We start from the raw sequence: 72,089 nt of genomic DNA on the forward strand, positions 1-72,089 counted from the left end.
TTTAGTACCTATCTCTCTATCCTGTAGGTGATAACTCCTTATCTTAAGTTAACCCAGCTTGTGAGTTCTTAAAGCAGTACTTCTTTAAAACATTAACAGGCAATCTTTAGACCATCTAAAAGCAAACTACAAAACAAAACTAACTAGGATAAAAACATATTTAGTTTATGTAATAGCTACCTTGAATTCTGGCTGAGTTATACATTATAATCCCCTGTTTGAGGTCCTGGCAATCGTGTCAAAACCAACTTTTGGACACAACCTTAAATGCACTGAAATCTGGCCTACTTCTTTCATAGTCACTTTCACATGAGATGGAACATAGAGCCTTATCTCAAGTAAGGCGGGGCTCATCATAAGTCTTAAATACTATAGTTCTGAAGCTGATCTTTGCTTTTTAGACATCATTTTACAAAGTCTACATAAATTGTTGCTCAATCTTACATGAATATTAGCTAACACAATATAATATCACATCTAAAACATGAATTAAAGAAAGGCTGAAAACTTTTAACCTCTTGTAGGAAAGTAGCAAAGTACTTTTGTGTTTTACAATAAAACCTTTACCCAGATTAGGCTCTCATTAACAATACATTTAAATTGTGTCTCAGTGTAGAAAGCAACATAGAACTTTACATATCTCACTGATAACAAGTCCAGTTACAGAACACACATGATAAATAAATTTCCAGCATGTTTTTCTCTTTGAACCTAAAATTACCATACAACTTTAGAACACCAGCTTGTAAAGCTTCTACCTTACAGACTTGTATACCTGGAGGATATGAACACATTAGTAACATCAGAATTGCATTGATGATTTTATGCTAACCGAGTTTGGGTTTTTAAAGAAATAACATAGCACAATTCTCTAAAACAACAGCACTCGTTTAACCAGCTGTTTAATTCCTAAGATTACTTGCTCAAAAACTTACTTATAACCAACTTGCACAGACCTTTTTTATCACTTACTTAAACCCTCTTAATTACTTAATCACATAGACTCTCTTATCCAGAAACACATTTTCCCTCTATTAAATCCATACCTAGAACCTTCTAGTTTCTCTTTTTTATCTGTTAACCTCCTTCTGTTCACATTTTGAAACAATACTTGTAAACTTTTGAATCTAAGCAGATTATTTCATAGACATCAACATTTTATTAGGGCCTTTTTGAACACCTAGAAAAACTTATAAGCTTAATTTTAAAGACATCTTTATTTTTATCTGTTTACCCAATTTAAATTGAACCATTTGAATCACGTGAATTAAAGATATTTGGATCCATTTTTAATTTTTCATGAGCGCTCCTCATCTGTCATTTGTCATATCACTGCAGGATATATGGACATACACACATACAGACATACCGACATACAACACATAAGAAGAGTGTGCACACATAATAGTGAAGGCCTTGTAGCTTTTCGCAGATGAAATCTCCATTGCAATGTTTCAAAAAACTCCAGTTGATCAAAAATAGAACTTATCAGAAAAACATTAACTTGTCTGTAGGAACAAAATCATGAGCTCAAAAATAAAGATACAGAATCTAAGAAAAAAAGCAAAAGTCCTAAAAAATTAACCGGCCAGTAATTAGTAAATGCCATTCAATTTACTTTTTGGTTTAATCTAGTTTGAGTTCAGGTAAGACATCTTTACTCCTTTTTTTTTTTTTCCCTTGGGCCTCAGATCTGTCTCCTATTGAGCCTCAGGCTTCTTCTATTTTCATATCAACTCAAGTCCTGGCTGAATTCTGGAAGGACCTGGGAAGACCAGAATTCTGAACAGAAACTTTATGCCTAAGGCATTTTAACCATAAGTCACATTTTTATCTTCCTATGCTAGAAAAACTTGCTCACACAAAACTGAAAATAGGATCTTTCTAGATAATACAAAGCCATCATCAGAAGAAGTTCCTTCAAGGTCATTAAGCCACTTTCTTTGTTCTGAAGTTCCTAAAGTAGTACTAAATTGCCTGAAAAATTTTAAAAGAGAACCACACACTACCATGTATATCCAAAATTAAGCTTTGAAAATTCCCAAGACTGTTGCTAATTAATGTCATTTCAATAAGCCAGACCAACGTTTTAATTTAACACTTTTTGTTAAATCTTACACACTGAGAGAAACAGATACCAAATCGTAATTTACTATCCTTGCCCAAATCAATGCACTGTATACCTAGTGAAATCTCCTTAGGCTTCCCAGTTCAAAAATTGATGAGAAAATAAAACTGAATGATTGGGAGTTACTTGCCAACTTGGAAGTAGAGTTCTTTTAATTTTCTATCCTAAGTATCTATAAGTTCTCTGGCATGAATTGTCTGAAACCACAAACTAAACAATTACCTAACCCTAACTATTAACTGCAAGATTATACAATGCTTCAAACTCATCTAGATACCAGATGTTAAGAAACAATCTATAAAAACCTTTAAAACAGGCCAGATAAGAAAAAAAAAAAATCTCTCCAGGTTTTGAACTTCCATTTAATTATGACTCTTATCAGTGGCACCTTAGATTTCCCATGAGTGGACAAGATGTCCTCACTTAGGGGCTGCCAATGTCTCGGCTTTGCACAGAATCACGAGCCACCACACACCTACTCCATGAGGCTTTTTCCCCCGATCCCATTTTAATCTCACGAGAACTCAACGGGAACAAGCAGGCAGGAGCACTCTAATCCCGCAGCAATAATCTTCAACTTCCAACTTTCCTAAAACCCCTATTGTAAACCAGGAACGCCCTAAACTCAAATTATCTTAAACCCGAATACTTCCTAAAACCTGCAGGATACACCCTAATCCTGGATCCACCCTGGTCATTGAGCAGGGTCACCTTTCTCAAACACACATGCAAGGTCACAGCAAATTCTCAGTGTGACTGACTTACTGCATTCAGTGTCCCTTCTTTTTAAGTAAACAGAGGTGGCTTAATCCTTAAGATGTAGATAAGGACTGAGGACACTCCCCAGAGCTAAATGGCTCTGGCAGCTGCTGGGAGTCCCTTAATCTTATCTCTCACCCGCAGGATCAGCTCCTCCAGTTTGGTTTGACACTAGGCATTTTTTTTTCCTAACTTTTTAGTAGCCAGCTCCCAAAATGCTCATCCTCTGCTTGCAGTTATTTTGAGTGCTAGGCTTCCCCAAGAAAGCAAAGTGGGGATTTCTTAAAAGCCCCCTTGGGAGTGTCAAAATTTGTGACTGAAAATTTGGTTCCCATCCCCCAAAGCCAATTAACACCAATTTAATCGGCAGGCATCTCTATTTGCACTCAAGCCGACTAAGGGAGGGAAAGAAAACATTGTTTTCCTAATTTTTGCTTAACAAAGGGGAGCAAAGTTTACCACCCGCTTTGGGGCTGCATTCCTAAGCAACAACTCAGACTCTGGGGACCTGGTCCCTTCTGCCTCCACCAGGGAGGGAAAGGGCCGGGTGCCCCTAGCCACCTTCCTCCGTTCGCCAGGTGGTCGGAGGGAGGGGGCAGTCCCTCGCCGACTCCCATCTCTGACCTGCCCGCCCCACTGTGGTGGAAATGCGTCTGATGGCAACCGGTCGCAGGCAGAGGAGGGGGCGGGGCGGTCCCCCAGCTGACCTTACCTTCGACCCCGCCCACTGGAGCACCCCCCCACTTCCGGGGAGGGGGAGGGGAAACAGCGAAGGGGCGGAAAGGACAGGTGGGTGGAGGGGCCAGGAGGAACAAGGACAGGACAGATCCGCCCTACCATCGGGTGGAATCCTCCCAGCAAACTGCGCGGACCCCACCCATGCAGGAAGAGATTCGCAGAGGTCCTGAAAGGTTAGAAGCCATGATCTGGATGGCCATGCGGCCCCAGCTGAAAGACAATATCTCTGACTTTGCAGATTAGAGAGAGAGATGGAGGGACTCTCCTGGGGGCCATTCAACTCCAAGGGTGGGCCACTCTGCTCTGAAGCGCAGAGAGACAATACAAACGTGACACAAACACGGAATGAAGCGGAGAAAAAGACAGAAGTACCGGCAGCTGACCCAGACCGGGCAAAGCGAAGCCCTTGCCACCGAAGGAACCGCTCAGACCGCCACCCGCGGAGCCCGCGGAGCCCGCGGCCTGGACCGAGCAGAGAGAGGAGACAACTGACACACACACAATAAACGTTTAACATGAGTTCAGAGGCAAAGATTAAAGACAGACAATAAACTCAACCCAGACAGTAAACAGAATTGCCGGCAAAACCAGACGGGTTGGCAGCACCGATGGGGGCGTTTTCGCCCCCCCCTGATGAGGGACCTTCGCCCCTCCCCCGAGTTCCCCAAGGCGTCCCTCTGGGGAACGTGGCTGGCTAAAGACACGTCTGTCCGCCACAGCCAGCCACAGCCAGGGAAAACTCACGTTTTCCACTGGGAACCATACGCTACCAACCCAAAACCAGAAAGGCTCTGAGGGCTCACGCCCTCTGGGGGTTCACACCCGCCATTGAGCACCAGAAGGCTCTGAGAGCTTACGTTCTCCAGCCCAAAACCAGAAGGCTCTGAGAGCTCATGCTCTCCAGCCCAAAACCAGACCAGACTCTGAGCGATCGCAAAGGAAAAACAAGAAGGAGAAGAAGGAGGAGGAGAAGAAGAAGATAAGGCGCCTTACTTACCCCCCGAAGTAGTCCGTTGTTAGGGTCTCCCTGTCCGGCGATGCGCTGTTCCCGGCCAACGCACCAAATGTAAGGGGGGGTCTGGCGGAACGTCGGAGGAAGAGACCACACACAAGAGACTTACTCCATGCAATTGGCAAAAGGGGATTTATTGGGGATCCATTCCAGCGCGCTGGGACTCTGTGCCAACTCAAGAAGGGAGCGCAGCTCAGAGCCCTGAGCAGAGGTTCAAACAGAGCTTAAGTACACTTTTTGGGGAGGGCGGGAGGCTTTGCATACATCAGAACAAATCATCATGAGGCGCGGGGAAATTGAACAACAACTCTGAGATATGATTGGCACATTCATTGGCGGGAACCGGCTGGGCGGCGGTGATTGGTCATTCGTAAGCGGGTTACACTTTCAAACTGATTGGTTCGGGCCCTGTGAGGAACTGCCCTAGGCTAAACGGCCAGTAGGGCATTGTTTTAACTATCTCAGGAATCTGGGTGTAACAGAGGAACTTAATAATACCTAATCTTTTACATTCAAGCTTTCCAGCTTAGAAACTTTACCCTTTCACAAGGAACCTCCACACGGCTCTCCATGGTGTCTCCCCTTGCATATTCCAATGAGCCTATTCCCAGTCCCACAATAATTTTAGAGAAAAGCATAGATAAAGTGACATAGTTGAGATTCAAGATCTTAATTAGTAAACAGGGTAAGGAAAGAAAAAGTAAAAAGAGCAGAAAAAATTAGTGAGGGGGTAGGAAAATAGATCTCAGAAGTAAGAAGAAACTGTTGAGAATATATAAGATGCAGAGATGGGAAAAAGTTGGATCCTATGTGGGAGAAAAAAAGAAATATTACGACAGCATCATACTTATGCAAGGGGCCTCATTTTTGATAATTCCTAAAAACAAGGAATTCATGATATAATCAAACAAGTATGCCACACACAAGACTCTCTGCTCCTCAAGCTCTAGCAGAGATGCCACACTTTTCTCCCCTCAAAACTTCTAAATTCTTCCTCTCCAGACACAGTTTATACAGCTTAAATGTGCTGTTGCTCTACTTCCTGACCTGGTCTATCTGAGCTCCCTCAGATTTTCTCCAGTAACTTGTAACCACATTTTTTTTCTTCAAACTATCCAACCAATTTATATCCTTAGATATTTTCTCATAACTAAACTTTAATGCCCCATCCCTGGCATTTTGAGATGCACCTCTGTCTTCTGATTTCTGGATCACCCTCAGATTTGCTCCACCAAAAGTGCATGAAGCATGATTGTTTTTAGGTCTGGTTTCCTACACAGTGGGCTACCTAATGCTACCATTTTAAATATAATTAAATAAATAAGTGATCTCTGTTCTGTTTTTTTTTATTATTTTATTTTTTTAATAATACTTTTAAAAAGCAAGTTGAAAAAAATAGTTGAAGTTTCCACTAGGGAGAAATCAAGATGACTTGATGGGTTTTTTGTAACATCATTAATGTTCTATTTCTTGATAGAAATAGTAGTTATGTGTTATGTTCCCATTGTAATACTTCATTGATCTGTATAATTTCAATTCTGATTTAGTGTTAGCCTTGTTAAATAATATTAAATTTATTTCATGAAATGTGATGGGGAAGAGCATAACTCAGAGATTATAAAAGGGTACTAGAGGGCTGAGGCTGTAGCTCAGTAAACTGGGTCTGTACCTCAGTGGTAAAGCACTTGCCTTGCAAATGTGAGGCACTGGGTTTGAACCTCAGCACCACATAAAAATAAATAAAGATACTGTGTTTTATCTACAACTAAAAAAAATGGTACTAGATAATACTTTGGGTGTAATGCCCAAATTAACTGATTATTGATCTGGTTATTTGGATGTGTTCATATGTTGAAAAATAAAAATATACACCTTAAATAGAGCTTGGGATATAGCTTACTCAGTCAAGTGCTTGACTCACATAACACAAGGCCTTGGGTTCAATCCCCAGGACCAGAGACAAAAATGTATATAATTATATCAATAAACCTGAAAAAAACTGTGTCTAAATTGAGATTAAAAATAAAATACACTATTAAATGATAAATAAAAGTAAGGATTCGCTAGCTAAATATCAATCTCAATATTTTGGGAAAGGCAATTTTTATAAATAGAGAATAAATACTAACCAAAGGAGCAAAATTGAAAACATTTACAGTAAACAGAGCATAGAAATTATCAGTAATACCAGATGTAGGATTTAGAACAGAAATTAAATTAAAAGAGCTCTGATAAAATTCAAAAGTAAAAATTTTAAATTATTTTAGGCATTACATAATTGTAACTTGTAAGGTATATATATAATGATGCCTCAGTTAATGATGCAGATACATTCTGGAAAATGCATCATAAGGTGATTCTGTTATTTTAAAAGTGATACAGCATGCTGATACATTCTTAGGTGTCATACCTAGGTTATAATTTAGACATTAGTGTACATAAAGTCCATTATTAATAAAAAACATTGTTGCATATATGACTATAGGATTCAACATTATAGCAATGAATATAGACCTCATAATGTGATGAATAATTAGCACTGTGGAACTAAAGACAAAATGATCTAAAAGAATCTGGTCATTTAGGCAATGAAAAAAGAAAAAAAAAGGAAAGAAAACTGCACTGTATTAAAAATGAATAAAAGAGTGCTTTAAAAAACTGCTGAAACAGTGGGGTATCTGCCTAATAAAAAATGTCATTGTATCCTTTACTGATATGATGTATAAACCATTCACTGTAAACAAATATGTTAATATGAATGAAAAACAGAAGATATGCCAAAGTGTTTTTAATAAGGTATTTAAACACTGTATTTAGTAGTATATGATGCTAAAAGACCATATACTTAAAAAGAAAAGGTAAAATAATTTCAACATCAACATAGGCTAAGCAACTTTGTGATGTAGATGTAGGACCTTGCATCTGCTAGGTGAGTGCTCTATCACTGAGCCACAACCCCAGATTGTCTGACCATAAATAAATAAACAAACAAACAAATTAATAAATAAATAAACCCTCAATTGATGACCCATTACACTTTTAAAAAATCCTTAATTGAGACACATAAACTTCATTTAGGAGAGATTTATTCTTTTTCATGTCACCTAATTTTATTCTGCTTTCTTCTCATGTGAAAATTTCAGAATGATAAATTAAAATCTTTTAAAAATTCCCTCCAGTTCTTGAAGAAAAACATTATAAATGATGCATACATTTGAAATAAAACATGGGAAAATAATGATCAATAATGCTGAAAGTGGAGTTTTGAGATGAACCAAAATTTCTCAGTTGGTAAAACTGCCAGCTGCAGGATTTCTGATGATCCTGATGGATGTTTCAGGAAGATAGGTAGCTGTGGGATGTCTCCCATGCAGGATGTCTCCCAGGGGGCTGTTTCTTGTAAATGTCAGGCTATTCTTTGAAGGAGAATTTCCTTTTAGCCCCTGACACAAATCTAGGGTTCTCTGTACACAGAGAATAAGTAGAATAGGTAGTATAATGACCATGTAATGTGAATAATGGGCCTCACTCAAACACACCTGGTGGCTAACTGAAAGATGTTAATGAGCACCATTAAGGCCTATTTTAAATGTAAAAGGCCTTGAAGCTGACTTGTGGGAACACATTCAACAACGTCCTTTGTCCCAGGGGTTATTCCTGATTGGATTTGAAGAAAAAAGGATGGGTCACAGAAAGAATGAAAGTGAATCCATATGGTAGTCAGGATGCCTTTTCCAAAGCCTGTTCTAAATGCATTATGTTCCATGTTCTGCCCAAAACCATCTGTAAACTTCTAAGATGGTACACAAAAATGAGTTTGTTTGTTTGTTTTCTGGTATTATTCCTCATACCACATGGTGGTCATTCTATTTCTTCTTAAATAGATTTTTTTTCTTCAAAATTTTTGAGACAAGCACCCAGATCCACTGTAGAAATTAGGAGCTTTTTATCAGTAACTTTTCTTGGATATGATTTCTTGGTTATAAAACCAAACCACAGACAACAAAAACTAAAATGGAGACGTGGAACTAAAAAGCTTCTACACAGCAGAGGAAACAATCAAAACAATGAAAATGAAATTACAGAATTAAAGAAAATAACTTCAAAACACATACCCAATAAAGGATTAATATCTAAAATATATTTTAAAAATTCTACAGTAAGAATAACAACCACTCAATTAAAACATGTGCCAAGCTCTTTTATTTTCCAACCTATGCTTTTGGCCCCTTTGTCAAGAATCAAATGAATATATACATGTTGGTTTTTCTCTGTGTCTTGAATTCTAGTCCATTGATTTCTGTGTACACTTTAGCAATTACCATGCTTCTTATTGTTGTTGTTTTATGTCTCTTCAGTGTAATTTGAAATGAATATTTGAATTCCTCCAGCATATTTTTTTTGCTTAAGACTTTTAGACTATTCTTGAGGATAACTTCAATTTAGACTGCTTGAGCTTCACATGTTCTCATCCTTCCATAGGCTACCTTGTCCAGGGTTGCAATATTCTAAGGGTCAGGGTGAGAATTAAAGCATGGGAAGAATTGAAACGAACTTGAAACTAATACCACATTAAGTTTCTTGAATTTTGTGTTTTAAACCTCATCACAAGAGCAAATAGAATGATTATTTTCACCACAAGAAACATTATTTGACAGTCAAAAATATGACCGTACTCAAAGTTTGTTGAAAGAATATTATAAAAAAAGGACTTAATTGCTAAGTGGTGACATGGCTTCTTTTATTTAGCACAATATCTTCGGAGTTCATTCCTATAATTGTAAATGGCAGGGGACCTCATCAGTCATGGAGGCAAATGATCACATTGCCACTACCAGATTATGGAAAATTATGCAATAAAACAGATGACCTAGAAGAAAATGTCAATTTTTTAAAAACATGCAACTTACCAATATTGAAGTATGAAGAAATATAATATGCCAGTAATAGGTAAGGGAACTAAATAAGAAATGACAACCAGTTAAAAAGACAAAGCCTGCAGCTTTGCCCCTGCCATTTTTGGCATGAGTTATTTAGTACCCAGCAATGCATTGGCCAGAACTGCAGTCCTCCCACGAGTTGAAGCCAGGAGGACTGTGAGCACTCTCTAGGCTCCAAACAAAGGTGTGCATCAACCCCAACCGCTTCCTCCAGGGGACTGCAGGGCTGCCTCCTGTGCTCTGGCCTAGACAGGGAATGCTTCCAACAGGACCGCCACCTGGGCAAGTTCTGCTGCACCTCCCTGCAGTGAAAGCAGCTCCTGCAACACGAGCCATCCTTCTATCTCCAGGGTGCTCTCTTTTCTGTTCTGCCCCACTACCCACCACGTGGCCCAGCCCCAATATCGCTGAGCACAGCCCCACCCTCGAGTCACAGTTGCACGCAGCACACACGCACAGACACAAGCACAGATGCACGCATGCAGAGATGCACCGCAAACTGCTTCTGCAGAGTGGGTTTTCCGCAGCCTAGAAGTGTCTGGCAGATGGTGGAGAAGCACATGTCTTCAATTTGTTGAGGTCCTTCCTGCTATAGGATGCTTGGGCTTCTCTGCTCCTGGCCATGCAACTTTGTCGCCATCTGAGAAAATGTCCCTGCCATCCTTTCCACATCCCAGTTCCTAGTGAGGATGTGGGGCCTCCCATAAGGGCAGCCTGGTGCTCACCACTGCACTCCTGTTGGCCATTGTGGATCTGGGAGGAGAGCCTCAAGTAGGGAGAGTGCCAGTGTGTTCAGCAGCTTGTGGGGTGCAACCCCTGCTGCAGTGGCATCCTGGGACCAGAGCTGGCTGGGGTAGTACATGGGGAGGAGGCGAACTGTGTCTCTCCCTGCAAGGTCGTTCATGGAGGGGTGACCTGCTTAGGCCTGTGGGGGATGGGACCCTGGCTGAAGAGTTCTTAGGGAACCAGGAGTAGAGTTGGGTAGGGACTCAGTGGGGAAGGAAGTGGTTGAAGTAGGAACCCCATGGGGTAGGAGCTTGGTAGGGTAGAGCAGGGGAGGGGACATACTGTGCCTGTCCTGGGAGGCAGTGACTGAAGGGGTGACCATGCTGAGGCTTGTGGGGCAAGGGCCCTTGCTGGAGATTTTAGGGGACCTGAGCTGGGTGGGGTAGTGCCTTGGGAGGAGGTGCACTGTGCCTGTTGCTGCTAAGCATTGCCTCCTAATGTCTCTGCGCAAAGCCCTGCCCTCATGCACAGGTGCATGCATGACTCACACAAGCCTGGGTGGGCATATCACAAACTGCTTCTGTGCCATGTGTGTGTTTCCAGGTATGCAGAAGTCGCCAGCAGACCATGAAGAAGCATGTTCCTTCAAGTCCTGGAGATCCTTCCTGCTGGACCCTGGAGGAGAGCCTCAGGTAGGGAGGGCTTCAGTATCCTCAGTGGTATGTGATGTATGACCCTGGTTGGAGATGTGTTGGGGAACCGAAATTGATGGGGTAGGTGCTAGGTGAGGGAGTGTGTGAGGAGGGGGCACAATTTGCAGTTGCTGTGAGGTGGTGCCTGGAGAGGGTGCTCATGCTGAGGCTGTGGGGGCACTGACCTGGCTGAATAGGCTTCAGGGGACTGGAGATTCAAGGTGGGGTAGGAGCTGGGTAGGGTAGTTTGTGGGGAGGGGCCGCACTGTGCTTGTACCTCTGAGGCTATGCTTGGAGAGAATGCTCTTGCTGAGGCCTGGGGGTGCAAAGCCCTCACTGGAGAGGTGTCAGGGCACCAGGTGCTGGAGGGGGTACTTTATGAGGAAGGCGCACACTGTGCCTTTCCCTGTGAGGTAATGCCTAGAGTGTATGCTTGTGCTTAGGCCTCTAGGGGTGAAGCCCTGGCTGGAGAGGCATTGGGGGACCAGAGCTAAGTCAGATAGGAGCTTGGTGAAATGCTTTGAGGTGTATGTTGTCCAGTGTGTCTTACTCATGCCTCATGGAAACTTGATTATCAGTTGGTTTTGTCTTAAAATGGAAAATAAACTGTACCTGAAATAGTCAGTTTTTTAAGGCATTTTTCTGATGTCTTCTGATGACATTTTGCTCTGTTGAGACATGCATTTATAATAATATGTCTTTGTAATAACATATTTCATGTCAATTTTTGTTCATACAACCAGTTATAGTCAGAAAAAATGTTTTTTTTTCACTTCATCATTTGTAATGTTTTCCAGCTAAAGTGGAATTTTCTGAATATTTCTCTATGTGTCTGTTTGTATACATATACATGCATGACTATGTGTGTGCATATATATGTATATATTATGTATAATATATATATATATATATATATATATATATATATATATATATATATATAGAGAGAGAGAGAGAGAGAGAGAGAGAGAGAGAGAAGTACAGAAAGACTATTTTTATCTTAGGTAAATTAATTTGTATTTGTATGGGTACTCTGGTGTGTTTTTGCTATAAAATTTGAACTTAAAAATGAAGTATCTGATATTAAATAGTTAATAAACAGAAAAATGAAATAAACCAAAAAATGAAAGTTGGGAATGTATGGTCTTCTGCTACACTAATTATTCTGTAACTGAACTTTGAATATCAGATATTTATCAGATAATATCAGTAACACAGTGAGACTGATGATGTGGCAAGACCATCACTATGAAATGTATTTAAGAAATTCAGATTATCAGCTGTGTTTTCCTTTTATTCTTTTAATCTTAGTTTTTTTCACTCTTTGCAAAGTAAAAACTATCACAACCTCCTTTTCTCATCTAGTATAGCTGCCAAAATAATTTGTTTAGACAATTCATATTCTTCAATAGGTTACATGATCTTAAACGTTTGAGAAAAATGTTTTCAACTGTTTTTATGTTATTTACATATCTGTGATTTTTTCATTTTTAATTAGAACACATGTAATGGGAGGTAATATCTCTATATTTCAATGTTGAAAAATTTAAAGGTCTTAATCATAGTACTTGTTGTAATACAGAGCTATATACATACCAAATAATAATAGTAATTTGAAAAGATAGAACATAATGACAATTAAACAGGAGGATTGCAAGTTCAAGAGCAGCATCAGCAACTCTGTGAGACCCTTTATCAAAAATTGTTCCATCTGTATCACTGAAATAAAATGTTGTGGATCTAACCAGTGGTATAGCTACCCTGGGTTCAGTGTCCAGTGTTAGAGAAGAAATGAATAAAAATAAATGAAAAAAGAACGAATGAGTTGATAACAGTTTCATGAAATAAACATGTATTCTCTGAGGTAACCTATTAAAGGTTTTTTTTTTTTTTTTTAATTTAGGTGGAACAAATAAAAGAATGAGGTTATTTTGTCCTAATGATAATATTATAAAACTCATAAAACTTATTTTGATAATTTTATATTATTGAAAAATTGGAATATTACTTTAATTATTTATATTTCTCTGTGTTAATAACTAGTTGCCAGCTAGTTATATCTAGTGTATAGTGGGCATGGTTCTGCCACCATTCTTTGACAATATCAATTATTTAATCATAATAACAACTAGTTTCCAGCTAATTATATCTAGTGTATAGTGGGCTTGGTTCTGCACCATTCTTTGATAATATCAATTATTTAATCATAAATATGGCTTAAGAATCCTAATCTTAGGAGGCTTACTGAGGCTTGAGTGTGAGTGGAAAATATTGAATATGAAAATAATAACAAGGACTTTGGAAAATGTTTATTTTTTCTCTCTCTTTCTCTGATTAATGTGGGAATCTATCTATATGTCTATTCATTTATTTAGAAACAGATTTGATTGGCTATTGAAAAGGCAACTTGATATTATTGGTTTTTATATGACAAGAGAGGAAACAGTCCCCTTGTCCTCTATGAAGCACCAGAAGATGTGTTTTCTTTCTTTTTTTAAAAAAAAATCTATATTTTTAAGTTTTATTTATTTATTTATTTATTTTCTCATTTTTTTATTATTAGTTGTTCAAAACATTACAAAGCTCATGGCATCTTTGATATAAGGAGAGCAACTAAGAACAGAATAGGGGGGAAGAGCATGAGAAGAAGATCACCATTAAACAGGGATGAGAAGGGGGAGGGAAAGAGAGAGAAGGGAGATTGCATGGTAAAGGAAGGAGACACTCAGTGTTATACAAAATTACATATAAGAGGAAGTGTGGGGTAAGGGGAAAAAAACAAGAGAGAGAAATGAATTACAGTAGATGGGGTATAGAGAGAAGATGGGAGGGGAGGGAAGAGGAGGGGGGATAGTAGAGGATAGGAAAGGCAGCAGAATACAACAGACACTAGTATGGCAGTATGTAAAATAATGGATGTGTTACCGATGTGATGTGTTTTCTTTCATGTCATGTCATCAAGATCTGAACCATTTGCTATTTTGGAGCTGAGGAAATTTACTTATTTTCTTTCTGTTCCTGTTTCTCTATCTCAAAGGTAGCAATAAATATAGCAGCTTGTTTATGATATTTTCCAATAGTTTTAAATAAATGATGTGGAGACAGCTGTAGACATATGCAGACAGTGCCCCAGAAAAATAACAGTGACTCTTGCCACTGTCATTCATCTCATGGTCCTTTGTTGTCATATTACAACAGTGCTGGAGGATCATAGAGATTTAATCCCTGACAGTATCATTGATTCTCTGTGATCTAAATTGTGACAGATAATCTTTCTGAGTCTGGTTTGTCATAAATCAGTTGGTGATGAATGGTTCATTTCCTGCACAGATGTTTGACAAATTTTTTTCATTGTTCGTACACTGTTGGGTGACATTCTTAGAATGCATTCAGCTGCAGTTATTTTAAATGTTATTACTAACAGCCTCCCGAATTGTCTCCATGACACCTATCTTGTGAAGCTTTTACTATTATTTTCAGTTACATCAGAAATTTCCTTCTAAAAATAAATTTACTCTTGTCACATTACTTCAGATGTACCTTTAAGATAAAAATAAAAACAAATAAGAAACTAACATAAACATAATGAATTTCTTTTGTTAGTCAATAGCTAAACATACTATAGAAGTTTCCTAATTTAGTTCTTCCAGTGATTCTGCAATAGAAGTGATTGTTTTCTCAATTTTAAGTGCTGAGGAGACTGTTAGAAGTAAAATGAATCATGTTCTAACAGCATGATCTTCTCTTTCTTATTGAGACTTAATGAAGAATCTATCAGTGATTTTCTGCTCCTTGAAACTTAGAACTTAACATGCTTTTATGCACTGAAAACAAATACTAAAAACAATCAAAATGTCATGTTTTACATCTTTATTAAGGTAATAGTATAATTAAAAACCCTATGTATCAGCAGTCTGATATAAGAAAAAAATCTTTTTAATATTTGCATCAATATTTCTGGAAATAATTTGAAAAAATGATCTAAGGTATTTGAAAAAAAGCTATAACACTTCACTGAAATAAATAGCACTGTTATTGTTTTTGAGGAAATCATAATATCAGGATATGGTGAATTAAAAATAATTTTTATGGTTAAGCTATAATGGATAATACTTAAATAGATTAAATTTAATGAAAAAATTTGCATAGGATGCATAAGTATGATCAAGCATAACTAATCATAATAGAGATACCTGTAAAATAAGAGTAGTTCTACCGAATATTTAACTGTATCATGATAGTAAAACTGTATCATGATAGTATAAAAAAAATTATAGTGTGGACACAAGCTAGCAGATCTATTATATGAGAATAACACTGGATAACTAGAAAATTTCTAATTCTTTTGAAAATGAATTTGATAAATTAATTGTAGAACTTGAAATTTTTTAGTATTAAGTTCATTTCTAGAAATCTTGCCTGAAGTTACATTAAAAAAGTGTGATATTTTATAATGAGCACATATATTATAATTTAAGCAGTAGAACATATTGTGTGTTCAAGTTCCTACAGGCATGACATTAAGCAATTTAAAGCAGAAGAACAAGTTGTAGGTAAATTCTTCTCAGTGACATTATCACCTGTATCTTTAGTAGAACTGCATAAGCATCTCAATAAAGTTTAGAATCAATGCACAATTAATGAAGGCTGCCAGTAATTTTTATGTAATTTTTCATCTACCATCTTTAGAAATGTAATTAATATATAATTTGCCTATAATAAACATAATATTAGTATTTCAACTATTTTGCAGAAATATGATTCCTGTCTCATCACAGTGAAAACTTTAATAAATTTAGTATAGTCCTTAAAATATTTATTATAAATATTATGTTAATTCATTATAGAGATCAGTCTAGTTTATACTCTTTACTAAAAATGGCATTTTAAACAAAAATTGCATATTTATAGATACTTCCATTTTATTTTCAGATGTGCATCTATAAGAAAAGCAGATTTTTGTGAAAAGTATTTAAAATTACTTTTTGATTAGCTACAATGTATATTATGCAATTTTCTAAGAACACTGTGAAGTATGTACACATTAAAAAAAATTAAGCATATATGTAAATATTTTAGTATATACATATGCACATGTATGCAACATAATGCAGTGTTTTGATGTTCTAGCACAGAAGTATTGGAATAATAAAAATTGGAATATTTTTATTATTCTTTCAGATTCCATTACACTAAATTCTAAACTGGCAAGCTGGAATGGATATATTTCTCTCAATACAACATAAACTAATAGAAATAAAGAAAATTAAGATTTTTAAATTAATTTAACAACTACCTATTGTGTTAAAAGATAGTGAGGTCCTGAAATTAGAATACAAATTAAAATCTGTATATATTTTTAAATATTTTAGCTCTATTAATTTTTGTACATGAGTCCAAAATAACAATGAAAATACCTAAATCCACAACCTAAGAGACCAAATTTCCACAATAACTAATTACATAACTATTCTATCCCTATTCCATGGTAACTCCTGGAAATGACTAGAAGTTTTTCTAGTAGTAATAGTAATAGTAATAGTAATAGTAGGTAAATGTTAATGTTTTTAATTACCCAAATTAGGTTTTCAATTTGTAATCTCTTATGGTTTATTTATTATTTCTGCCCACATGAGGTTAAGAGATATGTGGGAGGGAAGCCCTGAATGGGACTATGTAAATTTCCTGGGAGTTACATAACAAAATACCACAAACTGTGTAGCTAACAACAGAAATTTATTTCTCAAAATTCTAGCAGTCAGAATGTGAAATCAAGGTGTAAGCAAGGCTGTGCTCCTTCTGAGACTCTGGATAAATTCCATCCTTTCCTCTTCCTAGCTTTGGTGATAACCCTTAATCCTCCTTATTTTTGTCAGCTTGCAGCTGCATCATTCCAATCTGCTTCTGTTCTCACAGGTCCCTCCCTTCCCATTATCTTATTATATATAGTCCTTCAAGCATATTAGTTAAGGGGCAACATTAATTCCCTCATTTTTACTGTGTGATATAAACCTATTGGATTTTACCATCTTGGCCATTTTTTTTTAAAACTCACAGATTAATTTTGTTCAAATTATAATTTAAAATAAACAACTTACAAGAATGACAGGTTTATTGTATGTTTTATTTCACAAGCCCAAGCACTATTAAGTACCCCATTTTGTAATGCCATTTGAACATTCTTAAGTTAGATATATACACAGTTATTTTGTATAAAATATGCTGGCATTTTAAATCTATAATTTTCATGTAAGATTGAATTAATTTAAATGACATTTAAGAAAAATCAAATAATAATTCCTTTAAAATAATATCTCAGACATTTTAAGTGTGTAATAGAATAATATTAACAATCCACATTGTTTGGACAACCAAGGTACCCTTTAACAGATGAATCGATGAAGAAATTATGGTGTATATATACACAATGGAATATTACTCAGCCTTAAGAAGAATGAACATATGACATTTGCTTGTTTATTGATGGGACTGAAGTTACCATGCTAAGTGATATAAACAAGTCTCAAAAAAACCAAAGGCCAAATGTTCTCTCGGAGATGTGGATGCTAACCCATAACAAGGGTATGGGAAGTATAGGAGTTCACTGAATTGGACAAAAGGGACAAAAGGGGATGGGGGATGGGAATAGGAAAAACAGTAGAATGAATTGCACATATTTTTTTCTATGTTCATATGAACACATGACCAGTGTACCCACACAAGAATGGAATAAAAATTGGAATGGCTTGCACACCATGTATGCATAATATGTTAAAATACACCCTAAGGTCATGTGTATGTGAAAAACAAATTTAAAATAGGAAAAAAAATACTTTTATATAGGTTTTGTATTCAAAATGCCATTCCATGCTGTCAGTGATGAGAAATAAAGTAATGTTTTCTGTTAAATAAAAATAATCTGTATTTGCATAGTTTCCTTTCCCAGAATGTTTATATGGTCATTTGCTTTGTTGTTATTGCCTAGCATTCTTTTTGTTTCCATTTGAAAGACTCCCTATAGCAATTCCCATAAATTAGGTCTAGTGATAATTAACTCACTCAATTTTTTTTCCTAGAAAGTTGTTAATTTTTCTTAATTTTTAAAGGAAAGTATTGCTAGTGCTCTCTTCTTGATTGTTAAATTGTTTTTAATTTGTGTGTGTGCATTGTTTTTCTTTGAAAAATTAAATATCATATATGACCTAAATTTTTTCCATAATATCCACTGATGATTTTCTGGAAGCTACATCATAGGAGATAAATCACTGTTCAGTTCTTGTGTTCAGAATTTTGTATTTTTATTTTAATTTATTTTAGTCACTGATAGGAACTTATTTATTTATTTATTTATTTATTTATTTATGTATTTATTTGTTTATTTATATTCAGTACTATAAATCGAACAGCCTTTATTTATTTATTTATATGAAGTGCTGAGAATCAAACCCACTGCCTCATACATACCAGGCAAGTGTGCTACTGCGGAGCCCCAGCCCCAGCCCCAGCCCATCAACAATCTTGATTTTTAAATTTTGATACTTACAATTTGCCTTACTGTGGGTCCTTTGTGGATTCATCTTAATTATTGTTCTTTGAGCTTCTTGAATTTGGGTATCCATTTTCTTTCTCAGAATTGAAAAAAAGTCTATTATTTTTTTCAAATGAGTTCTGCTTCCCCTTCTCTTTCTCTTCTTTAGAGATACATGCAAAACACATATTGGTCTTTGTGATGTTGTCTCATAAGTCCCTTAGAGTTTCTTCACATTTAATTTTTTTTTGCTTTTCTTTGTTTCTATCAATAATTTCAAAAAGCCTTTATTTGAGTTCAATGACTCACTCTTGTGCTGGATTAAGTCTGTTACTGAACACTTCTAGTGAATTTTTTATTTCATTTATTGTTTTATTTAGCTTTTTATACTGTCATGTTGGCATTTTTACATCTTCCATGTATTTTCCTGATTTTATGTAGTTTTCTTTTTAATATTTATTTTTTACTTGTAGTTGGACACAGTATCTTTATTTTATTTATGTATTTTTATGTAGTGCTGAGGATTGCACCCAGGGCTTCGTGTGTGCTAGGCGAGTGCTCTACCACTGAGCCAGAATCCCAGCCCCTTTGTGTAGTTTTATGTGTGTATTCTCTCATAACACATGTAGGTACTTTTAAGAGGACTATTTTTCATTTCATGAAATTATCCATAGACCTTCAATGTCTTAGGATTGGTCTTTGGAGAGTTGTTTTGTTTATTTTATTTATTTGAGTTTTTTCATGTGTCTTGTTATTTCTGTTATAAATTTTTTGTTGTTTTTGCATTTGAAAAGACAGCTATCTCTTCCAGCCCTTGTGAATCAGTTTTATTTGGGGAACACGTTTCATAAATTAATCAGAAATTTTGGAAGCCCCTTGAATATTTTATTGGAGTGTGTCTTTTCTGGACTTGAAATATGATTTCTGAATTAGACAGGTTTGCTGGTTTCTTTAGGAAGGTCTTGTACACTCTTCCTCCCCTTGGTGTATCACTGTAGTACTGTAGAGTCTGATGCTTAGACAATCCTTTTGAGCGCTCTCTGGTTCTCAGCCCAACTCAGGTATTGAAAGTAAGAGATTTTCTCATATGAGCTTTGAGACAAGTGAGACAAATCATTTCCTCAGACACCTGTCTCTCCCTAAACAACACCCAGAATATTGGAAGCATATCCACCCTTCCTCCTAAGAAAGTAGTCATGAATTATGTTTGTCCTGCTGGGTTGGGCATGGAGTTGAAAACAGGTGAAAGGAAGTGGCTTTTCCCCCATCTTTAAATGAAACTGTGTATTCTGTGGAATACCTCAGTTTCATAACTGGCTCTGAAATGTTCTTACAGTATCAATGGACCATAATCTTGCTATGTCAATGTTTGTGAGGAAGTGAGGTCTGGGGCTTTCTACTCTGCAAAATTCCAGACACCACTCATGAAAACATTTTATTTTAATAAAAAGTCAGTATTAGGTTACTCATATTATAATGTAACTGTAATTTAAGTATAATTTCTTAAATGTGAGCTACATTGTAGCATAAAATTCATTTTATGGGAAAGTTTAAATACATTCAGCCACTTTTATCTTGTAACCCATTGAGTTACAATAAATAATAACATCATGATATTTGTGGTATTGTTTAAGTATCCTAAACCTGTTGGGTTTTTCAAGTTGAAATATTCTTGTAAAATATGTAACATTTAAATTATTTTTCAATGATGGATAGCTGATTATATCCAATTAAAGTCATATGCAATCTCCAAATTTATAATCCAATTTTCTCAAAAAAGTTTAGTTAAATAGCATTTTTTTCTGAGCCCTGAAATAAGGGAATCTGATGAGTACATTTAAGGTTTTTATATTCTAAGGAGTTAAATTCTAAACCAAATCTGAAATCAATAGAATTATGAAAATTTGGGAAAGATAAAGGTTGAGAATCTTGGCAGGACAAGAAGAGCTTTCTGGTACTGTGATAGTAGGAGCAAATGTGACTCCATTTTGTTTTATGACTTCATCCTGTATAACAACCATGCCAAGTAGAAGAGTCATGACTGGAGCAAGATGTTCTTTTTCTTTTGTTATAGAAACCTTTAAGAACACGGAACTACCTATTGGGGCATTGTTTCTGTAACTAGGGTAATGGGGCTCTCTTTCTGTAACTGGGGTGACTGGGCTAACTGTGATTGGTTAGGCTTCCCTCTGCTTGACTGCACTGTCCCGCTTCTGTAACCTGGCTTGCTTGCATTGGCTAGACCCCCTGAACATCCCTTTTTGGGTTTTCAGGCTTATAAGGAGTGCCCTTGCAATTGTTTGGGGCTGATCAGGAACAGCTTTATGTTCTGGTCAGCCGCCACTGGTGTGCTTCAGTAAAGGCTTGATTCGATTATATGTGAGTGGTCTGGAAGTCAGTTTATGAAACCCTGGGACGAAGCTTTAACTATAACAGTACATTCCCAAAACATCAGATCAAAGGTGAAGTTTTTGTTGATGCTTTTGTTGACATTTTGTTCCTTTTATTTTTCCCCTTACCAGCTTTGCCATTTTATACCTATTCTTTCCATTTAATAGAAACTCCATTATTTATAGTTCCTCACTTATTTTTTTCTTCTTCATAGCTAAAACTGTCATATAATTTAGATATTGATCTTTATTTTTCTAGCATACTGACATATTATGAAGTGGTCTTTTAGTGAATTCATGAAATAAATCACTTCCTTTTACATTTAATGTTTTCACATTCATTGTACAATGTACATAACACACACATTTTATGGTTGAATTCTAGCTTCTCTCACATCAACAGGCAGGTGTGGGAGTGGGAGGGAGTTGAGAAACTTGAGAAGATTGCAAACCAGTGACAGGTGCCCACTGAACTAGGATTTTATAAGATTACTCCATGTTTTTTCTCTACTCATGAATTGCGATAACTATGGATAATATGCTACACATTGTGAGAATTAAATTATGTGTGTCAACTTGCATAAGTGTGGTACTTAGTGTTTTAGATGTTGAAGTGAAGGGATTTTATGATATGCTTAATATCTACAATCAGTTTATTTTAATAAAGGACATTAGTGTATTAATGTGTGTGGGTCTCATCAAATCAGTTAAAAGCCTCAACAATAATAACAAGTTTTCCTGGGAAAATAATTCTATCCCAGTACTGTAACACAGAAATCCTGCATGAATTTCTAGTTTGGCAGACATAGGATTACATTCTGACTTGTGAGGTGTGACCAGTGGTTTGACTACATGTTTAGAAACTCAGAAATCTGGCAATAAAGAATTATTGGGAAGAGGTAAGTGGTTTTGTATCTCTGAATGGGTTAAAAAAATGAGAATTTTTGTGAGAAAAAATAACTGTGTACTGTTGTTTCATGTCACAAATATTTGGGATTTTTAGAAGTATTATTTTGCAGATGTATGTTCTTACCCCTACTCATTCTCTGAATCTTCTGAAGTATTAACATTTTTGGCCAGCAATCTCTTCTCTCTGATAAGAATAATGATGATGATGATGATGATACTGATATCCCTTTTTTAGTGGGTTTTGAGTTAGCTTTATTTTCTTCATGTAGCAATCTTACATTGAAAGCACAAAGTAAAACAAAAAAATGAAAAATTCAAAAAATATCTTAAAAGACATTTTTTCCTTAGTTAAGAAATTTTAAATTTTATTCATGTTTCATTAATTGTTTTAGATGGAAAAAAGAAAATAATTTGCATAAAGAATATAATAATAGTATCCAAAGATTGAAGATACACAAACAATATTGCTGAAAATGTGGACCAAGAAAGTTCCAAAATATTTTACAATAAACAGAGAGGAAAAATTCTAATATTGTAGAAAAAGTTCTAACCAGGGAGTAGTATAATCATTTTTAATGTCAACAAGAATTTTATTTGAAGATTAATTCCATACTAAAACAAGTAATTTTTGTTTATTAAACCCCATGAAGTTAGTAGTTGGTTTTCTAATTCCTAAAAAAATCAAAATTATTCAGGGAGTAAAATTGCAAAATAAATATTGATAATATGAAATATAATGTCTTTTTTCATTAAAATGTATAGGAGTGTGTTGATAAGCAAATTGTGTTCTTTTAAATTTCTTGATGATACGTGATTTTAAGTGTAAAAATACATATTTCCCACATAGGAAAACAAACTCTTTATAGTTGTGTAAAAAAACACTAAAATCAGAAACATATTTCAAAATTTAGGAATATAAATATTTTTCCAATCAGAAATTTCAAAAGCATGTTTACATTATATATTTTTATTTCAATATAATACATACCTAAATTGCATATATTACTTTGAGTTTTGTGTACTTCATATTTTGTTTAATAGATGCATTCCTGCTATCATATATATATATTTTATGTCTTTTTAAAAATTATCTAGTATTTACAATATCTATATAAAATATTTAGCTTTAAATTTTATTATTTGTTTGCTACATGTGGTGGTGGGAATTGAACATGGACTTTTTGTTTGGTAAATGCTCTATCACCTAAGCCCACATGCCCCACCCTGAAGTTTATTCTGGAGAGATATGATTTTGTTATATGATTGAAGCTATGACCAACAATTAGCTGAGGGATGTTCTTACATACTGATGCTAGTGTTAACTATTTTTGCAAGTATAAAAAATCATGCAGCTAAATAAAAGTTGATTAATTCAGAAGCCTATATTCATAAATTTAAATTTGTTTATGCATATATCTTTAACATGTTAAAAATATGTTCTACACAAACTTACTACAAAATTTCTCTAGGAGACATGTTATTGCTCAGCAAAAAAAAAAAAAAAAAAAAAAAAAATTGGAGTAGAATTCAGTGTCAGGATTAGGGTAATACAGAAGTTAGGATCAGGGTAAATGATAAGTACTTTCTTTTGAGTATGTGAAACTATACGTAGCAATTACCAGTTCCCAACTGGCAACTGATCTTGTGCAGCTCTTGGAAAATTCAGATTAAAACAAATTTTACCATTCAATCACACATTATTTACAGATTTGGCAAAAAAGTACTTGCTCCCCACATCTGCATATTCCTGAAAGTTTGGACATTGTCTTGGTTTACATTGAATTCCTAAAACTTCTTTAGTTGTGAAGCAAATAGAAAGTAAGTAACAGATTTGTTTGAGAAAATTTATTCACTTAGTTGAATAGTGAGACAACATTTCTAAAACAAAAATTCTTAGTTATTTAAAAAACTTTGATAGCATTTATTATCTTTCAGAGTTTTGTATATATTATTTCATGCCCTCCCAGTTTTTAAGGGTCTGGCTTGAAAAATCAACTGAAATCATTTTTGTTTACTTCTAAATATAACCAGTCATTTTTTAGCTCTTTTAAAATTCTGTCATTTTTCAGATTAGGCATTAATATCTATCTATCTATTTATCTATCTATCTATCTATCTATCTATCTATCTATCTAGACATAGTATCTTTATTTATTTATTTTTATGTGGTACTGAAGATTGAACCCTTGTCCTCCAATGTGTGAGGCAGGCACTCTACCACTGAGTTAGAGCCCCAGCACCAAGGTTAGGCATTTTTATAATCATGTGCCTTGGAATGGGTTTGTTGTAATTTTTTTTTTTTTTTTACATTTGGAGTCCTGTATGCCTCCTGTATTTTATTTTCTGTTTTATTTTTTTAGATTTGGGAACTTTTCTTGTTTCACGGAAAATGTTTTGCATTCCTTTAATTTATATCTCAGAGCCCCTATAAATCCTAGATTTGACCTTATATATATAACTCCACATTTCTTGAAAATTCTGTTCATATTCTCTTAACATCTTTTCTCCATGATCAAATTTCTTTGCCAAGATTATGTATATTGTTTTTGTTACCTCAATATCTATTTTTCAGATGATCTAGTCTGTTGGTAATGCTTTCCATTGAATTTATAATCTGGTTTATCATTTTCAATTTCAAGAATTTCCAATTGATTCTTCTTCAAAATATGTATCTCATTCTTGACATGACCTTTCACTTCTTATATTTTCTCTCTTATTCCAATCCTTACAACATTTTTTACCTCTTAGATTATCTTATCTACAAACTTTCTAAATTCATTCCTTGACATTTCCTTACTGCAGTGTCAGTGGAGTCTATTTTGAATCATTCTGTTTTGTTTGGGATGTTTTCTTCTCTTGTGTTTTTTTTTTTTCATATTGTTTAGTGTCTACCCATCTATTAAAATGGACCTGAATCCATGGGGTTTCTACTCTACCAGCTTTTAGTTTTCTTGTAGGTTTCCAGTACCTCAGAGATTAAGGGGAGTCAAATAACTGCAAAAAAACCTATGCATATAACATATAGTAATAAATTAAGTATTTAGTTTCTATTATGAAATCTACAATGTTGATTGACAAAATAAACATAAATTGTAGCGTCAGCAATTTCTATCAGTAAAGATAGTAGTTAATCATGAATTATGTCCATCATAAACTCAATTGATATTACCTATGACTTCCAGTGTTTTAACTTCTTCTATAGCATTAGTGGTGGGGTTTGACATTTTACAAACTAAGCAGTGGTAAGAGAAGTTAAAAATAGAACTAATTAAGAAGAAAAGATCAGGCAGACATGGATTTGCAATTTTCAAATAGGGCTGATCCATAGACAACGTAGGGTGCATTGTTTACGAGGAGGGAAGAGAATAAATAGAGGTAAAGGAAAAATTAGAGGAAGAGTGAAAGAGAGAACAATGAGTCTGGCTTCTGTTTGTTTATTTTCTATTTATTTATAGATTTTTAAATTAGTGCATTATAGACATACACAACATTAAAATTCACCATGCTTTATTCATATTTGTACAGAAAGAATTTGGTTTTTTTCATTCTATTGTTCATCCCCCTGTTCATCCTTCCTGCCTTCCCTGTAACCCCTTCCTGTACTCCACAGATATTGCTGCTATTTTTTTTTAATTTCCCTTTTTCCAATATATGGTCAAGTATTCACATATGAGGGGAAACATTCAACCCTTTGCTTTCTGAGTGTGGCTTGTTTCACTAAGAATTGTGTTCTCATTTTATCAATTTTCCACCTAGTGCCATCACTTAATTCTTCTTAATGAATAAGTAAAACTTTTATTGTGTATATATACCATGTATTCTTTATCTATTAGTCTGTAGATGGGCATGTGGGCTGGTTCTGTAAATAGGTTATTATGAGTTGTGTTGCTATAAGTACTGATGTCCCTGTGTTTCTATAGTATGCTGATTCCAGATACTGGATATATACCAAGGAATGGGACAAGTGAGTCAGATGGTGGTTCTATTCCAAGTTTCGAAAGGGATATTCATACAGTTTTCCAGGATGGCTGTACTAATTTGCAGCCCTACCAACACTGCATTAGTGTATATTTCCCAATACATATTCTCTTTTAAAATTATTTTCAGGTGTACGTACAATAAAGTCTATTTTGACATATTATACATACATGCACAATAACTTCCCATTCTTGTGCTATATATACTGTGGAGTTACACAGGTGTGTATTCATATAAGAACATAGAAAACTTATACTGTTTTATTCTACTGTTTTTCCTATTCCCATTTCCTCCTTTCCCTTCATCCTCCTATGTCTAATCCAATAAACTTTATTCTTCCTTTCCCCAAAAATGTTCTCTCTGATATGTGGATCCCCCCACAAACAATATTCTTTTTTTTTTTGAGAGAGAGAGAGAGAGAGAATTTTTTAATATTTATTTTTTAGTTATCGGCGGGCACAACATCTTTGTTTGTATGTGGTGCTGAGAATCGAACCTGGGCCGCACGCATGCCAGGCAAGCGTGCTACCACTTGAGCCACATCCCCAGCACCCCCCACAATATTCTTGATAATTGATATTTTGAGTGGAGTGAGATAAAATCTTTATGTATTTCTTTTTTAATCTAATAGTTTTATTGCAGTATAGGGAAAGAGCAAGGGCACAATAATACAGACTCTCTCTTCCTTGTAGTTTTTATTTGAATTTACCTGATTCCTAGAGACGTTGAACATCTTATTTAGATTTTGTGTACATTTAGTAATTGAGGGTTTCATTTTTTAGTCTTTTTTTTATTCTGAATATTAATTTCCTGAGCATCAGATGAAAAATATTTTCTCACATTTGTAGGCTCTCTGTTCACATTCTTGTTTCCTTTGTTATGCAGAAGTTTTGAAATTTGAATTTATCCCACTTATTGATGCTTAGTTTTATTTCTTGTGCTTTAGAAGTCTTGTTAAGTTGATAATTTTGTCAATATGTTGGAGTTTTGGGCCACATTTTCTTTAAGCAAGTGTAGAGTTTCTGGTTTAATTCCTAGGTCTTTGATCCACTTGGAGTTGGCTTTTGTGCAGGGTGAGAGGGATCAAGTTTTATGTTTTTCTACATATGAATATTCAGTTTTCATAGCACCACTTGTTAAAGTCTCTCTTTTATCCAACGTATATTTTTGGCATTTTGTTGCATATCAGGTCACTGTATCTTTCTGAATTTGTCTGTGTTTTCTATTCCATTCATATTCAGGTCTGTTTTTGTGCCAATACAATGTTGCTTTTTAAATTAAATCTGTGTGATATAATTGAATATCTGGTAATGTGAAACTCGCAGCATCACTCTTATGGTTCAGGATACATTTGGCTCTTCTATGTCACTTCTGTGTTAAAATGAATTTGAGAAATATATTTTTGTGTGTCATAAAAAATGTCTGTGTTGTGAAGGATGTCATTAATATTTTGATTCCGATTGTACTGAGTCTGTTCACTGGTTAAGGTAGTATGATTATTCTGATAATACTGATTTTCTTATTCAAGAACATTGGAAGTATTTCCACTTCTTAAGGTTGTCTTCAATTTGTTTTTCTTCACCATTTTATAATGTTCATTGTTGAGTTTTTACATCTCCTAGGTTAGATATTTTTCCAAGTATTTTTTAGGGTTTTTTGAATAAGACATTTTTCCCAATTGTTTTGAAGCAGGTTTGCTATTGTAATATAGGAATGCAATTGATTTATGTATTATGTTCTTGTATCAGCTCATTTAGTAGATTTGTTATCAGCACTATAAATTTTCTGATGGAGCATTTTAAATCATCTAAGTAAAATGTTCATGTCATAAGTAAACAGAGGCAACATGACTTTTTCTTTCTCATGTGTATGCCATTAGATTTCTTCTCTTGCCTGTTTGCTCTGGATCGAGATTCAATGAGTGGTGAACGTTTACTTTTTTGTTTTGTTTTTTTGTTTTTAGAAAAAATCTTTCATTTTTAAAATTTCATTTGTTTTTGGCATTTGGCTTATCACACACAGCTTCTATAATTTTGAAGAAATCAACTTCCATCACTCCTCCCTCTGGTATTTTAAACCTTAATGGGTGCTGAGTGTTGTGAACAGGCCTTTCTGAATCTATTGATTATCTCATGGAATTTTTGTACTTAAATTTGTTTATATAGTAAATTGTGTGTGTGTGTGTGTGTGTGTGTGTGTGTACATATGTATACATACATATATATGTAATTAAAAAAATTGTTTTGGTATTGGGAATTGAACCAAGGCATAGTTTGAAAATTAGGTTCATATGCCATTATGCACTTTTCAATTTTTTCCACATTTTTGTTAATGCATTATAGAATGATGGGATTTATTGTTACACATTGACATATTAATCTAATATAAAAATAAGCAATATCATTCCCTAGTGTCTCCATTTCCTTTTTTCTTCCCTCCCCATGTCCTTTTACTCCTTATTTGTTTCTTCTTTATAGATATATGTGACAGTAGAGTACATTTGGAGATATTATACATGGATAGAATATATCTTATCCTAATTAGGATCCCATTCATGTTGTTGTACATGGGGTGGAATTTCACTGGTCATGTATTTATATATAAACATAACTTTATGTCCAGTTCATTCTCATGTCTTTCCTATTCTCATGCTGCTCCCTTACCTTTATTCTCCTTTGTCTACTACAGTGAACTTCTGTTATTCCCTCCCCACTCCTTATTGTGTATTAGCATCCACATATAAAAGAAAATATTTAGCCTTTGGTTTTGGGGACTGACTTATTTCACTTAGCTTGATAGTCTCTAATTCCATCAATTTACTGGCAAATGCCTTAATTTTATTTTTCTTTAAGGATGAGTCATGTTCCATTTTGTATATATAATCACATATTATTTTGGATATATGATTTTAAGAGAGACTAGGTTGAAGGGTCAGAAGATTGGAAAAGAAAAGCTATGGGCATGGTTCTGCAATTCTCATGTATCCTTATGGAGAATAAAATTGACACTTGTACCCCAGGCCATTTGTTCAAGACTAGAACGTTCCATCCCAAATAGGGTGCATCAAAGTCACTTGGAGAGCTCACTCAAACTCAGACTTCTGGTCCTCAACTCAGAGTGTCTGACTCAGGTGCCAGGGGTGGGCCTGAGCATCTGTATTTCTTACAAGCCTCCAGGGTTTGCTAATGTTCATGGTCTAAAACTTTCAACTGATATTCCTAGTCGTCTAGAAATTTCAGGGGCAATGAAGGTGACATATGGTCCTCCTTGGGTCCAGTCTTCACCTTCTTTCCCTGCCCTACAGAAAAATCTGTAGCTCCTACTTAGATTACACCTGCATATGTCCATGTTAAAATGGGGAACTTAGGATCCTCCAGTGTCATGGGCCTTCCTCATTTGAAGATCTTTTACCTGAAGACTGCAAGCCCTACATCTGTACTTCAAGCACTGTTTACATATCAGTTTTTAGAATCTCATCTTTTGGATTGTTGATTTCCATGTGAATTTCAGATTATGATTTGCTCTTAGAATTCCAAACTGAGTTTTCATGATATTTTATCCAGGACTTTGTGGACACAGGATGTTGCTGACCACATTGGGATTCCTCTTTTCCCGTTTGACGAAAAGAAGCTACCAGTCTGGGAGTAACCCCTCTAGTGTCAAGGAGGAGCCAAACATATGTGTCCATTTGGGTTCCTAGGACTATTCTGAAAAATAATACTTGCTGGGTATATTAAAAATAAATTTATTGTACCAAAGTCTAGGAGTCCAAACTGGAATATAATAATGTACTTACTCTGAAATGTCTAGTGGGGAAATTTTCCCTATCTCATCTAGCTTTCAGTGGTTGTGGGAAATACTTGGCATACCTTGACATGTAGATTCTTCTGTCCTTTTTCTATCACCATTATTACATGGTGTTCTCTCTGTACAGGTATTCTTGTCCAAATTTTACTCTTCTAAGATCATGAGTCATTAGATTTTAGCCTACTCTTATTGACTATAGCCTCTTATAACATTTTCATATGCAAAAACCTCATTTGCAGGTGAGGTAATAAGTTGATGTGCTGGGAAGGACATGCCTATTCAACTCAGAGTATGTACTGAGCACTTACTATGCCCTCTTCCCTGTACTTCCTGTGGCAGCACTATAAGGTACACACAGGCATCACTGACACTGAATAAACTAGGATATGAAGCTCAGTAAAGTTGTGCTCCCACCAAAAGTACATGCAACACACAAGGTTGTAGTCACAGTGCAGCTGTAGTATGGGTCCACCTGTCCCATGAAAGAATAGTTCTGTACATCCTGCATCTCTGTAGACGTGAGACTGCTTCCCAGAAATGGTCCCAGAGTACTACAAAGGACTTCATATCTTTTAGTAGCTGCCTCTTTTAGTATCTTAGAGCAGGAATAGATGCATAAAATAATAATGCTCAAATTTACTCATCAATTATCCCCAAAGTTATAATATTACACTTCTAAATTTATAGTACTAGAATTTCATTGAACATCCTATTCAGGTTTATAGTATGGAATTTTTAAATTATTTTTCTTCACTATTTTTAGTTATATAAATGACAGAGTGAATTCGGAAATATTATATATACATAGAGTATAGCATTTAACTTTTTCTAATTTGGATCCCATTCTTATGGTTGTACATAATGTGGGGTTTCACTGTGTGTGTATTTATAGATGAACATAGGAAAGTTATATTTGATACATTCTGTCTTTTATATACCCATTTTCCCTACCCTCCTTTTATTCCCCTTTGTCTAATTCAATTAATTTGTATTCTTCCCTCTCCCTCCTGATTATTTGTAGGTACCCATATATCATAAAGATTATTTGGCCTTTGGTAGATTGGGTCTATTATGCTGATTTTATGTCTTTTGGGTTTAGACTAAGAAGTGGGATATCTTGGTCAAATGGTGGTTCCATTACAAGGTTTCTGAGGAATCTTTATAATGCTTTCCAGTATTGGTTGCACCAATTTGCAGTCCCGCCAGCAATGTATTAGTGAACCTTTTGCCCATATCTTTGCCAACATTTATTATCACTTGTATTCTTGATAATTTCCATTTCAACTGGAGTGAAACGGAATGTCAGTGTAGTTTTAATTTGCAATTCTCTAATTTGTAGTGATGTTGAACAATTATTTCATATATTTTTGGTAATCTGCATTTCTTCTCTGATGTTCCTCTTCAGTTCCTTTGCCCATTTGGTGATTGGAATACTTGTTTTTACCGTGTTAAGTTTTATTATTTCTTTATATATCCTGGAGATGAATGCTAAACCTGATGTGCAGGTGGCAACAATTTTTCTCCCATTGTAGGTTCTCTTCACACTCTTGATTGTTTTCTTTGCTGTAAATATTTCTAAATGGGCAACTCATGTAACTCTTGAAGAAATTCAATGATAAATGATACATGGAAACCAAAATAAAACTTACATGTGTGTCATGGTCATTTAAAGAGTCATAATACTTTCAAGACATAAAGGCAGTGATAATCCTATTTAAAATCATAAATGTAGGTACACAAAATGTAGGCTTTATAACCAAATCCCCATTTCAGTAATTCATAGAGTATAGATAGAAACCTAGTTCTGCTCTGTTTTCTGTGTTTTCCCTGAGCCAAGCTGCAGTAACAGGCCCAACAATCTAATTAATTCAGTTTGTTTGAATAGATATAAGACATTCTTATTAAAACCCATTGTCCCAGATAATATAATGATTTAACATTATGTCCTCTTTGCCAGTGTTAGATGTTGAAAATTTAAAATATTTTTTAGCATGTGTTATATGTTGACAATTTAAAATATTGTTTAGCATTCATCACAGATTTTCTAAATGCAGATGTTTGTGGTAGGTGAGGTAGAGGGAGAGGCTCTGCTTGTGATCATATAAAAAAAAACAAATTAGTTCATTCAAAAGTTGACAGATGTTGCTGAAGGGTGTTAGAACAATCAGTGAAAGAAGCTCAAAGAACTCAGTGAGAAATAAGCCTGTATTCTCATTTCAATTTATATATATGTAAATGTATTAATACAAATGACTATTTGTTGTGCTTACTTTATTCCTCCTTGTATTTACATTTTTACTTCAGAAGAAAGAATTAAATAAGAAAATGGATAAAAAGACACAGGAACAGTATAAGAGAAGCAAAATTCTAAGACCACAAGCATATGAAAAGGTAAGTAAAAAGGATCTTTGTTCCTGTACCTTATATCTAGAAATGATTTTATTGTGCTTCAAAGTAACAAGTTTATAACTAGACAGGTCCCTTCTGTGAATTTCTCTGCTGATTAACTTTCCAAATGATCACTAAATTTAATTGAGCTCAATCAGGGGGTAGGTCAATAAAAGTTTTAGGCACATGTCATGCATTCTAGATAAAAAGATAAGAGCTTAGGAGATGGTTAAAATACCATTATCTGAATTGTCCAACATCCTTCATTCAGATCATGTGGTGAAAACAAAGCTTGTGTCCTGGAGGCACCTGACCTTTGTCCAACAGCTGGCAAATAGCACCCTCATAGAAGTATAAAGAATTTTGGGAGTTCATTTTGAAGTGTGAGGTTCCAGATTAGTTGGTATCATGATCTATTGCTTCTGGGAGAAGATAAAGATGGTCTGCTTCTACACCCTGGAGGTGGTGCATCAAGAACTATGTGGGCTCATGATTCTTTACACTCAGTAAATAGTGTGTGAGCATTTTGTAAGTAAATAACATGCCTTAGTGTACCTTTTGACCACTATCACCCTGAAGAGTTGCTACAGGGTGTAATCACTCCACAATCAGTGTTTCATCACAAAGCACTATCTGTATAAAAAGGGTTACTCTGAAAATACAAGAGAATCATTTGTTGAAACAGGAGCCTGTAGCCATGATGTAAAAGGGAGTTTTTTTGTTTTGTTTTTTAAGAATTTGGAGTCATCATCAGTGATAGAGAAGACTGGCAGACTCCAGGTGTTACCAGACCCAGGTCCAGGCTCCTCATCAATGGAAAACCAGTAGTCAGAAAATGAGAATGAGTGGGAAAGAAATTAGGTTTACTGAAGTTCCAGCACAGTGTGGGTGTGGGTGATATCATTCTCATAGTTCCCTCTTGGGAATCGCAGGGACACAAAAGGTTTTTATAGGGAGAGAAAGATGGGATTGTGAGGCAGAGGGAGAGAATGTTTCTCTTAGCAGGATTTTGGTCATCCAGGGTGTGTCTTCTTTTTTTCATTTCTAAATGGACCATCACAATGGAGATTGACTTTCTGGGTCTAGTACCTGTACTTTCTTTGAATAGACAAATTTATTTCTGTATGTTAAAAGTCACAGAAATTTACTTGCCTTGTGTTGACATATAACTAAAGATTAAGATGAGGCATGACACATTCTGATTTTATCTGAGGACCAACAGATGTTCTGGGTTTTGTAAATCTAATGAAACATTATACAGCAGTTCACATCTTAATCAGTTAGCCACAGCTTTTATCCAGAATTGAGAAACCTGAGTGGAAGAGAGGGTGTGACTGGGGGGGTGCACAGGGAGGAAAGTTGAAGTAACTTCCCAGGACAGCTCCCAATGGAGATGTCCTCCTCACTGTTTTGTTAATAAATCCAGAGGCACTTTACCATACAAATGTACTTACATATTTTTAATTTTAAAAACATTTTTTTTGTGCCAGTCTTCTCAGTAAGTTGTTGAAACTGGCCTCAAAGTATAGATATCCTGTCTCAGCCTACTGAGTAGATGAGTTGAAAAGTGTTCACCACAGCACCTGGATAAGGGTGGCCACTGTTACACAGAAGCAGTCCTTATTTTATTTGTAATGTATTGTTAATTAAAATAGTCAAACACTGACAAAAATATATGTACATGGAATACCATCCCACCCTGTTTCAAAACTTACCTCTAAAGTACTGAATATGAAAGGGCAATTCTTGAGCAGGCCAGCATATGATGAAATGTACAATATAGATTAGAAGAACTTTTAATTTTTTAAAAAAAATCCACAAAGTTTTTGAAATTACATGAAAATGAATCTTTATAAATATGTACTCTATTATGGATAGAAGAGGAACAATGTTAATGACAAAAAGAGCTCATGGAAAAACATGAGGTGATCTTTTAGCAGATTCTGAGTGGGGATTTAGCAGATTCAGTAAGAATTAAAAACTTAATGCTTCATGTGAGCAGGGTTGCATTCCCAAGAGGCTAGATTGTTGTACCTGGAGACTTCTGTACTGTCCTGGAAGACATCACCTGCCAATTCCATCCCAACTCAGAAGCAGGTAGGGAAGGCTCTAGGGTGACCAGGGGGAGGAGAAGGCATTTCATTCCCTGTCAAAAGAAGTTTCAGGGGACCAGCACAATGTTTCTGAGGAAAGTTGGGGTAAGAAGAAAACCAGGGAGGGGAGAGAATTGGAGCCTGTTCAGGGGTTCCTTGCAGAGCAGATGATGTGGAGTCTGGGTGTTTGTTGGTGGGAGCAGATTTGCAGAGGTGATAGCATGCCAAGCTTAGGAACCAGGAGGGGTGGGTATCTTTGGGGCTTTAAGGGTGTGGGAAGCATACTTGGACTGGAATGGAAGAGAGATTTCTTTCATTAATAAGTGACCGCAAGCAGTGTCATTTGAAGTCAAGGTTCAGAACATGAGTTGCCAGTGGTACTGTTTCCTCTGAAGAAGAACTTGTAGGTTTTCAGTGCAGGTCTGTATTTCACCTGATTTTCCTCAGGAGTGGTTATTTTCTTATTCACTGGTCGTTCATCCCAGTTCAACTGAATGGTATCAAACCAATCTTTTTTATGCTAAAGATTTCCATGTCCATGCACAACTTAATGTTGCCAGAAACATTTTGTGTACTTCTTCCTTGATGTTTATTTTATTTGGTCTTTCCCAATAAGTAGAGAAGCTCTGTCTAGTGGTATTAGTCAACATGGTCCCCAGTGTCTATACAGACATCTAGAAAGACCACAGGAGATGCTTTTTGAAATGTGTGATGAGTTGACTTTGAGTCCAAATAGAATTCACAAGTGTGCAATTAAGTATTCAAAATTATTTTGAGCCTCAGGGGGACCATGACATTCTCAAGTAGGAAGAAAAAAGGATTCTTCAGTATGATACTTCAAGGTATTTCTGAACAGAAAAGCATTATATGTTGAGAAAAAAAATTAGCTATATATTGAGATTTGTGTGTATCTTTCCTATGTGGAAGAATCTGGAATTGTTTTAGTTTACCTTTGATCTGTTACTACAGTAATAATGGAGGACATTGTCTTGCCTTTCCTTATCTGTCTTTCTTGCTTCCAGTTTCCTTCTGTATATAAACTTTAAAAAAGTCATTTATGGAGTGAAGTTCTTGTTTTTTCTGACATTCTGTTGTAAACAATGTTTATATTTTGAGCAGTAGAAACTTAGATGTACCATAGTTGTACATGTTTTTAATAGTTAAATATTAACATGGGTTATTTTAGGTCATTCTGTTCATGCTCAGTTTTAATAAATTTATTCCTGTTTTCTGAATGCTTAGTAAAACATTGTGGTTGGTATTAGAGGTGTATGGACATAGCAGCATTATTGTCTACAATCCTTGGCCTGTTAGTTTTCAGGACTTGCTTGCTGAGTAGGAGAATGTTTCCAAGCCTCAAGTCAGTAAGCTGTTTTCTTGTGAAGAGTATTTCCTGATAATGTTTCACTCTAATTTCCATTTTTGTGTATGACAGGTTGTGTTGATGGGATGGGACACCAAGTATAATGGGAAGAATGGTGCTCCAATGCTAAGGGAATGACCCCTAGAAACATCAGGTCTCACACTCAAACCAAGTGTGATCTTGCAGGTCCTCAAGAGAGATTCTGAGGCTGGCCATGAGTCAGTGGATGGGAGACCCTTGGAGGTCCTGCTGCAAGCTAGGAGGCACTGGTTTGCATTTGAGCAGCAAGGCAGTGTGGGCTCTGGTTCAACATAAACTTGGCAGACACCACCACCAATGCTTGAGGATGGAAGAGAGACCCCAGATATGGATCATGCTTGACTCCAGGGGAATGATGAAAACTGGGGGTTAGTTGTGGCCTACATGATGGAGAAGTGTGCTCCTGAAAATTGCTACTGGGAGGACCACCTGCCTTCTACATGCAATACAGGGTATTGGCTGCCTGGAAGCCCTGGGATGTGTGCCTATGTATTAGTGATCAACAGGAGAGTGGGAGGCAGTGGAGCTTTCAGAAAGTGGAAGAGGTAGAATGCAGGGCCCTGTCAGGACAGGGTTCATGTTGGGGTTAGGCTGGTGTGGGTTGGGAGTGCAGGGAGGGGAAGCAGTGGGAGGCAGCACAGGGGCTACTGGCTGAGGAGTAGCAGTTTAAGTCTGGGCATTGGCTGAGTGATCTTTGCAGAGGTTAGGGAATGCCAAGCTTGGGGACACATACCCAGTAGGGATGTGTGTCCTTAAAGATGTAGGCCCTGCACCTGGGAGTAAGGTAGGGTCAGTGAAGGGTGGGGGAGGTGTTTCATGGTGACTGCTTGTGGGCATTGGTTAGAGAGGAACTTCTTTTCTTATCAAACATATCAAAATAGCAAATATGAAATCCAGGTTCTGAAAATCATTTGGCACTTTTTTTTTTTTTTCTCAATGCGGAGTCTCCTTCAAACTTGTAACTTTTTCCCCAATGGATTCTTGCTGGTTGGTAGGGTGTCATTGTTTTGTATACAAATGAGTCCTATAATTCAAAACAAGCTTACCTTTCCCAAAGCACTTTTTGTATCTCTTCTGGTACTTTGAAGTTTATTTTACCTTTGCCAGTAAACAGTGTCTTTCCACTGACATTTGGCATCAATTTGTGCAAGCTGAATACTCAGTAACTTTGCTGTCTGTTCCATTCAATTTGTTTTAAGGCTCACCCATCTTAAGAACTACCTTGCCACTGAAAAGTTGAATATGCAGGTGTCCTGTGTAAATACCAGCATGTTGAACTTTGTACCCCCAATCCCTGGACATCCACAGCATGCCAAAATGGAGGATTATATCTTGTTGAGACCTATAGCTCCAGGAGCAAAGCCTCTTTCCTGTTTTTGCTTGAGGGGAAGAAGAAGCCATCAATGCTGGCCGCAGGCTTCTGAGCTTGGATCAGGGAGGCCCAGAAATTGAGAGGCGAGATACTTCATGAGCGGGAATAGTGTCTGGACCTTCTAACAGTCTGTGCAGCGTAGGCCCCGCATCAGTGGAAAAACCTCCCTAAATTTTCACAGGTTGCTTCTCTGAGAGCTCAGCTGTATGTCTGAAGCAAGTGAGGTTGTGGATGCATTGATCAGCACCGTGAAGTGTACCTTCTCATAGTCACAGGAGAAGGAGAAAAAGGAAAGACCAGTATCAAAGATAAGTGTTGTTAAGAAACGGATGCATAGTGCTAGTCTGACTTACTCACATATTGAGGTTTGGGTTTGAGAGAACAGGAAGTTGTTCTCACCAAGGAAGTAGAAGCTGTGAATGGATGGGGTCTTTGTATTTTTGGAAAAGTAGAATTGTTTGTTGATTGGTCTTTGGCTAACACCATGCACCCCATTTTCCAGAAACAGGTCTTATGATGATTACCTGGTAGGTAATCACTGTGTGTGTGAGTATTGCATATCGTGGCATCAACTGTGCTGATGGTGACATCGGCTTTCTGCTCATGAGCCATTATCAATTTGTGCCTGTTTTGGTAGCTCTGTTTGGAGATGTGGAAGTTCTTGCAGCACTGCTTGCTGGTCAAGACATGATGTTGTTTGTCCTGGTGCATCAGTAGCTGATCAGAGCTGATTGTGTCCCTGCATCTGTATTGGAGAACCAGCCTTTGACCATGGACTTGAGGTTATTTGAGGAAAAAAAAAAGCTGTGACATACTGCAGAATTAGACCAAAACCAAAGATAGCAAAATGGATATTGATATTGTACTTGGGATAGAAATGTAAAAACCCAACAATCTACCAACAGATGGGAAAACCATGACTGAAATGAAGAAAGTAAGGAGTTATGGGATTCTTCTGAAGTGTGCCAGCAGCCCTCCACTCACTCACTGCACTCTGTACTGCTTCTGGGGACTTATGAATGAACTCTCTCCATAGCCTCGGTTGATACATATGCAATGTACCTTTCCTCTGGCACTTAAATCATCTGATGTTTTTTAGGACATAGACTTTTGTTTTTAATTTTGGACATCATTGAGAGAGAATTCTCGGAAGCTTCAGGGCATTTTTATTTATTCCAAAGTACATTTCATCTTGTAGCTACTGCTTTACCCTCTTACATCTTTGTAACCAGTCAGGTGGCTCATCACTGTGTGATCTTCTATTTACATGTGATCCCCTATTTGTTCTTCATTTTTCTCTCTAGCTTTTGCATAGGAGATAAAACATTCAACACTTTGCATTCTGTGTCTGGATTATTTCATTGATCATGTCATTTCTTATTCCATTCATAACTTTTCTGGATATAGCAGTCTTGGTTGGAAAGTGTTTCCTTTCGAAGCTTGGAATATTTCATTCCAACCCCCCCCCCCTTGATTTTAGAGTCTGAGATGAGAAGTTTGAACTGAGGCTTATAAACATAAGTATAATTAAATTTATACAAACAAATATAAATTTATACAAATGTGACCTAATGTTTTTCTTGTGTATCTTTTACTATTTTTCCCTATTTTCATTGCTGGGTCCTTTGATTATAATGTCTTGCAGAGCTGCTTTTTATCTTAATCTTTTTTTTTTTTTTTTTTGCTTTGGGATTCTGTATGGATCGTGTGTGTAAATGTCTATCTTATTTTTAATGTTTAATTTTTTTCTAGTGCTATTTGATCAAAAAATTTAATTTCATTAGTCTGAATTTCTATGTTCTTCTTCACCTTTTGCCAAGATTTTCTACTTGACCTTGAGCCCAAAACAATGGTTTTCCCAAACATGTACTGAAAGTTTTGAAAATGTGAGCAAAAATAGACTTTCCTTCTTAAAATTGTTTTCTCATATATTAGTCATATTAATAGATAATTATTAACAGGGAAGGAGATACTTTTAATTAAATTTTCAGCTTTTGTTTTCTTTCAGTTTATTCTTTTCTAGGCTTTAAGTCTATTTTGAAGTGTAACTTAATGTTTCTCAATTTTATATATTAAGATTTACATTTTCATTTATACCAGTTTGCTTCAATGTGAGTTTCTCTTCAAAGTAAAATTTTTAAAAATTGAATGAGATTATAAATTTGATCCATTAGATCCTCCAGGAAATATTATTATTTAATATGCATAAGCTTATCTCAAATGATTTGGAGAGTTCTTCAGGCCAGGCTACTTGATTTGAAGAGAAGGAAAATTTAAATTAAAAGCTTCAAGTTATAAATGCATTTTGGAACCAACTTATATCCTCCTCAGCTATAATGGTGGTTATATGTTGTGACTTGTTAACCATTTGTGGGAAATTTCACTGAGCTGTTCCAATTATTATCTTCCAATTATCATTTTAATATTAAGTGACATTTTTCTCAAGATAAATCATAAGTATGTTTTTCACTGATATTTTGAGAGTCGTAGTCACTACACAGTTTTTAAATAAACAGATATTTTTACCTCTAAATCTATTTCCTGACAGGGTGAAGTAAGTAAGTGTTGCATGGATTTGTATGGAAAACTGAATAACTCTACCTAATGGGCAATATAAACATTTGATCATGTAGTTGAATCACAAATATCAAGGTACATTTCTATGGTAGATGTAATAAAATAAGATTTTGAATCACTCCTTCGTCATACTTATAAACCATTATTTTAAAAATGATTGTAGTAGAGTGACATGATTTTAATACAGCTCTTAAAATTATATGAGCATATGAATTAAAGTGGAGTGGAATTCCCTTGTCCTCCATTAACATATGGCACAGAGTGAGAATTCAGTAATGAACTTTCCTATGGTTGGCAGTATGATTGATATTGGTGTAGAAATGGATGATCTGTCCTTAAACCATAAATGTTCTTCATCAGGGAGTAAATGTTCATAAAATTAGATACCTATAACTATAAGCTACCATAACTCTATATTATGATATGTAAGTAAGTAGTTTTATTTTGACTTTATAAAACATAAGGGTAAGGTTACTTTTTTGGTTTTCTATTTTTGATTCTTATTCCTTTGTTATTCAGAAAATTCTTCTTTAGCACCTACTTTGCATTTAGAACTATTTTGGAAGCTGGAAAATATATAATAGCATTTTTATTTGGTATTTTATTTTTTACTTTCAAGATTGGAAAGGATGTCTATCCCTTTCTGTTTTCAAATATGAATGTATGTGTAGAGATTTCAAAATGGGGTTAAAATAAATAAATGACCCAACTCAAAAGCACTTAAGTTAGAAAACCACAAGCCATTATATAAAGGGCATGAATCATACTGTCTTTAATTAAGTGGATGTATGTTTAGAAGGCCAGAGGCTTATCCTGCTTATGAATAGGTTAAGTTCTTTTGTGAGTCTTGAGTGTTGTTATCTATCTATCTATGTATATATTTAGTAATATACATATATGCAGAAATACTTATAGATACATGTATATGTATGGAATATGGCTTCCAAGAGACAGAGGGACATAAAGTGATTATAGATAATTATACATTTTTTAGCTGAAACATAATCAGTGCCAGTGGCTTTTATTTTTCTTTACAGTTTTTTTAATTTGTGCATTATAATTGTACATAGCAAGATTTTTTGTTACATATTTATACATGCACACAATTTAACAATATAATTTGGCCAATATTGCTTCCCAGCACTTCTGCCCTCCCTGCGTACCTCCCACCCCTTGGTCTTTTTCTCTAGTTATCTCCCTTTGATTTTTCAGAGATCATCCCCCACACCATTCTTTTTCTTTTTCCTCTCTTGCTTGCACATATGAGAGAAAGCATATGATCCTTGACCTTCTGAGTTTGACTTATTTTGTTTAATATTATGGTCTCCACCCATTTTTCTGCAAATGACATAATTTCATTTTTATGATTTAATAAACTTTCATATTATCTCATCTCTCTTTGGATTCCTAGCGTTAGGCACACAGGGAAGCTAATTTTAATCCATCATATTGATAATAGTAATAGCAGCCCTCCTTTCTCATTCACCTCCAATTCTGGTGTTCCTTCCATGTGCCTGCCGTGATTCTTGTGGTTGATCTTTCATCTTTGTGGTGGAGTAGTATAACTTGCTCTAAGGATTAAGGATACTAAGCCAGAGAAGTAAACAGATGGCTATAGAGGGAACTCCCTTAGTTTGACTCCATGCCCATCACTTTTATCCTTGGGAAGCATGGGTGCCAATTTTAAGCCTGAAAAATGTCTGCATCACAGTATTTTTAATATAATTCTATATGTAGTATAATTTTGATAAATTATTTGACTTTCTATTTCTTCTGGTTGGGAATATGTTAGAATTTTTAAAAGTTTCCAATGAAATAGGTGAATTTCATCAGGTGATTTCTAATGCTGCTTTCATATTTGATACACCATTTAATCTTTTCCAGTTATTTGATATGTGCTTTTTTTTCCTGAGCACCTAAAGCATTTTTATTCATTCTATTTAGTTATACATGGCAGTGGAATGCACTTTGACACATCATACATAAATGGTGTATAACTTCTCATTCTTCTGGTTGTACATGATGTAGAATCACACTGGTCATGTAGTCATATATGCACATAGGGTGATTATATCAGATCCATCCTGCGATTCTTCCGACCTCCATTCCTCTTCCCCTCCCTTCACTCCCCTCTGCCTGGTCGATAGTATATCTGTTCTTCCCTACCCACTCCAAGCCTTATTATCAATTAGCATCTAAAAATCAGTGAAAACATTTGGCCTTCGGTTCTTTGGGCTTAGCTAATTTTGTTTAGCATGGTATTCTCCAGCTCCATTCATTTACTTCCAAATGCCATAATTTAATTCTTCTTTAAGGCTGGGTAATATCTGGTTGTGTAAGTATATCACGTTTTCTTTATTAATTCATCTGTTGAAATGCACTTAGTTAAGTTTCATTGTTAGGCTATAACATTGATGTGGCTGCACCACTGTAGTATGCTGATTTTAAATCCTTTGGGTATAAACTGAAAAGAGGGATAACTGGGTAAATTTCAAGTTTTCTGAGGAATCTTTATACTGTTTTCCATACTGATAATTTGGAAATTTGCCTCCCCACCAGCAAGGTATGATTGTACCTTTTTCCCTACATCCTCACCAACATTTATTGTTGATTGTATCCTTGATAATTGCCATTCTGACTGGAGTGAGATGAAATCTCAATGAAGATTTGACTTGCATTTTTGTAGTTACTAGAGATGAATATTTTTTCATATATTTGTTGATTGTATTTTTTCTTCTTCTCAGTTTCTGTTCAGATCCTTAGTCCATTTATTGATTGGGTCATTGTTGTTGTTGTTGTTATTATTATTATTGTTGTTGTTGTAAGGTTTTTTAGTTCTTCATATATTCTGGAGATTAATGTTGTATCTGAGGTGCATGTGGTAAAGATTTTCTCCCATTCAGTAGGCTTTCTCTTCATATTATTGTTTCTTATGCTGAGAAGAAGTTTAAAATCTGCTTCTTTGATTCTATCCCATTTATTTATTCTTGATTTTACATCTTGTGGTTTATGGGTCTTGCTAAGAAAGTAAGTTCCTAAGCTGACATGATGGAGATTTGGGCCTACATTTTCTTCAGTTAGTTGCAGGGTCTCTAGGGTTCAAGTGCCTAAGTCCTTGACCCACTTTGAGTTTTGTGTAGGATGAAAAGTAGGGGTTTAATTTTATTTTGCTACATGTGTATTTCTAGTTTTCCCAGCACAATATATTGAAGATGGTATCTTTTCTCCAGTGTATATTTTGGCCCCATCTTCTAGTATTAGTTAACTGTATTTATGTGGGTTTTTTACTGTTTATTCTATTCTTTACTATTGTTCTGTGAGTCTGTTTTGGTGCCAGTACCATGCTGTTTTTGTTACCATGGCTTGGTGGTGTAGTTTAAGGCCTGTGGATTGTGATGCCTCCTGCATCACTTTTCTTGCTAATGACTGCTTTGGCTATTCTGGTTCTCTAATATTTGCAAATGAATTTTATGGGTGATTTTTCTAGTTCTACAAAAAGTCATTGGTATTTTTATAGGAATTGCATTGAATCCGTATAGCACTTTTGGTCACATGGTTAATTTGACAATATTAATTCTGCCTTTCAAGGACATGGGAGATTTTCTATCTTTTATGGTCTTCTGTAATTTCTTTCTTCAGTGTTATGTAGTTTTAATTGTAGAAATATTTCAAATCATTTGTTCTATATAATCCCAAGTATTTTATTGTTTTCTTAGGCTATTGTGAATGGTATAGTTTTCATAATTTCTCTTTCAGTTCACCTGCCATTGATATATAGGTATGTAATTTATTTATGGCTGTTAATTACACAATCAATTTTGATGTATTATATCTCTATTCTCATTTATTTCTGAAATTTTTTCTCCCCTGATTTTATATGTAATTCAATCCTAATCCATAGTTGTATATTTTAGCCTCCAGGCATTAAATGGTTTCTTATCTTATCTTATCATTAACCTGCTATTTCTTTCTTTTGGATCTCATTGGGTGCAAAAAAATTATCTCTATTTCTTGTATTTACCTTGTACCAAAAAATATGATTTTTGGTTTCAGGGATTGAACTCAGTGGCACTTGACAACTGAACTACATCCCCAGCCCTATTTAGATACAGGTTCTCACTGAATTGCTTAGCACCTTGCCATTGCTGAGGCTGGCTTTGAACTTGCAATCCTTCTCTTTTTTTTTTTTTAAACAGAGAGTGAGAGAGGAGAGAGAGAGAGAGAGAATTTTTAATATTTATTTTCCAGTTCTCGGTGGACACAACATCTTTGTTGGTATGTGGTGCTGAGGATCGAACCCGGGCCGCACGCATGCCAGGCGAGCGCGCTACCTCTTGAGCCACATACCCATCCCAATCCTTCTCTTTTAGCTTCCTGCACCACTGGGATTACAGGAGTGCTCCACCATGCCTGGCAGTATGAACTATTTTAACGAATGTTCATTGTTTCATGATGAAGCAAATGAATTCATTATTGATGGATTAAATAGTCCACATATGTCTATGCAGTCTATATGATTAATGTTATGTATTTAGTTCTGAAGAGGCTAGGCTGGCAGTGTTTCCTTTTTTGATGGGCATGGTACAGAAAGGTCTCCCAAAACCTCAGCAGTGTGAAGAGCATGGAGTGTGGTTCTCACAAGGCCTTTCACCTGCTACCACAAACTCTGTCTTCCATCTATGGCTTCCTCCAATTGTCACCTCCTCAAACCCCCACCAACACCAAACCATTTTATAGTAATCTTATTTTGTTTAAAAGCATTGACAGAGGTGTTGGGTATATGGATTAGTTATAGAGTATTTAGCATGTATGAGAACCTGGGTATAGTGCTCATCTCTTTAAAAAAATGACTTACCAAAATTATTATTGCCAATGAAGAAGCTTATCAAGGGAGATTGAGCAGGAATACTGGCTGGTGTGGGCCATTTGTGGAGGTCCTGACCTGAAAGCCCTAGAGAAACAGAGAGGTCCTGAGTGTCTCCATGCACCTATTTACTCATTTCACAAATTTGAATGAATCCTGGAGGCCAAAGTGCGAGTCAGTTATGTAGGTTAGAAGAGTGTCCTGATGGAATGGAAGACTGCACCATCCAGGCTGTGCCGGTGGGGGCAGAGCAGAAGGGAGACCAGTTCTCCTTTCACCAGGATGTTTGACTTTAATATCCTATGGAGTGCTCAATATCCAGGACCTGCAAACCTTGGAAGTTCAGTACCCAGGACTTCTAATTGGCAGCTAAATAAACCCAAAACTTCAACTGGTTTCCCAAGTAATTATAATTTCCTTATAGGGTGACTGATTTTTAAAAAATAAATTAATACACACAGCATCTTTTAATGTACACATTTTCAAAAGAATTGAAAAGTTTTCAGATACAATCTATTATCTGTTGTATCCTGAGGGCCTCACAAGAACTCTGAAGTTGGAAGATGGCTCCATGTTCTTTCTTATTTTTTTTTTAATTTTTAAAACTGCTTCACACTGGTATATTTAGGGATGTGTCTTCCACCCCTAAATAAAGATTTTACTTATTTCTCACATGCTTTACTCACTAGTTCATCAAATTCTTAAGGATAACTCATTGTCATCTTGATCATCCAACCATCTTCATAACAACAGTTGTTGACAAGCCCTGAATTTTCTGCAAATAGCTTTATTAACTTTAGTTACCTCCCCACAGAGGACACTAGAGTTCACAGGCAGCTCTCATAATTTCTAAAACACAAAACACAACATGCTTTTTTTCAATTTTGTCACCATTTTTAGGCAGACTAAACTAAAAAAAGCATCTGCCAAAAGCTTTTTGCACAAAATTCCATAATTGCTGATTCCACTGCCCTTTCCTGTAGTTATGCATTACTCTGTATCTGTTCAAGCAGGGATAGCAGGGCATTGGTTGAGAGCATCCAGTTAGTGTAGGCTCTCAGTCACTGGTGCCAAGGGAGCAGCACACAAGGGTGCCTATTCTGCACAGAGCTACCTGCAGCTGTCCTACAGTACCTTGCCCTACCCTGTTCTGAGGGGATTAATGGTATCAAAGGTAGGTGCTGCTGGTGGTTTGTGCATAGGAATATTCACTGACCCAAAATGTGAGCTCTTCCTATGGTTATTGATTTCACAAGAAACAAATAAAAAAATCATTACATTTTTGAGTTCTACATGCAGTCTTTTAGGGTCATGATGACACTAAGAAAATGTTTGCGATGAACAAAAATTTGACATTCTGTGTATCAAAATACATTATTAACTTTCACAAATTACTTGTTTGCCAGTTGCCAAAAGATAAGTGACTGGAACAAGATAAAAAGATTACTCAAATATCTGTACAAAGAGTGAAATGGAATTTTTAGGTAGTGGCATGCACAGTTTTAAATGCTGCATAGAAGTTACCATCCAATCATCTATTCGAGGAGTATTAAACATCTCAAACCTTAATCAACAGCCCAATAGCACTACTCTTCACCTTCAAATCATTGTAGCTGAAAAATTTATCTCATTTGTTAGACTTAAATTTCTTCTCTTACCAAGGACAATAAATATATTTTCTATGTTCATATATCACCATAACTTGAGCATCTGTAAAAGAGTACTTTATTTGATTTAATTAAATTCCAGGGTTGGAAACGAAGCTCAAATGTTAGAGTACCTCCTGCATAGCAAGATCAAGGGTAAGGGTTCAATCCTCAGCACAACAACAGCAACAACAACAACATTGTAATCATCAACAACATAATAGATTTTAAAAAGAGAGGTAGAAAAAAAGGAAGTCTTCTTTTCAATTTATTATTTCTTAAACACCTTTTCCAACATGAAGAAGCATTTGTTTTCTTCTAGTACATTTCTGTATTAACATCCTATAGTGCCTTTCATCTATTGTAGATATTACTACAATACACTTTTTATATATGCATATTTTATTTCACATATGCAATTATAGGTTAATAATTTTGTTTTGGTTGCATTCTGATGGAAATAGAAGAGAGCAAGTATAAAATATTATTGCTACTGCAAAAGTATTGCTTTACTTTATAAAAGTTTCACTTAAAAATACTGAAGTTCTCAACTATACTTATCTATTCTTTAATTCTATTCATTTGTACTCATAAACTGAATACTTTTTTTATGCTCAAAAACTGCACAGCTACTTATTTTGTATTTGACATACTCTAGTATCTCACAGAACTCTTACACAAAAACTTTCTTTATGTGACCAGTTAATTAAAACTGAAGTGATAGGACTCAGTTTCAAGTAAAACAGTTCTTCCTCCTTTTCCATCAAGCATTTATGGAGGTAAGAAATTGTCAACTCCCCTTGTGGAAAATTAAGACAGTATTAAATACTAATCATTGAAAACACCTGATTCACATATATCCTGTGTATGTAAACACTGAATTAATTTAACCATACTAATTCATTTGGATTCTTTTTCCCTTGGGATTAAGTTACTTGGGGAAAAATAAGAAAGTATTTACTTTTAGTTTGGTCTTTTGCTCTTGTTATTCAGCCTACTTTACCTATAGTACTTTTAAGAACTGAATTTAATTTAAATGTCATCCATGTGATTAGAACTGCCATAAATATATTGTTTGTCTTACATTTCAGTTAAGGTAAGGCACCATGGATTATGATGGTTCTTTATTTTGTGTAAGAAGAAAAAAATTAAATGCTGCCAATTATAGTTGTAATGCAGCCTGAATTTTTAGTGGTATTCCAATGTCAGTGTTATTAAAATGATAGGGGAAAAAAGCATCCAAGACTCATTGAAATACATAGTTTTTAAAAGATATCTGCAAAAGTCACTATAATGCTACTAATTTAATAATTGAAATACTCTTAGTTGATAAAAGCAATAGTATTGATTCCAGTAGCTACCAATTATGGAGCTGTTCCTTGTTCTAGAAACTCTTCAAATGTTTTAAATAGATTCTCCATGAAGCATCAAATTAGGACCCTGGGAGATACTAATTTTAATCCTGTGTTTTTTAGGAAACTGAGGGAGAGTATGACTGTAGGATAACTAGTACATCACAGAGCCTAAAGTAGAACTCAAACCGAAGATGAGCTAAATCTTAAGGCCATGTTCTTTCTAGGCAAGTGGGCCACTCTGCTCTGGGGATGTGGTTCTATGGTATAGCCCTTCTTTACCCATAATGCTTCAGTCCTGGGTTCCATCCCCAGAACTATGAAAATAAAGAGACAAAAGTAAGTAAAATCAATGGAACCAGGCACAGTGGAACATACCCATGATTCCAGTGAGTAAGGATGCTGAGGCTAGAGCATTGGAAGCACAAGGTCAGGGTGGGCAACTTAGTGAAACCCTGCATCAGAATTTTTTAAAAACTAAATTAATAAGTGCTTAGGATATGACTCAGTAGTTGAGTACCCCAGGGTACAATCCCAAACAATATCAGAAACAAGAAACATGAAAGAAAGTGTCAATGGCATAGGCCGATCATTCATTAGTTTATTAAGTAATGACAGCTAGTAAATATTGTACCTTCTTCAGAAGAAAATAGAGGAATTATGAACTATTAAATGTTTATAATTGCATTAATAGCTGGATATTTCAAAAGGTGCCTTATGAATTCCTAACAAAGCCTCCTTACTTGCATAGAACCCTTCTATATTATGCCTGTGCCTGTGGCAATCCAGCAGTGCTGGCTTTTATAGTGAAGATGAAATACAACGTTGACCTGTGAGACAGTGATGACAACATACCGTTGATGAAGGCAGATGTAGCCAATGGTTTTGCAGAAAATTAATTTGATGCAATGCTTAGAAGAAAAATTGATTAATGCCAGTTGGTTATAACTAATGAGTAAAACATGTGAAATGTTTTTCTTGGATTTTCCAAATTTATAATCTATTTTTTGGTTAAAACCAACAGGCCTTTTAATATGAGGAAGAGGAATGTGCAATTATTCTTCTAGAACATGGTGCCAATCCAAATGTTCACAACAAGTGTGAAACTCCTCTCCACTATGCTATCTTTTATAGGAACACATCAGTAACAACAAAACTGCTTTCAATCAACGCAGATATTGAAGTCAAAACACGGTATAAACATCAATCATCATTATTTCCAAAATATTTGAAATGTTTCTTTGAAATTAACAGTGATTTATGTTAACAAATACTGATTATAAGCAGTAATTTTTCGATTAGAATAGTAACAAATGTTGGAAGGTCTCCTCATATTCCTCCTCCTTCTTTTGTAGCTCATGTGTATATTTAGGAGTTATCCCTCCATGAATTGGGTCCACATCTAGAGTTCAAGAGACTCATGTAGAAATCTGAATTTTAAGCTTCTGTGAGTAACCTGATGTGGTCCTCCTTGAGTCATAGTACCGTGTCGTGTGGTGTGCAGGGTTTGCCTCCCACATGCTGGGCACACATGTTCTTTAGTTTGCTATTGACAACTGCAGCATTCCCTCAGATCACCTACTTCTCCTGTATAAATGAGGTTATAGCTCCTATTTTATAATATATTTTGATAAAGTTTTCATGGTAATTTTTACTGATATACAAGAATATGGCCTACATAATATATTATCAATCTCTTTCAAATGGGATTAATTTTTTGAATTGAGAATTTGATATTTAAGTAATTTTCTTTCTATATCCTATAAAAATCATGTTCTCATTGGAATTTTTGAAAGGCAGATTAGGTCGCTCATTGCTAGAATTGAGTAAATTATTGCTAGAAGTAGTAACTCATGAATATTGTGAGCTGTACTATGTATTACTATTCAGCTTTGTTCCTTAAAAATGCAAATGATTTAGTATCTTTCATGATGCTAAAAATAATCTGTGTAGATCAGCATGAATCTTGTTGAATCACAAAATTTCTGAATTTTGGTTAAAATTATAAATAACATTAAGTAGCAATTAACGTGGAATGCAAGTAAAAAGAATTTTGGAAAGTAGATTAGCATTATGTTACAGGATTGTCATTACAAGTGAGAATACATTTTCAATATTATTTTTTATTAGTGGTTATAGTTATACATAGTAGTTGGGTTCATCCCAACAAAATCATACATGCATGGAATTTCAGTTGAATTTATGATTTCCTCTCTTCCATTCTGTCCTACTTCTCCTCCTCCAGTCTCCTCCTCCTATTCTCCTGAACTTCCTTTCACTTGTCTGTTTATTTATATTTGATTGTTTCTTTTTACTTATACATAAAGCTGCAATTCCCTGTGGTATATTTATATATGCATATAACATTAATATTAAAGAATTCCTTCTTCATTCCTTTCCCTTTCCCATTCCCGCTCTGCCTCTCAATCTCCTTTTCCTACACTGAATGATATTCCCTAAATCTTTTGATATTCTGTTCTTCCCTTCTTTTTCTTTACTTAATTCTAGCTTCCACATATGAAACATTTGACCTTTGAGTTTCTTAGTTTCACTTATTTCACTTAGATGATGTCATAATTGATTTTTATGGCTGAGTAAAACTTTATTGTATGTATGTGCACCACTATTTCTCAATCCTTTCATCTAATCACAGGCACCTGGGTTGATTTCATAATTTACCTATTGTGTATTGTGCTACTGTAAACACTCATGTGATTGAATTACTATACTAGGCGAATTTTATTGTACTTGTTTACTGATGCATAGATAGCTGGTTCTTGTTGTGGTTCCCTGCTTAGATTTTGGGAAATCTCCAAACTGTTTTCCAGAGTTGTTGTACTAGTATGTAGTACCACCAGCAGTGTACAAGTGTGCCTTTCCCATACATTCTTACCAGTATGTATCACTGTTTGTGTTCTTCATCATTACCATTATGGCTGGAGTAAGATAAAGTTTTAGTGTAGTTTTTATTCACATTAACCTAATTGCTAGACATGTAGAAGAGTTTTTCATATATATTTTGGATATTTGTGTTTTTTTTAAGAAATTTCTGTTTAGTTCTTTTGCCCAGTTATTGAATGGGTGTTTTTTGTTTGTTTCGTTTTGTTGTTGTTTCTTTGTTTGGTGGGGTTTTTTAATATTTATATTTTTGTTGTAGCTGGACACAATACCTTTATTTTATTTATTTTATGTGGTTCTATGGATCAACCCTAGGGCCTCACATGTGCTAGGTGAATGCTCTCCTGTTGAGCTACAACCCCAGCTTGGTGTTGTTGTTGTTGTTGTTGTTTTTTTTTTTGAGTTGGTTATTTCTGTTTGTTAACCCCTGTCAGTGGATTAACTGGCATTTTTTCTCCAATTGTGTAAGAATAATATATTTTTGTATTGAGCTTTCTGACATGTAAGATAAATATCTTTCATCTTACAATAAGAGAAGACACAGGGACCAATTATTAAAAAAAAAATCAATGTAGTTTACTCAGAGTCTCTCAGTTTTAAGCAGGAATGCCTGATATTGGTATCTGGGATTCTGATTCCATAAATAGAAAAGAATTAAGAGGACTTGTATAACATGCAGGAAACTTTCATGTCATTGGAAAGCTCTCAGTGGACATCAGATTGCAACTTGTGTGTGACTTTTAGGTCGTAATTCCAACAAAAGGCTTTTGGGTTATGTGGAAACTCTGAAAGATAATTTTGGGTTTATTGAAACAGCCAATCATAATAAGGAAATCTTTTTCCATTACAGTGAGTTCTCTGGTGATGTCGATAGCCTGGAGCTGGGGGACATGGTGGAATACAGCTTGTCAAAAGGCAAAGGCAACAAAGTCAGTGCTGAAAAAGTAAACAAAACTCACTCAGTGAATGGCATTTCTGAAGAAGCTGATCCCACTATCTATTCTGGTAAAGTCATTCGCCCCCTCAGAAGTGTTGATCCAACACAGATTGAGTCTCAAGGAATGATTGAGATCATGGATGAGGGGGATATGAAAGGTGAGGTGTATCCATCTGGCATAGTTGGAATGGCCAATAAAGGGGATTGCCTGCAGAAAGGGGAGAGTGTCAAGTTCCTGGGCCAAAATGCACAGACTATGGCCTATAACATCACGCTCCTGTGCAGGGCCACAGTAGAGTGTGTGAAAGATCAGTTTGGCTTCATTAACTACATAGTAGGAGATAGCAAGAAGCTCTTTTTCCATGTGAAAGAAGTTCAAGATGGCATTGAGCTATAAGCAGGAGATGAAGTGGAGTTCTCAGTGATTCTTAATCAGCGTACTGGCAAGTGCAGTGCCTGTAATGTTTGGGGAGTCTGTGAGGGCCCCAAGGCTGTTGCAGCTCCTCGACCTGACCGGTTGGTCAGTCTCTTGAAGAACATCACCCTGGATGATGCTAGTACTCCTCGCCTAAAGGTTCTTCTTCAGCCAAGGGGACCAGATAACTCAACGGGATTTGGTGCAGAAAGAAAGATTTGTCAAGCTGGTGCCATTGACTAACCACATCCATAAAGCACATCATTAACCCACTATGATCAAGTTGGGGGGATTCTGGTGAAGGGTTCTGAATATCTCCCTCTTCATCCCTCCCAAAATCTGGAATACTTATTCTATTGAGCTATTACACCAGTTTTAACACCTTCCTTGTGTTATGTTTAAAAAAATAAATAAATTTAAGAAACCATTTTAAAACTATGCACAGTTGCAGCTTGGAAAACTTAAGGTGGCACCTTATAGTATCAATTATAGGAGCTTTATTTGGTGCATTTTACACAACTGGTAATTGCAAAATCCACTTCGCCTGTGTAAGTGAAAAATACAGACTGTTATCTTGTTGGCCCTATGAAATTCTGCACTTGATATTTAGTATATACTCTACCTTCATTACTTCTGGCAAGATGTTCTGCCTTAGCACTCAGTTTCAATCTTTTCCTTTTCTTTCCTGTTCATTATGCTTTAATTCTGAGGACCATATGAGGGTAGGATATATTACCTTTTAAAAACTACAAAAATTTGTATAGGCAAACCATTTTCTTAAGTTGATGGACAAATGTTAAAATGTTATTTTTCATATCATTTATAATCTTGTCACAATCCACTTAACAAAGTTTGGTTAGATTTCAGTGAAAATTGTCTTCCAGAGTATTTTTTTTTTCCTGAGATGGGGAGAAAATAACTTTACTACAATTAGTATATATGGTGCAGAATTTCATACAATTAAAGTGTGCCAGCAGTGTGGTAATTTGAACATATTTAAACAAACAAAAAAGGATGAATGCACAAACTTGCTGCTACTTAGATCACTGCAGCTTCTAGGACCCAGTTTCTTTTGCTGATTTAAAACAAAATGAGAAAAAATTAATAAATAAAAAAGTTGTGCCTGAAATGAATCTTGTTTTTTTTTTTTTTTTAATAAGTAGCCGCCTGGTTCCTGTGTCCTGTAGAATACAGGCATTTGACCCTTGGTGTAGCTTCTGTTCAACTTTATATCACGGGAATGCATTGGTCTGATTTCTTGGCCCTCATCTTAAATTGGCCATATTCAGGGTCCCTGGTCAGTGGACTGAAGGCTTTGTCTAAGATGACAAGGGTCAGCTCAGAGGATATGGGGGAGGGCGCTTTTATCTTCCCCATTGTCATTTGAGGTTTTGATCTCTGGGTAAAGAGGCCATTTATCTTTGTAAACAGAAAATATTTTGCTTTCTGCCGTTTTCTGTTAATGGTGAAAGAATGGAAGTGAATAAAGTTTTACTGATTTTGAGACACTAAAAAAAAAAAAAAACTCATTTTCTCCAACTTCTCCCATAGACTCAATTGGAATAATGCATAAAGAAGCTCATACTTTATTTACCCTTATCGTGCAGAGGGAGCATTTATTTTAATTTGCTAGAAGCATAGTAGATTCTTAATTATTTAAAAGCTGAGTCTATGTTATTTAATCAACAGCTTTAAAAGATGAAAATTTACTTTATTTCATATCTTCCTCTGGCCAATCCTCACTATCACCATAAATATGCTTCTCTCCCCAACCCTCCCTGTCACGCACACATCCGTACAATCACATGAAAACAAATAAATGTTCCTGTTCATCTGTTGAGTAGAAAGTCATTTATTTTTCTCTCATGTGAGGAAACCAGTTTCTATGACCAGTTTTGAACTATTTCTATGAAGTTCCGATATCTTCCTACTACAGTAGGGGAAACTGAGGCCTCAAAAGGGTAATTGAGTGATCCCCACTCAGTTAGCTCTAAGAGCCCTAGGACTCCTAGATTTAAGTATAGGACTTTCTTAGACTGTTCTTCCTCAGAGATACCAAAAGAGAAGAGAAAGTGACTAGAGGCTGAACCCTTTGCTTACCTATTTAATTAAATACAATAGAACAACTTATAGAACAGAACTTAAAATCCTTTTTATTTATAATTTTGTTTCATCATTCAGGGCTTTTAGCTGCCTTGCAGATTTTTGTGGGGGAAGGAGTTCAATGATCATCACTTAGAAGGGCTTCCTTTTTTTATTCTGTGAGGAAAAAAATCAAGAAAAAAAAACAGCAAGAACAAAGATATTTGGTAGTTACAGTTCATAGATTGAAGACAGCATCCTTTCCTGTCTCAAAATTGTCATATCACTTCAAGGTGCTCATATGTAATCCACAGACAAATCAAATGCCATCTTTTTTCTTTCCCAACTATAATATGAAGATTTTGGGCATGTGATAGGGCTGAAAAATTGGTTTCTTTGAATATGCTAATTCAATCAATCAGTAACAGTTGCATAGAATATTATATTAAGAAGAATTCAAAAGGCACAGAAGTAAAGAATGCTGTCCCCAATTAGGGATATCTTCCCTGGGTGCAGGAAGGGGAATGGCCACACATCTGCTACAAATTTGAAAACCCTGAAATAGATTATGTATGAGGTTCTTTCCAGTGCTAGCCTTTTATGATTCCTACAAAACCAGAGCAAAACTATCCAGCATTAAATTACTCCATTCAAGGCTAGATGTGTATGTTGTCATTAATCCCTCATAGTCTTATGTAAATAGTTCAGAGGGTAAATGGGAGCTTCATGGTGCTGGGAGGGAGCTGGGCCTGCCCTGAATAGCCAGCCCAGAGGCTGGCAGCACAAGGCTTTTCTAACCCTCTGATGGTGGAGAGCCTGCCCGCTGAGATCTTTCCTCTCCACTTCCTCATTATTCTCATTAGTCTTCCTTACTCAGACAGTGACACATTCTCCATTATAGCAGTGGTCTTTTACTTCTCAGATCATGAAACATCTAGAGTCTGAACAAAACCACATGCTCTCTTCCATGAGAAATCTACTCACAAACACATCTATATAATTTGGGCTCTCACCTGTTTTCATAAATATTTGTTGATCTCTTAATCTCCATCAGATGCTCATCTCCATCAGACGTAGGTGATTTGGAGATGTTACAACGCCTTGGGATTTTATCTGTGTTTTATTTGGTGCCGAAAGCAATTGTTTCTGTTGTGAACATTATTACCAAACACAGTAACAACAAATTTTTACTGGTATGTCAATATAGTGGTAAGGCCCAGTGCTAAGAACTTTGCCTGAGTTAATTCCCTTAATTCTGATAGCAAACTGTATGAGGAATTTTATAAGAGACAATAATACATTTTAAGCACTTTTTTATAACAGTGCCCAAGATAGAGTGGATCCTCAATAAATGTTAGTTGTTATTACTGCTTTTATTATTGTCATTATTTTTTTGGCAGTGGCCCAGAAGTCCTAGGCACTTTCAACAAGGTTAAAACTGTGCAATGTCTTATGTACTTCATTGATGCTTATTTAGAGTGACATGTGATCAAATAAAAAAAGAATATAGAGGATAGGGGTCCACTGGGGCCTCTAGCCATCTGTTCCAAATGCTATCTCTCTGGTTCAGATGCCCAAAACTGTCTTTCATCAGAAGATGATTGGATTCTGTGCTTATATAATAATTCATTGATAATTTGTGAGATGCATTGTTTTGCACCACTAATTCTCACTCTCTCAATCTGACCATGTGTGGAAGCATTTGGTAGGTATTTATCTATCTAGAGCCTGTTGGTGAAAGACAACAGACTATTTTGGCCTCTGCAAGATCAAAGCCTGGCCCATGGATTTCACCAGAATCCTCCAGAAGTCTGCAGGTATGTTATGCATGGCAATACAAAGAAGTTGCTCAACAGTTCACATATTTTCCATTGTTTTTTAAACACCTGTATATAATTCTGCTAGCAAAACAGGCTCAAAACTTTATGACAAAGCCTTAAATCTTAGAGTATAAACTACTTTAATAATAATTTGTGTAAAGAGCTTCAGGGCATTTTTCAGAGGATGATTATTAAAATCATCTTAATATGGAATATTATTTTGGTAGAAAATAGGAACACTAAATGTATGGTTTACACAGGCTTAATATAAGAAGGAAAACATTCAGAGGCCTAAAGTTTTGATTAGAAATAGAATACAAAAATATGTAACAATAATTCACTAGTATATGGAATTGGATACTATAAAGCAATTTAGTAATTTTTAATTTGGACTGGTCTTTAATGAATACAATTTCTAAAGTTAGGGTCTCAGTAGATATGCCATTCATCAAATAGATTTTTATGTGCCACCATACAAGGTACCCAGGAAAGCTGTATAGATGTGTAACCTAAACAAAGATTTAGGACAGCAAGGTGGAGAATGACAAGCCTCTATGGGAGCTCAGAAGGAGTCTAATTTAGAATTGTTTGGAAAATGCAAATCAGTGTTCTGTAAAATAAGGATTTGGCATAATCACACGTTCAAGAGATATAGGAGTTTCAGTATTGCTGTCCATGTTGTCTTTCATCTTTTAATAACTTTTCTTCTGAATATAAAGCCTTAACTTCTGGGTGTTGATAGCATGGAAAAGATAATGAGCACAAAGAAAACAAACTCATTCATACTCTCAAACTCCTTCTGCCGCACACCCACTATCTGTTTTCTTTCTGCTCTATTCATGCATCTTTATGTGTATCTTTTTCTTTAGGAAAAAGAAATGATATGGTAAGAACACATTGCTTGTTGCCAATGTTTACTGTAGTCATTAAATATGCTTAACAGCAACAATCCTTTCAAAAAGCTTAGTTGTATCCACGAGGCTTCAAGAGTCAGAAGTTCTGGGTGCTAGATCTTTTCCACAATCTATCAGCTGTGCAACTTTGAACAAATATCTTAGATGTTCTGACATCCAGTGACTTGTTTGCAAAATGAAGAGAAAAATAGCTAGCATTTATTGAAGAAGCATGACTCAAAGCATTTTCTGTAAGTCATCTTACAAAATCTTCCCAGGATTTCATTTCAGGTAGACAGTATATTTTTATGTTTAAAGAATATAAGTACACACAATATTGGGTTTTGTTGTGATTTGTCCAAGATTTCACACTTGGCACAGGTAGTCTGATCCCTGTACCCCCACAATAACATGTAAACGGTGCTTTCTCAAGTTTCTTAAGGCAGGAGATTGAACCCATCATTTGTTAACTCATTTTCTATTCTAGGATCTATGATAAATTACCTATGAAATGAAAATTTCCCTTATATGAATTTCTTTTTTTAAAGTATTTTTTTAGTTGTAGTTGGACACAATATCTTTATTTTATTTATTGTTACATGATGCTGAGGATCGAACCCAGCACCTCGCACGTGCTAGGCGAGGGTTCTACCACTGAGCCACAACTCCAGCCCCTTATATGAATTTCTTAACTGAAAAATTTTCAAATCCAAGTTACCTCAGAGAAAATTTTTCTTTCTCAGCATGATTTTATTTTGGGAATTATAAATTCCTTATTCCTGCATGTGCCACTCTGTGGTTCTTTGCCTAGGAACAGCTGGCTTCATGTCAAATCTTACTTTTTCTGAGCACTTTCACATGGATTGTCATGTTAGACCATGAGAAAATTTTTACAGATACTGAATTGGCAAGGACCATTCATAAAATTCACCATCTGGGAGATAGTGGCCTAATATTTGTTTACAGCTAGTAAATTATTCTGTCAGTACTTCCTAGACTCCATATAATGTTTTCTCATTCAGGCAGATTTTCCAAGCTCAAAAATAAAATGCTAGGCAGTGCTATGTACTATTTTAGATTAGGTGGTTTTAAAAGACCTCTTTGAATAACTAGGAAGGATATTTGAAAAGAACCTTAAATCTTGAGTAGAAGCCCAAAATGTAAATGTCAGAGCAAAAGAGTGTTCCTGGTAAATGAATAGTGAGTGCAGAGTTCTCCAAGCTGAGGAAAATTTATGTGGGAAAAAGAAAAGAAAGGAAAAAAGGCAATGAGACCATAGCAGAACAAGTCAGAAAAACAGTGAAAGACTTTGAGTAGAGGAGAACTGAGGGTTAGGTAATAGAATAATTGAATGGCCACAATAATAAATTTGGAAATTATCCCAGTTTCTAGGGGAAGGCAATGGGGAATCTAAATAGAGAAAGGGAAGATCTGATTTACAGAAAAAGACTACTATAAAAGGAGATCAGACTGCAGGGCAACAAAGTAGAAGCAGAAAGGCACTTTGGTAGTTACTAGGCCACATCAATTACAGAGAATGGAGGCTGCAAGGGGGTAGTGTTGAAGACAGCAGTAACTTGTCTTCATCCTGTACAAACATTTCCTTTTTGTCTCAGAAAAACACTTTCCCATCTGCTCTCACAACTGACCTAATTCTCCAACTCTGGATTCCATCTCTTCCTCCTCATTTGCATTTAATGTTAGTATTTTCTCCTTCTGAATCCAAACCACCTTCCTCTCATCAGGAGGATCAGGATCAGGATAGGCAGGCATAGAATATACCTGCTCTGGGGCTGGGGATGTGGCTCAAGCGTTAGTGTGCTCGCCTGGCATGCGTGTGGCCCAGGTTCGATCCTCAGCACCACATAAAAACGGGGATGTTGTGCCTGCCGATAACTAAAAAAATAAATATTAAAAAATTCTCTCTCTCTCTCTCTACCTCTCTTTCTCTTACAAAAAAAAGAATATACCTGCTCTTTCTGATAATACCAGGTGCTGAGGTCCATTACCAAGTAGGTACGCTGCATCAAAATCTCCTTGCCAGCGTATCCCATGCTGCTTAGGACATTCGATGGGACATTGCATGTATGCTTTAGTAAGATGACCCTGCTCAAGGTGATCGAGGGTGGATCCAGGTTTGAGGAAGTATCCTGCAGGTTTGAGGAAGTATCCCAGTCCTTGGGTTTAGGGTGTTCCCGGTTTAAGGGGTTTCCCGGTTTAAGAATATGGGTTTTAGGGAAGTTGAGGTTGAAGATTATGGCTGCTGGGATTAGGGTGTTCCTGCTGCTTGTTCCCATTGAGTTCTCGTGAGATTAGAACGGGATTTGGAAAAAGCCTCGTGGAGTAGGATTTGGGGACGGACATATTGGGAATTGCCCCTGAACGCGTGTGGAGGCTGGTGTGAGATCCGGAATAAAGAATTGCTGTTTGAACCTACAAAGCTGTGGTGCCTCCTGATTCTGGTGCCCCCCAAGACATCGGCAACCAGGTAATGTGTGGACCCCAGCTGACCCTCTGAATCTATGCTCCAATTCTGACCCACTACTCGAAGCTCTGGCTTCCCTGCTTGAAGGGTTAACATACAGACAGAACCCAAAAGGGGCAGATGTGCACACAACCACAGGCATTTTTCACATGTTTGGCTATAACCAGAAAACAACTATAATTGCAGAAAAGTTTAGACATCTTCCCTTTATCAACTATCTCAAACATCATCACTGTATCTCTATTTATTTTGCGTTTTTTTTTTTTCACAAGAGCTTATCTACCTGAGTTGTATTTAAATACAAAACTGTGCTCTTGAGGATTTCCAGTGACCTTAGAATTTTGCATTACCTTGGGTTCAGTCTGGGCATGAAACTTTCTATTTTGACTCTAGCTAGCATTTAGTTTGGTGTCCTATATATTTCACTATCTACCCTTTTGCTTTTGTATGAAGAACAGAAGATATTTTGTATGTCAACAGCTTACTGTTTATGGAAAGGAACCTGACAGCTATGATTAATGAAGTAAAGTCTCCATGTTCCAGGGCTGGCAGTAATGACTTGCATTTTCCAGTTGTGAAAAGTTTCCTCCTGTAGGCAGTTAAAGAAATGTGTTTCCTGAATGTCTTCTCTGGCTTTGATCTTTGCCCAACTCTCATCCCAAGACCAAGCAACAGAAATACTCCACTCAGTTTTCAAAATGTACTATTTGCTGGCAGCTATACTGGGTCAACCATGGATTCTTTCCATCAAATTCTACTACAGATTAAATTATAAAGTGCATAAAACCTAGTGGGTTTGCTTTGCTCTGAATTTTACTTTTACTTACCTATCAAATGTCAGTCCTGCTCCAGTTTCCTCATCTCCTTGCCTCCAACAAGATCTTTCTCTCTTGTTCTCTCTTCTCTTTGCAGTATGGTTTCACTTTTAGAAGTGTGGGAAATACAGGCAGAACCCAATTCACACTGCTCTTCTACAATTTATTAGGTGGGATATGCAATCAAACTGTGTAACCTCTCAGTCTCAGTTCCACTCCCACAGCAGTAAATATGACACATAATGTGCAAGGTTCTTATGAGGATTGGATAAGCCCACGTGGGGCAAGGGCTGACAATAATATGTAGCAGAAATATCACTATTTTCATACTATGTAGCAGTATGTAGCTCATCAAGAGAATTCTCTTTTAAGAAGAGATATTTTGTGTGTTCTTAAGTTGAAATGAGAAATATCATATTTTGAATTTAGATATTCCATGTATTTCCTATGAATCAGTCAGTCTTCACCTCCCCATTCTCAGCTGGTTCCTCAGAAGCCAAAGATGTGTTCATTCCCATTCACACAGAGTAGTTCCTACATACATGTTTACTCCCCAAACATGTTCTCCCTATTTGGAGCAAGACAGGGAATGCTACATCAGGCAATAACAGTAAGAAAATTTGCTCTTTCTCCATTTCCAAATGTTAACCATTGTTTCACAGGGTGAGACACATAGAAGAAACTAGGAATTTCTGCATATAGACTGCAACAATAGAAAACTCCCCAAACCTAGCAAAAACCTATGAGTTAAAGAGAATAAGGATATTAATATCTAATATTTATTGAGCAAAAGCCACTTATTAGATCCAAATACAAAAATGTCCAGTTTTATTTTCTCCCATAAAATGAAAGGCCAGACCTCAATTGTGGTGACCGTCTTTAAGTGATCTCATTATGGAGAGCATTAGGGTGACATGAAACTCTTTATGTCACTTCTGTTATGAGATTTGTTGCCCCTAGCTGCCTGGTAGAAATCTGTAGTTCACAGCAAGAGATTTCCAGAGATGATTGGGCTGATCCAAGTCCTGTTTCAGGACTGATATAAATGGTGGTATTCACTAAGAGTACCTTGAGACATCTGCCTGTATTCATGCAGATTTCTTAAAAGAAAAGTCACCTTGGCAATTCTTGAATGTACCTCCTCCTCTACCTGGGCTGCAAAGGAAGAGGGCTTGGCTAATTTGAATGAGGACTTAGGATAAGGCATATTGTCTTTTTAACATGCCCAGAAAAGATTTGAATCTGTACCCTCTTTAAGACAAAAACAGACAATCTGACCCAATGAATGGTAGTATGTGCATATAACTAGCTATAAATATAAGAAACTAATAAAGTATATTTCATTTCTAAACTAATGGCATCTTAGTCACTTAAAAACTTCAAAAACAGAACAATTTTTAACTATTTGGCTCAAGTAAAAATTTATTCAGGCATAAAAATTGGCAAAGGTTATACTAATGTTAAATACTTATCCCATAATCACATTTTCCATAAACCCCCCAATTTCCAAGAGTTTAACCAAAAAAAAAAAAAAGAATTGTGGAGAAAAATCTGAACATACAGTCCATAAAAACAGCATAATATTAACAGGATGTCAGGGTTTACAGATTTTCCCATTTCCTCTGTAAAAATCTTACCATTACCAAAACATGGAACTACCACTTTTGCCTTTAAATAACTGTTTAAAAACCTACTTTTCCAAAGAATTATTCATTCATCAGACACTGAACATCTACTATGTACAGTTGCTCAACTATGTACAGGTGGACTTTGTTCCTTCTGATCCTTCCTATAACACACCTGCATGATCATGTGTCATGCAGAAGATAAAACAAGAACAATAAAATATACTATTTAATATGTGTCAGGTATACTTTCTAAGCATGTTACATATATTAAACACAGGTAGGCCATAGCAATCCTTTTCAAGTGTTGCTTATAAGCTGCTCAACCTGTCTAGAATATCAACTCTTCCTTATTGCTCTTCCTGATCTACTTCCCTGCCACAATTGCATCTCTCACTACTAGCCTCTCCTAATCTGGTCCATTTTGCCCTATGATGGAACCATAATTCCGGAAGGACCCAAACATCTTTCAAGTAGGAGTTCAGGAGTACATAAAAAACAATTTCTGTCAGTAATTCCAGGAGCTAAATAAAACAAACTTTGAATTAAACTGAGAAAGAAATAAGAAAAAAATTAGCAAGTGACTCAAGTTTCCAGGATTGAGCAAACCAACTTGAGAGGGAAACTGAAAATTTTAACATTATGTTAACCTCTGACAGGCTGAAATAGCAATAAGACCATATTTGTAATTACATACCTAGCTACAGTTTTGGCCCTGCTAGCTACCTAACCTGAGAACATCAGAGTTAGAAATTACCTCAACAAATGGAGAAGCTGAGGCCTAAAGTGATAGAAAAACTTATGCCAGTTCTTACAAATCCCTACTACAAAGAATAGGTCAAATGATATTGACCAAATTATGCTGTTTTATTGATTGCATGTACAAATACAGTATACATAACAACAAATCCCACAATTATATACTACTATAATATACCAATAACAAATATGGAGAAAAAAGGATTAGGCCAGGTGCAGTGGTACATACTTGTAATCTAAGCATCTTGGGGGGCTGAGCCAGGAGTATTGCAAGTTTGAGTCCAGTCTGAGTCAAGTTGCCAGACCCTGTCTCAAAATAAAATGTTAAAAGGGGGTCTGCTGGGATGTAGCTCAGTGGTAGAGTGTACCTGGGTTTGATCGCTAATATCACAGGAGAGGGATGGGGGGCAGGGAAAATGTGTCACAGAATCAACAAACCCAGACAGAGGACCAGGTGGACCTTGTTCCTTCTGATCCTTCCTATAACACAACTGCCCTGTCATGTGATTACACAAGAACAATAATAGTATGGACATAATAAATCTTCCCATTCACAAACACATGGACATGAATTCCCTAATTTATGAAGCACTCCTTTTCTTCTCAGAGACTGCTTTCATGTGTTGGAAAGTTCAAATTATAAGAAATTGTTTACATTTTTATTACAAATTTATAACTGACAAAAATACGAAAAGTTTTCATATTTATGGGGTATTGTGAAATGTTTTAATACATACATGTGTTATATAATATTTAAATACATTGAAATGTTTTGATACATATATGTTATATAATATTTAAATAAATTTAATATAATTATCTCCTCCAACATTTGTCATTTCTTTATGGTGAAAAAAAATCAAAATCCTCTCTTATACCTTTTTGAAACTCATAGTACATTTTTGTTCTCTTCAGTTGCCCTACTCTGCATTAGCATACCAGAAGTATTTACTCCTGTATAACTCTAACTTGGTACCCATTGATCAACTTTTCCCCAAGCTCCTTCCCCATAATTCTCCCCAGAGTCCAGTAACCACCACTCCTCTATCAACTTGTATATGCAAGGCAAGCACTCTACCAACTGAGCTATACCCCCAGACCCCAAAACAACCAATCCAATGTCCAAAAACATTTCTCCTGTTTTCTTTAGAAGTTTCATTCTTACATTTAAGTCTTTAATTCATTTTAAGTTGACTTTTGTACCTTTTGACCGATGGGGGTCTAGTTTCATCCTTCTGCATGTGGATATCCAATATTCACAGCACCATTTGTTAAAAAGTCCATCCTATCTCCAGGAGGTAAGATGTTTTCTGCACCATTTTCTAAAATGACTTGACTATTGATACGTAGGTTTATGTCTAGGCTTTCTGTCCTAAGTGCTCTAAGTGTCTGTTTTTATGCCAATAACGTGTTGCCGACATTACTAAGCTTTTTAGTACATTTTTAATTGAGTAATACACTGCCTCCTGCACTGTTCTTTTTGCTCAAGATGGCTTTCAAGTTTCAGGTTTTGCTGTGGTTCCACACAAATTTTAGGAATTTTTTCCAAGTTCTGTAAAGAATGTCATTGATGCTTTATTATAGGGATTGTACTCAATCTGTGGATTTTTTGGGGGTAGTATGGACATAATAAATCTTCCCATTCACAAACATGGGGTATCTTTCCATTTACTTGTGTCCTCTTCAATCTCTTTAATTTTGTTGAGGTTGTTGGTGTTTTTATAGTTTGAGATGAAATCACTCTTCACTTATCTTTCATCATTCATGGACTCACAGCCCCTACCCCTGCCTTTTCCAGACTAAGTTAATCAAGTATCCAGTAGCTCCTTTGGCCAGGCTCAATATCCCTAGTTCCTCCAACTTTTCCTCATATAACATAAACAATAACCCAGATCTGTAAGCTTTTTGCCAGGAAGAAAGGATTTGTTGTAGTTAAAAGCACAGCCTTTGCCAATAGATAAACCCCTAGGTGGAATTTCAGTTCTGCACTCGCATCCATGCCCAAGGAATGTTTATTTGATCTGACCATATTTTGGGTTCCTTTTACATAAATTGATAAAGATGATACCGACCTCCTGAGGTTCTTGGGGTAAATAAATGTACTAATACAGGTAAAATGCTAAGTGCCATGTTTACCCCTTTGTAGGCATTCAACATATATATATATATGTGAATGGAGGAATGAATGAAACCCTAGTTGGGTACTTTGTCTAAACTCAGCACTGAGATATTTTGTAGAATAAGAAGCAAACCTGGAGAAGACCCTGCTGGGAAGATGGGCATAGGAGGAAGGCACGTAAAAGATGCAAATGAGATCTTAGGGCTATCATGGTTGATGAATTTTATACAAAGTTCACCTCAGCTCTTTCTGTTCCAAGTGTACCAACCACCCAGAAAGCAGTGTGCTTCATATATGGCATTCTGTTCAGTACAGGAGTGGAAGAAAAAGTCTTGAATGCATGTCCTTTCCTACTACTCTGGACATTCTCATAAAGATCCAACCAAATGCAAATTTGAAAGCTCAAATACTAAGTTATTTTGGGAATGGGAGAAAAGGTACTTTATATTCTTTCTCCTTCCTCTACAAAAATAGCTGAACAAACTTTCCTAACTCATTCCCCAAACCTTCATGTTTGGGCTGAGCTCAGTCCTGCAAGGTTTTACCCTCAAGAGAAAGGCCTGAGAAAGTCATTAAAGGCAAGTGAGAACCCTGGAAAGACCCAAGGAAAATGGAAATTCAATCGGATTTTTCTCCCAGGTGATCCATCCTTCAATAACAGGAAGATGAAACCAAGTAAACTGCCTCAAGGATAACATCTCCTAAATCATTATGAAATTAAATATAGCTTGAAGTGGGTATTTGGATATAGTCTGCCTTGCCTAGAATTCAGGCTCCTCTCTTTATTATCTAGATTGTGGAAAAGCGACTGAAATTACTTAGGCCTCAGTTTTCTCCACTATAAAAAAAACAGATAATGGTCCTTATAAGATTTTGAAGAGAACTAAAGCAAAGAATTCAGTTTGTTCTGTTTCTAGTATGTACCTTAGAACTATCTCATTAGGTGTAAAACAAGAAGCCTTTGTCCTATTAACATATTGTAATCAAATCATTGATACTGAGTCTATACCCTTTCCCCACTCCTTAATCTTATTCCTATGTCCCTTCTGGTTCTTGGTGGGAAGAAAAAATACTATACCAATATATTATCCACCACTTCTCAGAAAAAGCTTATCAAAGAGGAAGGAGCACATGCATTAGGGTTGGAGTATAATATAAAAGGAAAGGCACAGCAACCAGGATGTTGCTAAGCATTATGCAATTCCTACAGTGTTCTCCTATAATGAGAAATTATCTAGCCAAAAATATCAATAGTGCCAAAGCTGAGATTCACTGGTCAGAATACACAGGACATAAGGGAGTGGTGGAACAAGAGGGAGATGATAATAAGAGGATCTTGAATATCAAGCTAAGATTTCTTCTGAAAGATAATGCATTATAGGATTACAGGATTGCATTATAAGGTTTGAGATATGAAGAAAATAGAATTTGGGGACAATTTGTATTACAAAGCTTTGTCTAATATATTGGAACATAGAGAGTTCTAGGCATCCTCATGCAAGTGTACATCTTTTATATCATCTTGTGGATATAATGCCCCAACATCTGCTTGAGAAGTGAAAGAATCTATCAACAGGTTAATTTTATCTCATTGGCATGAAAAAAGAAAAATCTTGATTTCTGATCCTTCCATTGATTGGGGCTTCCTCTAAATTTTTGCAAGACAATTAAAGGGGATAGAGAGAGTCAATTTAGTCTAACTAATAGTTATGCATGATGTAGACAAAACATCTGGTTGACTGGCACTTTCATTTTCTACTTGGTTGTTTTGAAGTGGAGGGAATATAATCATTGTTGATGCTTACCAGTCATCATTGTAAACCCAGCTGATCACAGGGTAGGTTCAACTCATCCTAAAATAAAGAATCAGAGGTACCCATCTTCAACCTGAAAGACCATTGCTTACCAAAAAAAAAAAAGAGCTCTAGAGTTCAATTGAAGATCACAAGTATAAGTCATTTCATTGTGATTGTTCATATTCAAACACACTTTTGAAGTTGCCTAATGTGTCTGGGAATTTGTGTAATCCATAAGAACATTGGGCAAGGCTATGTTTTCTATACCAGGGCTATTGAGGTCTGGAGGAAGTCTCTCTTTTCTCCTCACACTCAAATTGCTATCTGCTTACAAAACCAGAAACAACCAAGAGAATGAATCCACCCAGAATGGTAGCATTGTGTATTTGTTTTAAATTCGTCTGCCAAAGAACACACCTTATTCTAATTTATCTGAAGGAATGACACAGGCCAGCAACAACCTCCGTACTTTTTTCTAACTTACAAATACTGCACACCTTTCTAAACCCAGCTCATCTGCCTTCTCTTGAACTATTCTTCATGGTAATATCATACATGGAATCATTAGCAAAGACTCCTTGGATCACTGTGTCAAGCAGAATTTGGGAGTCTTATCAGGGCTCAGTGAGAAAGAATTCTATGATCAACTAGCACTGCCTTCCATGGTCATTAGATGATGATGAGGAGGAGACACTATGTGAACCAAGTATTTGCTTTCTTCATCCTTTCCTGACTTTTATTGACAGTGTCATTAAGTTTTATCACCAGTGCTAGACACTGCTCTGGAAATAGGAAATAATAGATATTACCCTGGCTCTCCTTGAGCTTAAAGAGTAGGAAAGGGATCATTAAGAAAATAATCATATATATGAATAATAACCTCTAATGTATTCAGGACAGCCTCAATTGTTTGTTGCTTCATCCATGAAAAGCTGGTGTGTACTTCTTTGAATCCAGATAGCCTGTGGCGTGCTTTGACCAATACAACATTCTATTTGACCAATAGAATGTCGTAGGGGTGACACTGTGTTAGCTATGAACCTGAGCTTTAAAAAGCCTGAAAGGCCACTTTTGCTCTGTCCATGCTTGTCAGCAAAGTGTGAAGATTGTTGAAATGTTGGACTAGACTGCTGAGTGAAGAGCCCACACACTGAGATCCAAGAAAGGCAGAGGTCTTGTTGGACCTGACAAAGCCATCCAGGCTCCCAAACTGCTGCTTTATGAATGACCTCAGTCTTCACAATGTGGAGCAGAAAACTCACCCAGGTGATTCACATCAAATCAAAGAACTGTCAGAAACATAAATTGTCATTTTCTAATCCACAGAATGTGAGGTTCATTTGGATGCAACAGACCTCCACCACATTTCCCTTTCTACTACATTAATACATTAAAATACATTCTATTTTTTTGAAATTTTTTTAGTTGTTGATAGATCTTTATTTTATTCATTTATTTATATGTGGTGCTGAGAATCGAACACAGTGCCTCACACCTGTGAGGCAAGCGCTGTACCTCTGAGACCCACTACCCTGTTTTATTTTCTTTATGGCTTTTATCATTACCTAAAATCACTGTTTTTACTTATCTGTTGTTCATGTTTCTAAGTGGGAAAAATCTTTGTGAGAGATGAGACCTTACTTATACTGTTTCCTGCTATAACCTTGGTGCCTAGAACAATGCCTGATACAAAGCAGATGTTAATACAATGCACATAAATATTTGCAGAGTAAGAGAATAGATGATTAGTTGCAATTATAATGGATGTGGCAAGGGAAAATAGATGTTACTGTAATAGTTTCTAATAAGAGGATTATTATAAACTCCCTTGGTGAGGGAGGGGAGGGAAAGGAAGGCTTGTTTTAATGAAATATGCATCTGCTGTGTATAGGATGAATGTTAGGAAACTCTAGTTACTGTCCAGTTGACTACTTGTCTTTTAAGTAACAATATCATTTTAAACTTTCTGTGATGACAGAGTATGTTTCTGTTTTTGTTTCAAAATGGTTTTAGAACCATCTGCCAAGGATCCATCTACTAATTACCTACTTAACTAATTAAGTAGATAAGGAGACTCCTGGGTTATAAGAACATATTACAAAACTTCTCAAGAAGAGAAGACACCAAAGTCTTCTGTCTGCCACTGCTAAGGACACATAGAAGGGGAAAACTCTTCCTTCTAAATCTGAAAAAAAAGCACCTCTTCTTTTTAAACTAATTTATTTAATTAGGTATATATAACAGAAGAATTCAATTTGATTTATTGTACACAATTGCAGCACAATTTTACATTTCTATGCTTGTACACAATGTAGCGTCACACCATATGTGCAGTCATACATATACCAAAGGAATGATATCCATTTCATTGCACCATCTTTCCTGCCCCTGTGCACCCTCTCTACCCTCCCTCCCCTTTACCCAATCAAAGTTGCTCCATTTTCCCCATGCCTACCTCCTTCCCACTGTGGATCAGCATTCACTTGAACATTCAGCCTTTGGTTTTTTGAGATTGGTTTACTTCACTTAGCATGATATTCTCTAACTCCATCCATTTACCTGCAAATGCCATAATTTTATTCTCTTTTAATTCTGAGTAATAGTCCATTGTGTAAATACGCCACAGTTTCTTTATCCATTCACCTATTGAAGGATAAAGAAGGGTATCCAGGTTACTTCCACAGTTAGCTATTGTGAATTGAGTGGCTATAAATATTGTGGTTGTGTTACTATAGTATGCTGATTTTAAGACCTTTGGTTATAGATGAGGAGCAGGACAACTGGGTCAAATTTTGGTTCCATTCCAAGTTTTCTAAAGAATCTCCATACTGCTTTCCATATTGGTTGTACCAATTTGCAGTCCCACCAGCAATGTATGTGTGTGCCTTTTTTCCCACATCCTCACCAACATTTATTGGTGTATTCTTGATTATTGCCATTTCTGACTGGTGTGTCAAAATGGTCATACTACTCAAAGGGCTATACAGATTCAATGTGATCCCAATTAAAATCCCAACATCATTCCTTATAGAAATAGAAAAAGCTATCATGAAATTCATTTGAAAAAATAAGAAACCCCATGAATAGCCAAAGCAATTATTAGCAAGAAGAATGAAGCAGGAGGCATCATAATACAAGAACTTAAATTATACTACAAAGCTATAGTAACAAAAATGACATGGTATAGTAACACAATAGACATGTAGACCAATGATACAGAATAGAAGACACAGAGACAAACACACAATTATCTCATACTAAACAAAGGTGCCAAAAACATACATTGGAGAAAGGATAGCCTCTTCCACAAATGGTGCTGGGTGAACTGGAAATCTATATGCATCAAAATGAAAATAAACCCTATCTCTCACCATGTACAAAAATCAACTTAGAGTGGATCAAGGACCTAGGAATTAGTCCAGAGACTCTGCATCTAATAGAAGAAAAAGTAGGCCCAAATCTTAATCATGTTGAATTAGGCCCTGACTTCCTTAACAAGACTCCTAAAGCACAAGAAATAAAATCATGAATGAATAAATGGGATAGACTCAAACTAAAATGCTTCTTAGCAAAAGAAACAATCAATGAGGTGAACAGAGAGCCTATATTTGGGGAGTACTGATCTCCAGGATATTTAAAGAACTCAAAAAACTTAATACCAAAAAACAACCCAATCAATAAATTGGCTAAAGCTCTGAACAGATACTTCTCAGAAGAAGATATACATTCAATCAACAAATATATGAAAAAGTGTTCAACATCTCTAGTAATTAGAGAAATACAAATCAAAAGTCTCTTTTTAAATGTGAGGGGAAATTCTAAGTGTATTTTGTTATTTTTTAATCAGATTCTCCATTGGAAATTTCTTAACATATATAAATAGCTCTAAAGAGCTCATGAGGGGGAAACAGGGAAAGATCTTTGTCTCCTCTCCCTATGAAATGTTTTCTTGCTGGGAAAGAGGAAAGTAGAAGAGATCTGAGCAGAGCAACAAAAGAACCAGACACATTGTTCTGAGGCTGTGACTGAGTGACTGAGCTAGCAGCCAAGACCCTTCCTTTGAAACCAAACCACGAAGATAAGAAAATGAAAATCAGGAAGAGAACTGTATAAAACGAAAATAGGAAATAAGAGAAGTTATATCAGTGTCAATGATGGTTATACTAGTCAGCTTTGGTTGCTGTGACCAAAATACCTGACTAGCACAACATAGAGAAAAGAAAATTTATTTTTGCTTATGTGTTCACAGTTATAACCCATGGTCTGCTGGCTCCAAGGGAAACCCAATAGCAGAAGGGAATGGTGCAAGGAAGTTTCTCACCTCAAGGCAGCCAGGAAGCAGAGAGAGAGGGAGGGAGCCTAAATCAGATATATCCCCCAAGGGTATTATTCCTTCAGTCACATACCACCTGCTTACTACTACCACCTAGCAGCCCATTCACATTATTAATCTTTTAAATGAATCCCCTGCTGAGGTTCAAGCCCTTGTGATCCAATCATTTCCTGAATATCCTCTATCTAAACTTGCTGTACTGTGGACCATGCTTTCAACAACGAGCTTTTTGGGGGACATTCCAGATCCAAATTGTGACAGCTGTATGTAGTATGCATGTATAATACATATGTGGGGGGATTTGGTAGTATTAAACAATTTTATGTCTTCCTGATACTTTTACATATTTTCACAAATATTTACAAACGCGTGTGTGTATATCTGTTTTAGTCTGCTTTTTGCTGCTATGACTAAAAGATCCCATAAAAACAACTTTAGTGGAGGAAAAGTTTGTTTGGAGGCTCATGAGTTTTTTGAAATCCATTGATGATCAGCACTGTACTTAAGGAAGAATAGAAAGAACAGACCAATGAGAAAAGACCAACCAGGTAAGTAGGAGAGAGTTCTATCTCTGCACTTCTCACCTGTAACTCACATAATCTCTAAATGACAGCATCCCTACTTGTTAACAGGGTTCTGAAATCCTTGCTTCCATCACCGAGTGATCAAATGAGATGATATATATAGAAGTGCTCAGAGAACTGTAAGATACAACACAAGTATAAAGGACTGTTCTGGCAATTTGATGCATTAAGCCTCTGCCATACATTTCCATTCAACCATCCCTTCTCAGAGACTCTTGTTTCTAATAAAGACATTTATTAGAAAGTTACCTAATAAAGACATTTGAGACAAAACAGGCAGCGAAGTAGATTTTTGGCCAGTAAATATTAGCCAGTTCATTTATGTCTCTCACTTTACAATTTACTTTGATGAACTCAATAAAATATAGGCTCTGACCCTCAGCCTGGCTGCTCCAGAAACTAAACCTTAACAATTTTAAAAAGTAGATTTTATTCAGAATGATAACTCATACTAATATGAGTCTATAATGCAGGGTATATGTTTTTAAATATATAAAAAAAATATGTATTTCTGTTGCACCTTATCTCCTTCCATGAAAGCTATGTGAAAGTCACCTTATCAAAAGCCTGAGAAGAAAAGAATTGGATGCCTCATAGTTAATTCTGGTGATTTAAATGTTTAATGATATCATTGTTTCTGCATCCATGATAAGGATGCATCTGCTTAGGAAAAATGGTTGTTTACATACCTAATCAGAACCCTATCTTCTCTGGCTTGTATATCTCTGTTTCTTCTGGACACCACCCCTTCTGACTTTTTTTCTTTAGATAAGGTAATACCTTCAATCATGTTCCAGACCTGTATCTGTTCTGAGAGACTTTTTTTTTCTCTCTCTTTTCTTCTCTCTCTTTCACAACCTCAACATAGGTGAAACCAAGAACTGTGCATGAACAACCAAATCACCAAAATGATATAATATAGAGGAATTGCATATGCCCCACCTTTCCCCCTTTCTTACTTTCTTTTTCCTTTTTTGTATTTCTTCCTTGTTATTTTTTTACTTTCCTTCATTCATATTCCCTCTATCCCACTTTCAACCCCCTAACTTTTACTAACTATACATATGGTAACTATCTAAATACACATAGGAGGTTGAGTCTATAATTCTTCAATAAATTACCAGTATATTGGTTAGAGTTCTCCAAAGTTGCTAAGTTAGTTTAACCTCATACCCTCACTCCTTTCCCTCTAAGTATATCATCCATCATCTGAAATTCAGTTTTCTA

General features: G+C 35.9%; 1 pseudogene; it reads left to right on the forward strand.

Moving 5' to 3' along the window:
- The first annotated feature begins 9,833 nt into the window (after positions 1 to 9,833).
- On the forward strand, positions 9,834 to 51,932 carry LOC144251839 (cold shock domain-containing protein E1 pseudogene; annotated as a pseudogene).
- Positions 51,933 to 72,089: the final 20,157 nt, after the last annotated feature.

Source organism: Urocitellus parryii, unplaced genomic scaffold, assembly GCF_045843805.1.
Source record: "Urocitellus parryii isolate mUroPar1 unplaced genomic scaffold, mUroPar1.hap1 Scaffold_243, whole genome shotgun sequence".
Lineage (NCBI taxonomy): Eukaryota > Metazoa > Chordata > Mammalia > Rodentia > Sciuridae > Urocitellus > Urocitellus parryii.